Here is a 72,089-nt window from a genome sequence, read left to right as displayed (position 1 = left end):
AAACATCTATCATTAATTACTTAATGTTTGTCTTGAAGTCGACTCCTTTGAAAATTTAAATAATTTATTCCTATCATAGGCAAAAACATCCATGAAAACACTGGTTTAGTTATATTTTCCAGTTGTATTTTCTCTGGTTCACATTAAAATAATATATAACTAAAAATATTCTGGCCAGGCCCTGTGGCTAGTGGTTAAGTTCTGGCGCTCCACTTCAGCGGCCTGGGGTGTGTGGGGTGTGGGTTCAGATCCTGGGTGTGGACCTCTACCACTCATCAAGCCATGCTGTGGCAGTGACCCACATACAGACCAGAGGAAGACTGGCAACATCTGTTAGCTCAAGGCCAATCTTCCTCGCCAAAAATGAAACAAAACAAAAAATTCAATATTCATCTATCTGCCATGTAAAATCCTCTCAAATATCATTTGTGGAATGTCACCACACTTGAGAAATACTGATTTAATGCAACCTTAATGATGTTGAGTTCCTGCAATCAGCAGTGGTGGCATGGGACCCAACAAGAAAACAATGCAGGTCATAGCAGAGATGGGCGTTGAAGACAGTTAGGGGACCAAGAACGTAGAACTCTGCAGCCCTGCAGCCCTGCAGCCCTGACTTCGGTGCCAGCTCCACTACTGAGCACAGAACCTATCTTCTTTAGACCTCAATTTCTTCAATTGGAATAATATCTCCTTATTCGCCATATATCACAGCCAGGTACCTGAGGGTTACTGTAAATTTCCAGTAAGAACCTTGTTCCCAACATAGACACAGATGGAAAGAAGTAAATCTTGTTAATTTGCTATTTTCTGGTTTAACCTGCAGGGTGATTCAAGGGTCACAAGGATTTATGAGCTTTTTTTGCAGAAGAGAATGCCTTTAAGGAAGTTACAATCACCAGATAAACAGTCCTCAGCTGTCATTGACGCCCAGAAGTCTGATTACCTAAGGGCGTATCTGGAATGAAAGAAACACATTTCCCCCTTTGTTTCTTCAAAACTCCTTCTCCCAAGCCCCTTTAGCTCTATAAACCCCCCTGCTTTCTCCTTTTGTTAAGGTGGGTTTGAGAAAACCTATCCTCCTGGCTTCTCCTTTGGGTCAATTCGAATAAACCCTTCTCCATTTCCAAGCACCAGTGTCTTGGTAATTGGCTTACTGTTCTTCAGGCACAGGAACTTGAGACTAAGAGGTTTGGCATCACTATTGTGAGTATTGACATTCATTCATTCACAGACATTTATTAAGCACTCTTATGGGGTACCAAGCACTGTGCTTGGTTCCCAGCTCCAGGCAGGAACCCCATCCATGTAACATGCATGTGTCATCATCATCTCTAAGTTACCCATTCAGTATCTCTATATACACATTCATCCACAGTACAATTTAGTTACTTTCAATTAATGTCCTTATTTCTAATTTTCCAATTAAAGAACTGCAGAATACCTGGGCATGCGTGCACCTTCTTAGGATCAGACGTTAACTTTAATGCAGACTAGTTCCTGCCTGCATGGAGTCCCCTGTCTACTGTTAATGAAGAGACATTAATCAACCAATTTCACAAGTTCATATATAATTACAATCCAGGGAAAGTCCAGGGAACAGAGAGCATATGACAAGAGCATATAACACAAAAGCTTGATCTGAATTAAGAAGTAAATGAGATAATGTATATAAAACCTTTTGAAATAGCCTGTTATCCTTGTTCACCTGGTATTGATGGTGAAATAAAACGAGGAGGAATTCCCAGTCTTTGATCCAGGCTAGGCTAGAGGCATTTCCAGTGTTCCAAGAAAGAACACCACCGGACCACCTATTTAGAAGTTGATTTCTCATTAAATCACTCCATGTTCATGGTCACTTATGGTTCCGTAGAGTTTCTTTTAATTAATTTCTTTCTTTGTACTTTTCCAATTAAAGAGCCACTTTGTGATATTGTCTATAAAAGAACGTCTGGACAGTGTGGACCCTGCAGATGATGAAGTCATCACATTAATGCTCGGTAAAGGCTGACCCAATAGAGTATGTAGGTCATGCATCAACAGATGGCATATTTTCATAAAAATCTAGAGTACATCACCAACCGCCCAATGGAACACCGTGGAAGTAATTGGAGACATTCCAAAAGACTGCACATTACACGCTTCTAACTCCATTTATCTAACTGAGGTTGTAGGGTGATTAATCGGATAACACAATAGTGATTTAAAATATTTATTTTTACCATGACATATCATTTATCCAATTTTACTTCTAAACATCACCTGGGTTTTTTCCACTTTGCTGCTGTAATCATGCAAATGTAAACATGTGGATAATGATTGCATGACCTCATTACTTTGAAGTTTATAATGTTTTTTAAAATATCCCTTTCTTTTATAAAGGTACAGGAAATGTAATACTTGTTAAAAATCACTGCGTATGTCCAAAGGGGAATTTTTAATATTTAATGACTGTAGATCCCACTGCTGCTGAGGCCACATTCTCTACTTGTTAGCAGCAAAGCCAAGAAAGGAAATCACAGAAAAATCTTTGATGTCAAAGGAAAGCAACTTGAATGTCAGGGAAGGAGATAATGGGCATCGCTTCCTCAGAAAAGATAGGAGTGACATAAACCAGGACACAGAGGGTGGCAAGGAGGCCTGGCCTGCCCCAGAGCTGGGTGTTTACTTGATAATAATACCAAAGAGACATCCTTAATATTAGACATCATACAATCGCACAGTATCTTTTCCCCAGGATATGTTTAGCTCCTTTACAAGAAGCTGTAAGCAAACCAACTTTTACAGGAAAAATCTAAAACCTCCACGCTAACAGTTTATTTTTTAAAAGAAATAATCAAAGTTAGAATTTTGGCTCAATACATTTTCCCCAAGAAATTTGACCATATGATACTTGGACTGCTTTCCAACATTTTCTTTTAATGTTCATGATTTAAATGATGTTGTTCAGAAGCCAACTGATGAATCTTGTATAGTTTATATAACTTGTATAAAGGAAATTTGCACGGTCATGTGTCGCTTAATGACAAGGATCAATTCTGAGAAACGTGTCCTTAGGCGATTTCATCGTTGTGTGAACATCATAGCATGTACATACACAAACATACGATGCACCTAGGCTATATGATACTCATCTTAGGGGACCACTGTGGTATATGAGGTCCATCACCATGGAAACACTGTTATGCAGCATGTGACTGTATGATGAAACTTGAGAACGCCAGGAAGATCTGTTCCTTCTTAGTAACCTTTGCCATATTCTCCACTCACTTATTCAATCATCGAGCTAACATTTGCGAAAACTGGTCAGTCTAGCCAGAGTGGTGGTTTTGGTGCTCACTGCGCTCTGCCCACCCCACGCTGCCATCACCACCTCTCTCTCCTGTGGATTCAGACAGACTTGATTACCTGGCAGTGGGCAGAAACCTTTGAGAAGGGACATATTCTCAGTGGCAAGAAAGGTTGATAGCTGCTGAGGGGAGAAAGAAGACTTGGAGTGCAAGGGACAGCGTTCAACCCAATGTCAATCAAAGCTCTCTGGGCCACCACACTTCGACACGCAACATCACAACACTGAGCAGTGGTTGATTTTCAGGACTATTCTGACTCATAAAAACAGGGTTCTATTAATTTTTTCCTCCATGTTCTATTAATCTGTTATATTTCAAAGTCCCTAATTTTGAAGTTTTGTTCATAAAAACTAGGTTCAATTATCTGGTCATTTTTCTTAGGTGCTGTAATGTATTCCCAGGGATGTCAGCTAACTGAGGTGCCGCTGGAGTTTACTTCAAGAAGTTGATGACTGGGACTGCTGCCCGTTCCTGAAACATCTGCACAGACTGATTAAAACCACAAACAATGGCTAAGCACCCACCAGAGGGAGGGTGATGCAACTAGTAGGGTGACCTTTCTAAGTCCCCAAAAGGAACGTCCAAGGGGAGCATTTCACACATGACATGGAAGTTATTTGGGGAGAGGGCTTGCTTAGGAGTCCCACAAAAACATCAGGGAATAGGGAAGGGGTAGTTCCCTAAAGGAAAACAGGGAGACTGTTACCACAAGAAGAGGAGAAGCAAGCAAAGAGCAGCAGTCTGCCACAAAGGATACAGGTGATTTTTCTAGACTATTCAACCCCCTTCTGGAAGAGTCTCCCACGAGTGCCACACTTGAGGCCGACAACCTTCCAAGCAAGGAGAAAGGGGGACATCTGTGTTGTGCAAAGGACACGTCAAAAGGGAGGGTGAATTTGTATCATCCTTTTCTCCAAAATGAGAATGGCAAATCCCTAGGGTCCTACAAGATTGAGTGCAACGGGAGAGCACACGGAGCATGTGGTTTGTAGGAGAATGTCTTGTAGACACGGAAAGTTCAACAGCCCATCGGGATCCATCCACCCGTAGAGAGAAGAAAGGCCCCAGCACGGGCGATGGGAGATAGAAAAGCACTCTGCAAGAAGCCTGTCAGAGTGTCTCCAGCTCACTCACGTCCTCACACTGACTGAATAGTCTTCACAGTTCTGTCTAAAGCTCCGACTTACTTTTGAGAAGATAAAAGCCATCAAAAGCCAGGGACTTAAAACATATTTGAAGAGTCACCTTTACCATGTGGCCTTGCGGGTGTTTTGAAACCCTCAGTCGACTCACTAATTTCAGAGAAAAGGCCCGGGCGCACACTGAGCATTCCTTGTTAAGTGGAGCCAGTGCCTGAAGACGAGAGTTAGGCGCTTCCTTGCCCAAGAATTTGGAAAGAAAGGAAAGACGCTGAGGCTCAGGTAAAGAGATAGTCTATAAGCTAAGACTGGGCGCTCATGGGGACACCCATGGCCTCATCCCACATGGACTGGTCATAATCCCAGTGATGCAGCACCAGAATGCGTCCACAGTTATAAAGGCTGCCATCAAACCGCCAAGAAGCCGAGACAATGGAGATAACAGACAGATCCCAACAAGGTTTATCCCGCACTTTCCAAGATCAAAGGACCTTAAATAAAGTGGACACAAATATTCTGGCTACCGAAAAATGTTCTCTGTCATGAAATGGGGAGGTTGTCAAGCTCATCACATCCATCCAATATTCCCTGAATTGATGTTCACCTCTCACTTTCCTGTCTCCCTTTGACTCCCAAGTCCATTAATCTGGAGAAGGGGAACCTAGCTAGCATTCTCTAAACGGGAAATATCACCTGTGAAAAGTTAATAAATAGCCTTTCTAGTTTATTTCATTTATTCATATCATCAATATTTATTATAACTTCCTATACGCCAAACTCTGTTACAGTTTGATAGTATACAAATTTTATCAGATACTACCCTAGCCCTTGAAAAAGGCTCCATTAGCGTGTCTCTATTCTAGAGATATTTATAATATACCATGGCCCTGCAAATACACAGCTAGAAGGACAAAGAGAAAAGTGACTGTGGGTGGTCAGTGGTCTGAGCCAAGGTTGGATTCTTGTCGGAACCTTTCTCTGGGCTGAATCCTTAACTTGGCCAGTCGGGTAGTAGGTAAAAGAGAAGAGAAGGGCGGGGGAGAGCAGGAGAAGAAGCACGGAGGTGCGTTATAGCCTGGCATGTGCGGGAAACCTCAAGAATTTTGGCCTAGGCTTTGAAGTGGTGAATGATGAGAAATGAGGATAGAAAATTACCCAGGAGCTAGAAGTTTGTATGCAAGAGCATCTCCAAAAAGCCTGCGTGGACCCCATGGTGGGGTGGGGTCTGTGGTAGTCAGACACAAGAAAGAGATTAATGCATGGCCATTCAGCGTAAAATTTAAACTTTATTGGAAGGCATGAATGACTGCCTGAATAAAGGCTAGATGGACATGTTTATGAAAGGGGAAGGCTCAATATCACAAATATGTCATTTCTCCCAAAGTCAATCTAGTGCCCTTCTAATCAAAGTCCCGATGGGCTTTTCTTTGTGGAACTCAAGAAACTGACTCTGGAATTATGTTTTGATGAAGAACTAAGAGAGAAGTCATTGTGGGCCGAATTGTACCCCCTCACAATGTATAAGTTGGAGCCTAACCCCTATTACCTCAGAATGTAACTGAATTTGGAGATAGGGTTTTGCAGAGATAATTAAGTTAAAATGAGATCATTAGGGTGGGCCCGAAATCCAATATGACTGGTGTCCTCATAAGAAGAGAAAATTTGGCACAGACATGTACAGAGGGACGACGATGTGAAGAGACACAGAGAGAAGATGGCCGTCCACAAGCCAAGGAGAGAGGCCTGGAAGAGATCTCCCCTATGACCCTCAGAGGAAACCAACGCTGCCCACGCCTTGACCTTGGACTTCTACCCTCCAGAACTGTGAGAAAATAAATCAGTGTTGCTTAAGCCACTCAGTTTGTGGCACTTTGTTATGGCAGCCCCAAAAACTGATACAGAGGATCTTGTGCAATAGATATTAAAATTTATTGTAAAGCTATGTAATTTAAACAGCATTATATCAGGACCAGGATAGACAAACACACCATTGCAACAGAATACAACATCCAGATTCATGAGGAAAGCAACATTTTAAATCTGACAATACCAGTACTGACAGGTGGCTCTCCAGGGACTTTGACAATACAAGTAAACCTGAAGATGCACTTACCTATGACCCAAAATTCTCCTGCTCGGTGCAAATCCTAGAAAAATTCTCGTGTGGACAGAAGATAACACACATGTGATGCTCACTACATCATTGCACAATGTGCAAAGACAGGAAAACCACCTAAATGTCCATCAACAGAAAAATGGATAAGCAATTTATGATATGTTCACTTGATGGAACCACTTTTGTGGTCTGAAAAAGTCTTTATTTGACCTTTATCTTTGAAACATATTTTCACTGGGCGAAGAATTCAAGGTTGGCAATTTTTTTCTTTCTGAACATTAAAGATATTGCTCCAGTGTTTTCTCACTTGTATTGTTTCTTATGAGAAATGTGCTGTCACCCACATCTTTTCTGTTTATTTTGTCAGGCTGTTCCTCTTGTCATTTTTGTCTGGCTGCTTTTAAAATTTCTCTTTATCATTGTTTTTGAGCAATTTGACTCTTACGTGCCTTGGCGTACTTTTCTTCATTTTCCTGTGCTTGGAGTTCTCTGAGCTTCTTGGATCTGTGAGTTTATCATTTTCGTCAAATTTGGGGAAATTTGAGGCCATTATTCATCCAACTCTTTTTCTGTCTCTGCCGTTTTGGAGATGCCGGTTATATTTGTTTCAGGCTCCTTGTGGTTGTCCCACCCCTCAATGATGTTCTGTTCATTTTTTTCCATATTTTTCTCTCTGTGTATGTTTCATTTTGTATTATTTCTATTGCTATGTCTTCAAATGTATCAGCCTCTTCTCCTGCAATGTCAAATATGTTGTTAATCCTAGCCAATGTATTTTTCATCTCACACGTTGTAGTTTTCATGTGTAGGAGTTTGGCTTGTGTCATTTTTATACATTTCATGCCTCTACTTAACTTTTTGAATTCCATATGGAATACAGTTATTATCATTGTACTTTAATGTTCTGGTCTCCTAATTCTAACGTCTGTATCAGATCCAGGCCAATTTTGATTGATTTAACTCTCCTTTATGGGTCATACTTTTCTGCTTCTCTGTATGACTGCTGTTGAATGTTGGAAGTTCTTGTATTCCTATCAATACTCTTCAGCTTTATTCTGGAATGCAACTACATTACTTGGAAATAGATCCTTTTGGGTCTGGCTTTTAAGATTTTCTAGGTGGGACCCGGGCAATGCTCAATCTAGTGCTAATTATTGCCCACTAATTAAGGCAGAGCTCTTCCGTGCACTCCCACAAAATGTCCCATGAGTCATGAAGTTCTGCAGTCTGGCTGGTGAAAACAGGAACTAATCTCAGACTATGTCAGCAGCAGGCACCATTACCTAATCCTTTTGGGTCATTCTTTCTCCAGACTAGGGAGGAATCCTTAAATTCTTAATGCTAGTCATATGCAAATCATATTCAACTGAATCGTTGAAGGTGACCCTTTGCAAATCTCCAGAGTTTTGTCTCTGTGAAGCCCTCTCCTCTCGGGCGTTCCGTCCTGTGAGCTCCAGGCCCCATGATTTTCTTGTTCTGTGGCTCTGTCTTCTCTACTCAAGGAGTCATCAGGCTCTGCCGGGCTGCCCACTTCCTGTACCACAGCCTGGAAACTCCCTCACAGCTGGAATATTGGGTAGTTGTTGATTGACTCTCTCACAGGATCACTGTCCTTCATTGCCTGATGTCCAGAGTCTTGAAAATCATCATTTCATATATTTTGTCTACTTTTTGTCTATTTTAGGCAGGAGGGTTAATCCAGTCTCTATTATGCTATCTTGACGGTGAGAGTAAGGTCATCTTACTTAAGGTAGAAAGGAATATTGCAGTTTTAAGAAAAGAACTAGGTTAATCACTAGATTTATACACATTAACATCAATTTAAATTGAAACAATATTGAGGGGAAAAAAACAAATTTGAAGAATAGCATATTCTGTCTGAAACCATTGGATTAAAAATATACAAAGTTATCCTGTATACTGATTTTGTATACTGGAAACTCAAAGACATGCATAAGAAAACCTTAAACCACCGTGATGACGGCAATGTCTCAGGGAGGAGTGAGTTGAGAGACAGATCCAAAAGGAATAAACCAGGGGCTTGAACTTTATCTAGAATGTCTTATTTTCTAAAAAAATAAGAAATATGAAACAAATCTGTAAAAGTGTTAGTATATGGCATTACTTAAATCTGATGGTTGGCTAAAAGAATGTTTATCAATTAATTATATTTTTTCTGTATCTTCAGATATTTCATAATGTAAAACACCTATCATTTAGGTTATTAGTAGCTTCTGCTGTCAAGAATGAATATTAGAATTTGCCTTTGAGGCTCACCATCTTTTGCTCACATTTGCGTAATTAAAAAGCTCACAGAGGTGGCTTCCTGGGGGAAAAAGAAGACCCTCTTCTAAGAAGGAAATATTCAAGGTAATATAGCTCTGAAGAGGTAAATTGTTCTGGGCGATTATTAGAGATGTTTTTAAAAGTGTAAGCTGAGTTCTAGAACTGCATCTCTGCAAAATATTTCCTTATGAAAAAATGGGTTTTTGTGAATATTCATTTAGACTAAACCGTGCACACAAATTAGTGTTCATTCTCGTGCCTTTAGAGAGATGACTCTGTGTGTGTGTGCATCCGTGCACAGGCATGTGCATGCACACACTTTTCCTGTTCAAGGATAACAGGAATAGAGAACCTCAAAGACCCAGGAAGATCTCTAGGCTCATCCTCAGGACTGTGCAGAGGAACAGGATTCGCTAGATATCCATTCTGTAACCTGACAATATTGATGAATTGATACCCTGATACATGTATTTATGTCAGGACGATTGCACAATTATCTTGTTGGGGCAAGACAGGGCTAGACCACACCCCTGTGAGTAAGTGTGTGTGGAGTCCCACTGTCAAATGGAACAGGGAGATGCAGATCTGGGGACAGCAAATGAAGAATTGCATCATTTCTTTGTGGGAGCTTCTTCCAATTTGGCTTGGTCTCGGAGGCAAAGAGAGCCCAGCTGGTGGGCTCCGAATGTGGTAACATTGGTAGCAATACTAAGCATTTCTTGTGATCTTTTTCCCTTCCATTATCTCCCGAATTTCTAGAAGTCTCTATTAAAAGTCACTGCCTAGTCTCTGCTCTGCTTTGGAGAATTAAGGACAAGGGCATTGCACAGTTGAAGCAGACCATGGAAGAGGCTGCGCGGGCATCCACAGCAGAGCCCACCCGGGGCCGTGAGGCAGCGGTCTCAGGAGGCACTGGCGCAGAGGCAGCAGGAGTCAGCAGGACAAGGAGACCATAAAGAAGATCGGAGGGCCCACTCCTGAGCACGGGAGGCAGCAACCTTGGACATCTGTCAATGTAACTTAGAAGTAATGTGAGGGGACCACTTTCCAGTAATTAGACATTTAGGGATCTCTCATGACATTAATATCCAGTTATGTGTTGAAATGAGGTTTTATTTTGAAGTCATGGGTTGGTAAGGACCAGATATCTGGGTACCACTATCAAGAAAGAAATATAAGGGACCAGCCCAGTGGTGTAGTGGTTAAATTCACACGCTCAGCTTTGGCAGGCCAGGGTTCTCAAGTTGGGATCCCTGGTGCAGACCTATGCACCATTCATTGAGCCATGCTGTGGCGGCATCCCACATACAAAATAGAGGAAGATGGGCACAGATGTTAGCTCAGGGCTAATCTTCCTCACAAGAAAAAGAAAACAGGAAGGAAGAAATATAAATCCAAGTTGGGAAGTGATGACATTCCCTACTGTGGCCCTGCAGCAGGAAATCACAGTATTCTTTCTCGTTTATGACAAGCTTAGCAGACGCCCACTCCATGGTGTGAACAGGTGAGGAGGGTTAGCTCTCATTCCAGCGTTTTCTCTTCTCAGAAGGAAATAAGCAAAGGCTGAAGGAAGAAGAAGTGCAAGGGGCTCAGAGAAACTGGAAGAATAAACAGTAAACATGCTTCTCAGTTCAAGTCTCGTCGGGAAAACAGAAACCACTCTAGATGTTCCAAACAGGGGACATGTAATACAGGAAATCACTTAAACAGGTACTGGAAAGGCAGAGTCTCCAGACAGGGAGGGCAGACAATGTGGAGATCAGCAACAGAGGGCAGCTGCTGCTGTCCCCAGGGCTGGGACGTCACAGAGGAGATCAATAGCAGTCCAGGATCCGGCCACTTGGTGGAAACTTCAGTTGCGGCTGGCATCTCCGCCTAGAGATGGAGCCATCAGAAAGCATAGCTGCGACTGGAGGCTCCCCCAGAAGGAGAGAGGGGACAAGTAGTCTGGCTCTTCCTGTCCTCCTGCCACCAAACTTAACCAAACTTCTCCGGGATCTGGAGGGCAAGGGAGCTGCGAGATGAAGGCCCTGTGAGGTAGAGCAGAGCAGACGAAGGGCAGGGAGCAGATCTAAGGGTGTGGTTGCCAAATTAAGTACAGATGCCCAGATGAATTAGAATTTCAGAGAAACAGTGAATAATTTCTTTTAGTATAACTATGCCTTGTGCAATATTTGGTACATAGTTATACAAACATTTATTCATTGCTTATCTCAAATTCAAATGTAACTGGGTGTCTTGTGTGTTTATTTGTCAATCTGGGAGTCCCATCGGAGAGCAAACTGAAAATAACTGGCTTGTGTGATAATGATGCTAATATGGTTCCAGTACTTTCCTTGGCTCACAGGGCAACACCCATGAAGGAAAGGGAATTTTGCAAAAGGCTAAAAGTTCATTGCAAGAAAAAGTGAGAATTAGGGAGGGAGGTAGTTAAGGAATTAATACATCAGGATCTTCAAAATAATTTATAGGGAAAATCAAGGCAAAGGGATTCCCACAGATGTTAGAAAAGGGTGCCCAAGACTAGGGGTTGGGACCAATGGGTTTGCACTCAAGAATTCCTGATAATGAGTCATGCCCCTGATGGAAATCTGAAACCAATTAGAGGCAAAAATATGCTCAGCCTCAAAATTTAACCAGAACTAACAGTGTAAGACATCATTCTGAAGGATGAGGAAGAGCTTGCTTTAATTGGGGCCCCTCTCCTCCGGACTGTGGTGGAAATAGGCAAATAAATCAGGGAGCAATTGGAGAAAAACACCATCCCTCTCTGGATCCCAGGAGATGCTTAGGAGTTTGGAGCAGTGCCAAGTGTTATCATCTCCTCCTGGAGAGGAAATTGTGTGGAGATGGTAGCTAACTTCGGAGTACTGGATTACCAACGTGTGTACTGGCAGGCTGGGCTGATCAGACTCTCCCAGGTCCACAGGCCACTCCTTGGCCATCCTTCCTTAAGAGTGTGCATGTGCACACACACACTGGAGGCAGGGAAGGTAACCTGGAAATGAGTCACACTATCTACCCAACCTGAACACATGGTGCACCTCCTTCATTATGGAGCAGTTAAAGCTCCCTAATTCCAAGGCCTTTCTCCACCATCACTGACCAAAGTCTTCAAGTAAAGAGGGCCTCATGCACACTTACAACAATTACTGAGGGTTGATTCTTTGCAGCAACTAGGACTGGACTATGACAAGGAAAGCATAGCATGAGTTTTCAAGAGTGAGCCCCTCCCCATGAAAGTGGTGCTTCTAAACATGTCATCTAAATGGTTTCCAATCACCAACAAGCAAACGGAAAAGATCTTGGTCAAAGGCTTAGCCATCTATTCAAGAGAGTGATTGGGTCTGGCAGAAAGCTTTCTTGCCTACCCCAATTTTTGCATGAACATTAAGATTTTGCAAGAACTTTGATGACCAGGAAGGAATGTCAAGTTTACGCAACTTGCCTGTGGTGGAATCCTGGCCTCAGAATGAAAGCATAAAAACAACGGCTGCCCTCTACGGTCTTGCTCTAACTGAAGGGGGACAGGTCTTCAATAAAGTGGGTTATGGGTTAGAAGGAGCTACATTCAGAAGAGACACACGCTGAGAGTGCAGTAGGGTCTGTGCTGTTTGAGACAGCGATTCTGAGACAAAGAGCTTAAGGAATGGGATGTCCCAGTTTTTGATACTTTTCTCGAACTCTAACCTCTCTTAGCAGAATGAGCCCATGGGTCAACATTTTTACAAAGCTTCCTCCTGAGGCTCCCTATTTGTGGTTATCATATACCAGCACCATTGCTGCTGTTATGCACTCTTTAGAAACAAAATCCTCTAATATCCTTCTATGTTTAGAAACAATATCCTCTAATCTGCATGTCCAATATGGTATCTACAAGCTACATATGACATGACAATTGAGTACTTGAAATGTGGCTAGTGCAACTGAGAAACTAGGTTTTAAAATTTTATTTGACTTTAATTTTAAATTGAAATCGATACTGGATTCACTTACTAGAAAACTCTGATGTATCTTTGGAACCACTTAGGTTTGGGAATCTATCTCTTCAGTTGTCAGTATTATGAAATTTAAGTACAGATCAAGTCTTTCTCATGAAAATTCAGCATCTGCCTTGAGATGTATTGTAAGTGTACAATACATGAGACTTCAAAGATGGTATGAAGATATTAAAGTTCTCATTAATAAGTTTATATTGATTACATAATAAAATGATAATATTTTGCATATATTGGGTTAAATAAGATATAGTATTTAAATAAATTTCACTTGTTTCCTATTTTCTTTTTTTAATACAGCTACTGGAAAATTTAAAACTTAAAATATAAATTTAAAATATATGTGGCTCACGTTATATTTCTATCGGACAGCACTGCTGTAAATTTCTCCATCTCCACATGCTCTATATCTCCGTACACTTAAATGCACAGATACTCCTTGACTTACGATGGGGTTACATCCTGATAAACTCATTGTGAGTTGAAAATATCATATGTTGAAAATGCATGTAATATACCCAACCCACTGAACATCCTAGCTTAGCCTAGCCCACCTTATACGTGCTCAGAACACTTCCATCAGCCTACAGTTGGGGAAAACCATCTAACAAAGAGCCTATTTATAATAAAGTGTTGAATATCTCATGTAATTTATTGAATACTGCACTGAAAGTGACAAACAGTGGTTGTCTGGGTACAGATGGTTGTTAAGTGTATCGGTTATTTATCCCCATGATCACATGGCTAACTGGGAGCTATGCTCGCTGCCGCTGCCCAGCATCATGAGAGAGGATCGTACCGCATATCACTAGCCTGGAAAAAGATCAAAATTCAAAGTACACTTTCCACAGACTGCATATTGCTTTTACACCACCTTAAAGTGGAAAATCATAAGTGGAACCATCGTAAGTCAAGGACCGTCTGTATAGAGGTCTCACGTTCCGCCCAAGCCGTCTCTCCCTGTGGGTCAACCAGAGCTGTCAGGTGCAAGCAGGCTGAGGGACAGAGAGGCTGGAGATGGGGACCTTACAGCCATCTCAGTGAGGATGTTCAGTGTAAGAATTGCATTTTCTTCCCAGCTGCCCTTTGCTTCCTTCAATGTCAAGATCTTCACGAACACAGAGTAAAGAAGTAGAGGCTTTTTGAGCACAATGAAGCACGATAATCATGAAAGATGGCCGTTCTTGGCCTGAGAAACATTGGATTAACCCCTAGAAAGTTCACCTTGAAAATCCTGACTTCTAGATCCTTTACCTTGAAGATTCTCAGGGGCCCGTCACCCCTCCTCCTGCTCTGTAAGGGCCTGTGGCTCCTGGTAGGATGGAGCCCAGGGATGATTGCTGTGTGGGAAACTCTGAAGGAAATGTACGACAAGAGAGTAGCGAGAGGAGAGTGGGACAGAAGGGACACACAGATGATGGTCTGGGCCAGGCCGCACGCGGGCTGGATGGGCAACACATCTCAGCATTGTGGACCATCTTCCAGACCAAGTGGGTTCGTGACTGTACGTGGCTGTGTTACGTCGTTTTCTATCTGGCAATGGACATAGTAAATACAGCCTAGAGATTTCCTTAATAACCTCTAACTCTGGCCTCTGACAGAAGAATTCAATTGAAGTTTCCCTCAGTCTTAGAAGACAGCGCCTGACAATACTAGGTAAAGTTTAAGATAAATTTGGCTAAGTGTCCTGCTTGCTCGATTCTCATGGCTGTTTGGGGAGGTGATCCTATTACCACCAAGGCTGACTTTCACTTCTCCAGAAATAATGATAGGGCTGGAATACGTAAAACTCATGGACTGTGCAGAGTTCAAAAGATTGTCAAAATGAGGCCAGGCCTCTAATTAAGCCAGACTCTGTCCTTCTCATTAAGCAGCAAAATCTTAAGGGGAGAAAGGGATTCTGACCATATGAGCCTGGGCCCGTGACGCTGGCCGGAATGGCCTGGGATGAAATGAACATGCCCAGCCAAGGCTGCTTCTTGCCAAGTTTTCCCGCTATGGTCCGAAAAGAAAAGGGACTAAAACCTTACAGATGAATGAGTTATTTTCTAAAAAATCCAGGTAACTCGCAAGGAGATCGTATTATGACCCAAAAGAGTAGTTAACAGATTAAGGTCTCTGTTTGTAGAACCTCACCGTGTCACGTGATGGGAGAGGAATTCAGTCATTGGAGTTGCGTTCCGCTGGGTCTGCTCGATGCCTAGGTGTTATGGGCCCATGGACGCTGCTTAATTAACACCGCTGGTGGGAAGGCAGATGCATCTGCATGGAGCCACGGAATAGAACCTGGGAGAACTTGCGTGCCCCCTTGGCTGAGCAGTCTGCAGAGGGAGGAGAAGCAGAAGAGGATTACCACAAGCCGTGGCCGGAGGCACATCCCAGCAGACTCTGAGGTCATAGGAAGCCACATCCAGGCCCTGCCAAGACGGGGCTCACAAGGGCTGTCAGCCTAGGTAAGCAGGCATATCTCCGGGTTCACCCTGCTTTTCAATTCCTCCCCTGGGAGACCTCAAATCCACGAGTGTTCACAGCTCTGCCAGAGTCAGTGGACTAGAGGAGGAGCGGACCCCAGTCCCAGGGGGGTGAGGGTGGATGGGGCTCCCTTGTCAACTTGATGGCAGCGGAAGCTGCAGTATGTAAGGAGAGGGCACAGCTCCACTCCACTACCCAGGAGCGCTGACTCTGCAATACCACCGATCAGAAGCAGAGAGTGAATCTCGACAGGGTGCGAGAGCCTTAGCTGGTGCCTTTAAAAATATTTTTAAAGTGCCAAATAAAATATATCTATGAAAACAAAGAACAAAAATGAAAAATCATCCATAATTCCACCATGCACAGATAACCACTGGTAAAATCTTTATAAAACATGTTATTATACTTTGAATTTACTCTTTTGCTTGCTATTTTCATTTCAGAACATTATTCTGTATCATTGGGTATTTTTCAACAGTGTTTATTTCACTCATTATAAAACCCATTTTCTGATACTTACAAATTCATCTCTCCATCGTTTGGGGTTGATGCAGACTTCATATTAAATTACGTACATATTCCCATCAAGATCTGTACATCTTGATTTCAACGGATTTTGCTGCTAAAAGGATTCCTTTTATAAAAGTCCCGTTTCTTCCTCTCACCATCACAGGTGACCTTCAAGAAGGTTGTAGAATCTTTTATTTCTTTAGCTCTGGCTTATTGTCTACTAAGTATTTGCATCGAGGCCACATCTCCCAGGGGTGGCCCCAGCCAATGATGAAGCAATGGTGGGCTTGTCCTGGGGCACGGGGCTGAGTCCTCAACCAACCACACACTCTGACTGTGATGGAGGTGCCCAGATTGGATGGTCCTGGGAATCAAGCTCGCAGAAGGTGACCTCACACTGGCTGGTTGGAACATGCAGGCTGGATCTTACAAACGATGCTACGCACCCCGCAAGGCAGGGGCCCCCCTTGACTGTGAAAGGCAGGCAGAACTCAGTGAGGATATTTCAGACAGCAGTTGAAATTAATATTTTATGTACACATACACACACACACATACAACACACAAAAAGACAATAAGAGGAAAAAATTTTGGGAAATTTGCTGTTCATGTGACTTTCTGCAAGGACACAGAACACACTTGTTTCCAAAGTTCCAAAGGTCTGGGTTCCCTCCCCAGTGCATCTGGTCTCTGAACAGTCCAGTCACCCTCGGCCCCACCCCGTGTCCTAAGGCAGCCAGCCGGCTGGGCCCTGAATAGCACAGAGCTCTGGTGGTGAGGGAGAGTAACTTGTCTTGGCAGGATGGGGAGAGAGAATGACGCACATAACAGCGAGTGGAAATCTGAGAAACGACAGAAGGTAATGTGGTACAAAAAAGGGAAAATGTGGAAGTGTGTAGCAATAGAATAATTTTCGCATAAACTCGAACTCCTCCCTACCCGTGGAATTTTGGGGTCAGGAGAAAATCCTAAGATCACATTCTGAAGGCTGCTCTGCCTGACTCCCAGATTTTGCCCCGCTTTCAGTATTCTGCGGGGGAGAACAGTTTATCCATCTAGGAAACCACGGATGGCAGGGCGTTCTGTGCCTTCGTTACTGTTCTCAGTTCCCTTTGAAATGGAGCTTTCTTTGCTGGGAGTTCAGGAGGCTGCTCCTGCCATTCTGGACTAGACCTTGGGATAACGCAGGATTAGGTTATCCGAATCAAGCTGGAAATATTGGAAAAGGAGAAAAAGGAAAGGATATCCAGGAAAGCCTCGAATTTCTTTTATGTCTATTATTGTTTTCGTAAATCGAGAGTTAATAAAAAGTTTAAGCTCCGGGAAGGAGGGAAGCTTTGAGTGGTCCTAGAATTCTTTTGTGCTGAGCGCCACCTTGCGGTTCATCTTTTGCATTTTCCCAAGAACGCAAAGTATCTGCACCTGGACTTGGGAACAAGCAGCCCAGCTGCCCACACCTGGACAGGTACCCCAAACTTCCCACCTGAGGGCTCAGACCCACCTTGGACTCGCTCCAGTAGGCTCGTCTCACTTCCTGGAATTAAGACTGAATGTCAGTTTGCTGGCCCAGGCCCATGGCCCAGGTGTCCCATCACTCGCTCTTTTCTCAGGTTGCCCCACACCTGAGATCATTGCCCTACACAGTGCCCTCCCACCGTGCCCCACCGCAGGCCCATTTTGACTCAAAACCATCACTCACCAGGAATCTCCCGCATCCTCCGTCCTGGTTAGCAACCGTCCCTCCTCTTTCAGACCCATCCTGCAGGCTGGGGTGGCCAAGGTGAACCAGCAAAGGTGACTTGCCACATGGGTCCAAGAGGCTGGCATGGCTCCGCGTTGGACACCAAGGTAGGCTGTGAAGCTTTGAGATAAGACCTGTAGCAGACAGGCAGAGTGGTGCCACAGCAGAATAAAGCAGAGTCAGAGGACAGGAAGGGAGAAGAGCGGAGGAAGGGAGTAAGCGGCTGCCGTCATCCGGGAACAGAAGGCACTTGCTCACGTGATTTAATTCAGCCCCACAACAACTCTTTGGGGTAGCTATTGTTTCCCTCATTTTACAGATGAAGAAATCGAGGCTCAGGGAGGTTAAAACTTTGCTTAGCTTGAATTTCCCCAGACATTATCAGCCTGCTAAATGAGTTCACTCTGTCACAGATGCTCAAATTCTATGGCTTGTATTTGGGCCCCCGTGGGCATCTCACACGGGCTCTCCTCATTGACACTCTGTTCACAGAGCTGTGGAGGGCAAGCATCCTGTTTCACCATTGTTGCAGGTACACTCTGGGAGAATGTTCCAGACAAACTCCAGAGGGCCCGAGTGTGCGGGATTCCCTCATTTCTCTCTATGCTCCTTCTCGAAATGGGCAAGATGTCTGTCCCCTACGGGTGCCATGCAGGATCTCACTTGATAACTGCTGTGTCACTCTCTGCCCAGAGCCCTCCTGCCACAGGGCTCAGACCAGGAGCCAATCAGGTCACAGACTCTGCTTTCCTCTCTGCCCCTGTATTAGTTTTCTGTTGTCACAAACTTAGTGGTTTCAGAGAACGCAAATGTGCCATTCTATGTCCTGTAGGTCTCAGCAGACTGCAGGCTAACTGTCGGCAGATGCGCTGCCTTCTGGAGGGTCCAGGAGGGAGTTCATTTCCTGCTGGTTCAGGTTGTTGGCAGAATGCATTTCCTTGCGGTTGTAGGACTGACACCCCGTTTTCGTGCTGGCTGTCATCTGTGGGCAGTTCCCAGTTTCTAGAGAACGAGAGGGATAAACAACATGTCCATCACGAGGGCTGTGAACTCTTGAGATTCAGCCCGGGATGCATGTAGGCACCTAGTTTTCCAGGTCTTGGTCCTCAGAATTATCATTCAAATCCAACTCTCTCAAATGCAGAGAGCCGGTCCTCCCAGGTTACTGTTTTACAGAAAGCAGATACTCTTTCCTTCTCAGTTGGTCACTGTGTCTCTCCTGCCTTTGTCCCAAAGCCCTGTCAGGGTCCTGTGCATCTCCAGGCAGTGCCCTCCAGTGTGAACATCAGATTCTGTGGGACAGAGGTTGGTAGAGGGGGTGCCCCTCGCCCGGAGCAGTCAGCTCCGATAGGACCCAGGGAATGTTCAGAGTCGACAGCCGATGGGCAGGAGGGCTGGGACTGATAATAGCAGTCGAGGAGAGGGGCTGGAAGGCTTGCAAAGTGGGAAGGGCAGTGTCTGTCATGCAGAGGTGGAAAGTAAAGCTGACAGGGGATCGTTAGCTGGGGAGATAAAGGTGGGAAAGAAGGCGGGAAAGGGAGAGGGTCGCTCTAGGGGGCTCTCTGGGACAAGAGCTGCTGTGCGCAGCTGTCCTTAATTGTGCAGAGGGAGAGAACGGTCAGGCTTCGTCAAGGAACAGGGCTGGGAAGTGGTGAACCGCCTTTGAGGTCCTGCCACATCTTCCAGGAACTGTGTCTGCCCACCTCTCAGACTCTCAGGTGACCCTGACCTTACACAGGAAGCCCGCATTCCTGGGACGGCATATGTGTTAGCCATCTAGACCTGTGGACAGGCAAAGGCAGACTACCACACTCAGGCAGAAAAGGAGGCACCCAGAAATGGTTGGAGAGAAGACAGTAGAATCAGGGCGATGCTGCCAATCTTTGCAGAAACAGTAATACAACCAAACAGAGGGTATTACTGTTATGGGATTGGTGCTAGGGTGAAGACTGGGGCAAAAGAGGGAGCTTAGCAGTCCTAATTATGACTTCAAAAAGGCTTTGCAAGAAGTAAAAGATATGCCAGAAAAGGAGGTGTGGGTAATGACCACGTAGATGATGAACTCTGAGTGGAGAACCATGTTAGACCACTGAGGGTGTTGGTCAGGGCTGAGCTCCCTTCATGGACACTGCTGGCTCCTGTCAAGATGGCTCACATCAGGGAGGAGGGCTGCTGAGTGTATATAAGGCCTCATTTTGGATCAAGAAGTTTGAATTGCATCCAACAGAAGTTCTTCCATCACTAGAGAGCTAATAACCCCAAATCTGTGGACCCACATTACTTGTCTTCACTGACGTATTGCTTATGGACAGTAGCCAGGTGACCTGCTGGCTGAGCTTTCTTAGTAAGCTAGTTATAAAGGGCTCCCCAGGACTATAGACTTGCTGGGATGAATTATCAAGGTGCCATTTTGGACCCCTCTGAAATGCCATGCACAGGAGGCAGGGCACAGGCTGACCCCAGCTGAGCAGCCCACAGAGATCAGTTGCTTTGGCTTCTGTTTAGTTGGGGAGCAGCTCACCCCTTCCATGGAGACTTCTAGAAGTTGAGCAGGACCACTGGGGTAAGATGGGCAAAGGTGGCATCTCGTCCTCCCCACTCACACCTGGATAAGCCCCATTGGCCCTGGGCTATACGTAGAAAAAAGAGCAGAGATTAATATTTCTTTTCATTACCCAACATCCTCTGAGTTGATTTAATGGAAAAATCCTGATGTTAAGCTTCCAGAAATGGTTTTAGGCACTGAACTTGAGCTGGATATCCTATCTACCTCCTGTGTTCTGTTCACAGACAGGGAGCCATTTGTGTCTCATCCCCACCCCATTTATCTTTCCCTGTCGTCTTACCTCCACGTGGGAGCAGCCACTGGTGATCCTACCCACTTAAAACAATGCGATCACAGGCTTGGGGCTCCAGGCGCTGGACCACAAAAGAGAGACAGATGTGATAAATAACATTTAAAGCACTGCAAAGTTTGATTTTCATGTCTAATAGCTGCCTCTGGAGACTCTGCAAAACGTCTTTTATTCCTCTGTTCATAAATTCTTATGATAACAGCTTTATTTGGGAATAATCCAGATTCCCATTATTCATTGAATCGCACTTTCTCAGTGTGTAAGTTTCTGCCTTGTTGTAAGGTACAAAACTTTGGAAGCTACATTAAGTCTTTCTGGCCGCTGGAATGATGGGGAGGTATTGCTAATTCTTACATGTTTCAGAATTATATCTTAAAAGCATTCACATGGTTTAAAAGAGTTTCCAAATTAAAACCAGGGTGAAAATTGGCTCCTGAGAGAATCAGATGTATACCATTATGGGATACTTAAATACATTACCATCTAGCCTACTGCCATTGCCTCTTGGCTCCTATATATGGAATGGGCATCCTTCTTGAAGCCACATCGTAGTGTGGTTAAGCCCACAAGCTCTGGGGTAGGACTTCCAGGGTTCCAGCCTTCGCTCCATCTCTCATTAGCTGTGTGGCCTCAGTTGAGTTGCATAACCTCTTTGAGCTTTGGTTTCCTTACTTATAAGTTGGAGAAAATAACACCCACTTCATGGGACACATAAGGATTCAATGATATGGTGCCAGCAAGGAACTGAGAATGGTGCTTAGCACACAGTAACAATGAGAGTTAATATTTAGTGAGAACTTGCCTGTGCCAGGCATAGTTCTAAGCACTTTAAATGTATTAACTCAATGAGCCTGCTCAACAGCCCTACGTGGTTGGGCCCAGTAAGTGTTGGTCATTACCTATTGATTTGGAAACCTAGCATCCACTCACCCTACTTCTGGTGACTCCATCTAGACTTCAGTTGAGAAACCATCCCACCTGCCTCTGCACACAAGAGCTCTGGGCGGGGTCGGCCATGTGACCTGGGTCTAAGCCAATCAGAGCATCTCACAGCATCACCACAGTGACTGAGCTCTGGACCCCGTGGGACTCTCTCCTGCTGCTCATGAACCTGAGAGAATATGAGGCTGGAGCTGTTGCAGATCCTGAGGGGAGGGCCTGCCTGCGAGGGTGCCAACTTAGGGGACACTGAGTCAACAACTGGACAAGGAGCAACCAGCTTCTGCTGGCATCACGTGACCCCATGCGGAAAGCCTGCCTGAAACTGGCCCTGTCTCTAGACTTCTCCATGCCTTGTGCCCATCAGATGCTCTTGGGTTGACACAGCATAGTTGAGATTTCTGGCATACGTGACACAGAGTCCCAACTGGTCCAGAAACGTAACAAGTCTGCTTATAAAATATATCTGGGCAACTGAACCCCTTTCCTTGTCTTCCCAAGTCCCTATCTTGGCCCACACCATGGGAACTTCCTGGGAAAGCATGGAGGAGCATGCTTGAGCCCAAACGTCCATCCCTCACTCTCTCCTCTCCACAAGAGGAAAGACCCACACTAGTGGGGCCGGCGGAGTTGATGGTTCAAGGCAGGGCTGATGCCTCCCGGCCAGTCACGGCTCCTTCCAGCTCTACCCACAGAAAGCAGATTAGAGGTTACCAGGGGCTGGGGCAGAGGGAGTGGGGAGTTATTGCTTAATGGATACAGTATCTATTTGCAGTGATGAAAAAGTTGTGAAAATAGATAGTGATGATGGTTATACAACATTGTGAATGTACTCAACGTCACTGAATTGTATGGTTTAAAATGGCAAGTTATATATATGTATACATTTATATATACATACTTATATATATAACATATCCATTAAAAATTTACCATAATAAAAGAAATATTTTAAAATTTAAACCAAAAACCCAGCTCTACTGAGGACAAGCTGTGTGACTCCGGATGAGTCTCATGGCCTGTCTGCACCTCAATTTCCTCATCTTTCAAATGGAGGCGGTAGGACCAGCGCGTCCAGAGTTTTGTGATGAATGACAGGCACAGGGCCCACCGTGTAGGAGCAACTTGACCAGCAGGAACGCCCACAGCAGCCCGGAATCAGGCCACAGTCAAGGCCTCCTGGTCGTAGGGCTCTCCCGCCTGCCCGGTCCTCTCTGTTCCCTGCCACCTGGCTCTCCCAGGCTCTCAGTTGGTGATTTCCCCTGGGATCTGCCTCCCCGTGCCCACTGGCTCAGCTTTCCGACAAGCCAAGCCTATGGGTCCTTTAAGGTCCTACATATTTCCACTTGTTTCATCAGCTCGCCCCATAGACTCTGCTTTTCTAATGTGGGCTAAGCCGTTCCCCTGATGTGGTTCTTTCCCAGCAGCGTCCAGCTCAGGAATCTTGTGTCGTGGGCGTGGTTAAAGCCCACAGAGGAGGAAATGAGTTCTTACCAATTTAGTACTCAGTTAACAACCAGGGAGGCAGTTCATGGATGCTTGTTGATTCAACTTGAAAATAAGGCGACCAGACCTCCCAGCTTGGACAGGACAGCTGCCTGAATGGAAAAGCAGCTGGAAGACACAGCTGGGGGCCTCTCTCTGGTTACATCCAGAGCGCAGTTGTCCACCTTGGTTGGCACTGATGTGTGCCTTGGGTCTGGAAGCTGCGGACCGGGAAAACTCTACCTCCAGCCTGGTGGGTCTGCTGCGCCTGGACTGCCAGCAACCCTTTCTCACCAGCACTGTCTTATGAGGCCACCTGGGGTGACTGCACGGGCAGGGGCCAGGCCCCCCGGGTGGCTGCATAGACCCCTGCCCGCAGCACAGGCCTCTCCCTCCCCACTGCCTCCACTGCCCAGTGTGATGTGAAGGCCTGAGATGGACGTCTGAGCGCGTCCCAGGCCACCCCACCTGTCCACAGGCCTAGCCTCTTCCTTGCCCCCGTGGTCACTCAGACTCCATATCACCCCTCTTTCAAACTCTACTTCTCCCTTCCTCAGGCCACCCAGGCTTTGCCAAACTCAAGGTGAAGGGCTTGATCCTCCAGACCAGCAAGCCAGTCAAGACTCAGACACCAGCTGCAAGTTCAGGAGTCCCCAGGGCCACTCTCACTCAGAGCAGCTGGCTACAAATTTGGGGGAACCCACAATTCAATAATCCGCTAGAATGACTCACAGAACTCAGGAAAGCACTAACTTATGACAGTTTTATTATAGTAGAAGACTATAAATCAGAACCAGCCAAAGGAAGAGACCTTCAGAGCAGATCTGGGATCGGGAGGGGTCCAGACATGCAGCTTCCATGTCCTTGGGGATGCAGGGCCATCCTGTTCTTGATGTGTGGCCATACACGCAGAGTATTGCCAACCCACAAACTCAGTGGAGTTGCAATATCCAGAGTTCATCATTGGGGCTTCATTACAGAGGGATAAGTAACTGAATCACCACCTTCATGGTTGGACTCCATCTCCAGCCCTGGCCTGTCCCCCTAGACGTCAGGCTGATAATATGTGCATCAAAGCCCCAACTCTCTAACCACGTGGTTAGTCTTTCTGGCATGGCCAGCCTGCATCCTGAGTCATCTCATTAGCATAAAATACCTAGGGGTCCCCCCATGAGTCAGCTCTTCGGCACAGACTATCAGACTTGGTCCAAGGGGCCCACCATGAGTAACAAAGACACTCCCATCACTGGGGAAATTCCAAAGGTTTAGAGGCTACCTCCTGCCAGAACCAAACATAAAGGCCAAGCAAACTTATTATACAATCAGCTACTGACATCCCTTTGGGTGAAAAGGACTCTGGGAAAGAAACACATTTAAATTCTGCAACTAGATTCATATTTAACCAAACAGCAAAATCACAAACCTATAACCATATGCATAACACCACTTTGGCCTACCCACTTTCTGTGACTATTTTCTTTCCAATCCCATAATTACTATCCTATTAGTATCCTATTCTATTGAAGACCGTCTGTTTTGCCAGAGCCATGTTATCAATCATCCTGAGATTCAGAAACTGCACCCTGGTTTGTCCCCTCGAATAGGGAGGTAGGAACCAGTACATCCACAGTCTGTGTAAGCTGGTGTGTGCCTGGGCTGGCCAAGGGACTTGCTAATGAATATCAGGAAAGTTATTTACCACAAAGCTCTTCTGGGGATTTCAGCACTCAGCAATTAATGCAGAACAAGGAGCTCTAAAAGGAAGTTATTATGTTTGTAAAAATACAAACACTTCCCTCTTCCTTTGGGCAAATGGGCCAACAGTTCGCTATCTGCCCCAGATGACATCACCAATGATTGAACTCATGAAAGAATTCAAATCATGTGGAAAGTTTCCAGTGCCCCCTGGGCAAAAGAACCAAATGTGGTCATCTGTACTTTACAGGTTGGAGGGCTGGGAGCGGTGGGCCCCACCAGAACCTCCGGGACAGAGCCTCAGCTGATGGTGGCAACGGAAGACCCAGTTTCCTGCTGAGCAGGTCAGAGAAACCATCTACTTAGGACGTGGAAACGACCAGAGGAGAAGAGTAATACATCCTAACCAAACCCATCCAAAGGCTGGAGTGTCCTCTCATCTACTAACTTTAAAACCCCATAATGGAAACATCCGTTCTTAGAGGGACAAGATCCCTCCATCAGTCTCTTCTCTGCCTGTGGATGGCTTTCTGGGAACCAACTTCCAATCAGAAGCTCACTGGGGGTGAGAATGAAGGACTTGGGTGATTTTAAAGGCCCTCACCATATCCCCCACCCCTGGCCAATAGAGTCAGGAGTCTTCTTGCCTTCCCTAGGGGTTAGACTTGCCCAAAAGACCATGATTTCAGTGTCCTTGATCATGATACCTCCCCTAGACCGTGTTGGATGCACCAACCACATTCCATGTCTGGCCCCAATCTTTTGTATAATATCCAAGAGAGAGGAGGTAGGAGTTGCCAGTCCTCTTAAAAACTAGTCTTCTTAAAGAACTGGCACAATTCACTTCTTCTGTGTTCTGTTGGGCAAAGGAAGACACATGGTCAGCCCAGTTTCTTTTTCTTGATGAGGAAGATTCACCCAAGCTAACATCTATTGCCAATCTTTCTCTTTTTTTTGTATGTGAGCCACTGCCACAGCACGGCCACTAACAGATGAGTGGTATAGGTCCACGCCTGGGAACCAAACCCCGGCTGCCAAAGCAGAGTGTACTGAACTTAACCACTACGTCACCGGGGCCGGCCCAAGTCCAGATTCTTGATGGGGTTAGCCACACATGCATAGTGAGAATAATGGAATTGATGGCGCCATCTTTGAAGTCAATTTGCCACAGCTCAACAATATTCTTCATTCCTTTATAGAGCTATACAGCTCTAAAAAGCACTCTACTGAGGGTATGTCCCATGGTTTCTTCAACCAATCTTCTGTGTCTTAGCACTTAGACTGTTTTCAACTACAAACAATGTCCACATGAATAAAATTGTGTGTGTTATTTTTTTGTATCGTTGGAGCTGTGTCTTCCAGATAAATTCCTAGAAAAGGCATTGTTTGGCCAAAGGGTAAATTTATTCATTGTCTAGGGCAGCCGTAACAAAGTACTACAAACTCGGTGGTTTTAAACAACAGAAATGTATTTTCTCACAGTTCTGGAGGCTAGAATTCCAAAATCAAGTGTTGGCAGGACCATGCTGTCCAGGAAGCCCTTAGAGAAAAATCTTTCCTTGCCTCTTCCAGCTTCTAGCGTTGCTGCAACCCTTGGCCTTCCTTGGTTTATAGACGCATCACTCCAATCTCTGCCTCTGTTGTCACATGGCATTCTCCCCACGTCTGTGTGTCTTTTCTGCTTCTTACAAGGACACCTGTCATATTGGATTTAGGGCCCACCATAATCCAGTATGACCTCCTCTTATCTTAATTATATCTGCAAAGACCCTATTTCCAAAAGAGGTCACATTCACAGGTTCCAGATAGACATGAATTTGGGGGGATGCTATTCAGCTCAGTACTGTAAGCGTATATATAGTCTGGTTACATTGTATCGAGTTTCCCTTCATGGAGTTGAACCTTGTTGCACTCCCCCAGCAGCATGTGGGAGCACCTGCTTCTCCACAGTGGGCAACACGGCATGTTGTAAAGCTTTTGAATTTTTGCCAATCTGATATGTGAAAAACAGTATCTCTGTGCTCTATATTTCATTATGGACAAAGTTGAGCCATTTTTCTTATGTGTCCATTTGTACTTTTTTTGGTCTGTTCAATTTTTTTCCCATTTCTCTAAAGGCTTTTGGTTTTTTCCCCTCAATGTTTCATACAGAATTTGTCCAACATTTTTCCTCCATCCTTTACTGTTGTCAATTGTATGTGACTCAATTTTCTTCACCATTTAGAAGGAATCCTGGCTCACACCAGCTTTTCTAATCGACAGAGCTGCCTCTGCTGTTATTTGTGTAAATGGTTTTAAAACCATGGCAGCTTGGCTTCTGAAATTTCGTGGCTCTGTTACCTATCTTCACTCGTCTCTAGACCCTATCTTTCCTGTTTCTTGGTTGTCCCATTTCTGCGAAAATATTTACTCCAAGCAGTTTCTCCTTGGCTCAGGGTCCTGTCCTGGAAGAAAGCCCTGGTAGGTCCATTTTGAGAGTCTTCAGGGTCTAGGCATCTCCAGCCTCTTCCAATTTTACCAGGGACAACCGCAACTATTTGCTGTTGAGGTCGGCAATGCTCCTCCCAGCTTCACCTGCTGTGCTCAAATCATCCTTCTGTGCTTTATGGTGAAACCCTCTTGGCTATTTTGGGGTTTTCCTCTTCTTGGGTCCATCAAATGTCCTGTTACTTCCCTCTTCTTTTTCTTGTGCAGGCACAAAAACACACAAGTCTTTGCATTGTTAATGGTTTGTTCTCATCTGTTTGTATTTTGAAGTTCTCAAGAATACCTTGTGACCCACTTTCACTGTGAATGTTATCTGTGGCTTTCTCTTCCTCGATCTAGTAGTTCTGGCTATCCTTACGGGAGAATTCAGACAGACTGAAAAACTAGACTGCTGTCAGCATTGCCATCCCCACTCTTCTTTCCCCAATCTTTAAGAATTCTTGGTGTGTTTTGTGAAATCAGCCCTGTGTCTCAGGTCTATATTGCAAATATTTCCTACTAGATTGTGTATGTTTCTTTTTAACATGCTTATGGTACTTTTTGGTGTGGGTAGGTTTCTTTTCAACTTTTATGTGTTCAATTTTATTCATCTTTTCTTTCATGACATTTGGATTTTGAGTCATAAAGAAAAAGCTTTTCCCCACAGGGAAAGTCACTGATGTCACCTTCGAGAACTTATATGACTTCATTTTTTACGTTTATATTTCTAATTCATTTGGAGTATATTGTTGCGCACGCGTGAGGTATGGTTATTTAACTGTCTCAGCATCATTAATTAAAAAGTCAATCAGTTTTCCAGCATTTGAAATGTCACCTTTATCATATACCAAATTTCCCTATAGACTTGGGTTGCTTCTGGACTTTTACTCTGCTCCATTGATCTGTCTGTCTATTCATGCACCAATACCATGAATTTTCTTTTAAAAAATACTTTTTTTTACAACATTTATTATGAAATAGTGAAGACACACCAAAATGTTCAAAGAGTGATACGATGACCTATGTACCTATCACCCAGCTTAAGAAAGAATTAATCACCATAAGTGCTGAAACCCCTCTGGTTGGGTGTTCTTCCTCCTCATGCTTGCAGAAATACTGCCAGCTTGGACTGGAAGGGACAGAGACAACACTGCAGGAAAGGAGGAGTTACACCAGCAGGAAATAGACTGAAGAAACTAGTGGCAAACACTTTCTACCTTTCATGAATAAAGGAAGGATGACTCAGTTAGGAACCCAGAGGGCAGAGCCAAGAGGCATGGAAAACTATTCCCAGAACTTGAGACCTAATCCAGGAACTTGTAACATCTCCCTGTCTGAATTTCAGAATTGCTCAGGACCGGTGACTCCTTTATGCCCCCTGTTGCCCACTTTTCGAGCCGGAATATCTACAGTGGTTATCCTATGCCTGTCTCACTCATTAGTGCATAGGGTGCAGGAGACGTGTCTCTTTGGTTTTACCAATCTACAGATTGACAGGAACTGTATTTAAGAACAGGGGAGCCTTGTTCATACCCAAATCTGATTTAGATGCTGAGATTCGGGACTTTGAGCTCTTGCAACAATGGAATGAACTTTGGGAGATCTTGGGAGGGCAGTGAGTATATTTTGCATGGGAGAAGGATGTGAATCTTTGAGGGCCAGAGGGCAGACTGTGATGGGCAGCCTCTAAGGTGACCCCAATGACCCCCGCCTTCTGGTATTCACACCCTTGTCTGGTATTCAGAGCCCTTCCATTAAGTGTGGCTGGACCTAATGACTCATTTCTAAACAATATAAAATAGCAAAAGTAATGGGATTTTATATCCAATATCCTGTTACAAAAAGACCCTGACTGTCATCTTAGGTGCTATCTCTTGTTCTCTCTTGTTCTCTCACTCATTCCCTCTGGAGAAAGGCAGCTGGTATGCTGTGAGCTATCCTAGGGAGAGGCCATACCTGGCAAGGAACTCAGAGAGGCTTCATGAGGAACTGATTCCTGCCAACAACCACATGAGGAAGCTCGAAGGGGATCTGTCCCCAGTCAAGCCTTGAGATGAGCCCACAGCCTCAGTCAACACCTTAATTACAGCCATGTGAGAGACCCTGAGAGAGAAAACCCAACTAAGCTACACCAGGATTCTGGAACCACAAGAAAGGTGAGATAATAAATATCTATTGTACTAAATTGCTAAGTTTGGGGATCATTTGTTATGCAATCATAGATAATTAACACAGAAATGAACTGATAAATTCTAGAAAGCCCAGACACAAGAGAACTAGAGGAATTCCTCAAGGAAGTACGGTTGACTGGAGGACAGAGACTGGATCTGTCTGCCGCTGTGTCCCAGCATCTAGAGCAGTGCCCGGTGCACGGTAGCTCCTTCGTACACGATTGACTCCAGGAAGGATGATAGCTGACGTGGGTGGACGTGAGTGGGGCTTAGAGAGGAGGAGTAGACGGGGTGGATCTAGTTGTGGAGGCTTTTTGGAGTTGAAAGAGGTACCAGGAAGGACATGGATTCACAACGTGGCCTCAGAAATTCAGCCGTGACCTGGGTGCAAAGTTGGTTCCAGGCTGCCTCTGGCACTGATCCCCAAGAGTCACACAGGACCTTGAACATGGCTGGAGTGAGTGCTCACTGGTACATGGGGGCCCCTCGATCTGCGCAATGCTGTTGAGAACATCCGCCTTGGAGTGAGACAGCCCTGAGTTCAAATCTCTGATACTCACTAGCTGGGTGATCTTGGGACTGTTACCTAACCTCTCTGAGCCTTGGTTCTTCATTTGGTGGTTGTGAAGGTTGCAGGAGATGATGCAGAGAAGGTAGCTTAATACATGGTCATTCCAATCCAGTAAAATCCGGTTTAAAAATCATCCTCAACTCTAACAAACTCAGGCCCAGACCTCCCAAGGTACGAAACACTATATTTTCACAGCTTCTGGCTCGTTCATGCTGGCCACCCCACCACCGTCCCCGTCTTCTCTCCCAGACACTTTATCCGGTTTGCCCCTGGATGTCACAGGCTGAGTGTGACCTTTACCCTGAGCCTCAGACATGCGTCCGCTCCGCCTGGACCGTCTATGTTAGGATGAACCACCAAGAGGACTGCAGACCCAGGAAGCCAGGAAAATTTAGAGACAAATATAAGACACATGGAAAGAGACTCCTCCAGAGCACAGTGCCCCAGGTTTCCACTTGAAAAAGTCATTTTGAGGAGGAGGAAATAACTGCCCTGAGCTGAAAAATAAAGTATGAAATAAAGCCTATGTCTTACTGCTCTACCCAAGGCCTGTCGGTGTTCCCCTAGTCAGGGAGGCAAGCGTAAGATGCTATGCGGTGTGGCAGCTCCCCCTGGTGGGGAATCCTGGGATTGCACCCTGGTATCCACACTCCTCCGGCCTCACCTGCCTTCTCTCCCCGACTCTGCAGAAGGAGAAAACTGGAAATTATTCCCCCAGGACCGCATCACCTCCAGAAAACTTAAGCATAATGCTTGCTTCCCACTATCACAGGTTAAAAAAGCTATGTCTTAAAACTCCGTGTAAATAAGGTGATGGGACATCCCAACCCAGCGTTCATCCGGCTGCTTTCACATAATTAACAATAACCACCCAGGCACTGAACTAAGACCAGTCTAATTCAATCCTCACAACAGCCTAGCGGGGCAGCCTGGTTGTTACTTCGGTGTTACAGGCGCAGAAGTAGACTCAGAGAGGGGCCCAGGGTCACCCAAGGTGGCGAGGTCAATGCTAGGATTCTAAGGCTGGACTATCACACACTCTGCTATAAGTGGCGTGGGAAACACATGATGGTTTTGGCTTTGGTTCCCTAAAAATACATGATGAGTACTGTCTGGTTTCGAAAATTCCTCCATTTCTTTCCCCACTGAAGACTGAGTTTCTATTAAGCAACTCCAGACTCCAGTCTATTTCTAGGAAAGTATAAATCATCCCTTTTAGAGAGTTTGTTGATCACACACTATTTGCAAGGTACGTGGGGTAGGCACTGTGGGAAGTCAGCCAGCAGGAGGCTCACATTCTGGGCTTGTGGTGTCTCCAGTCCACCGGGCACAGGATAACCCAAGGCGACTCTGATGACTCCAATGCAAGGCTACAGAGAGACACCCTGGGCTAGGAAAGCAAATGAAACCCACGGTTCACTGCCAAGTGCACGCTACTGCTGTGAGGCCTGGCTTAGGCCCGGGGGTGGCTGTGATTAGATGGGCTCTGGCACAAGGTCTGCTTGCACTTGGGGAGCCCTGAGCAAGCAGAAGGCAGGAGAGAAGGAGAAATGGGGAGAGAACTGTCCATGGAGAAACAACAATCAATTCTGCCTCTGGAAATGCTCACAAGTAGGACCCCTGATCAAGCACATGGGAAACAGCAACTGGGAGAAAACCAGGGCTAATAGGTTGGCAGCAGGCTTCACTCCAGCACAGAGATGCCAACAAGGCTTTCCCCTTGCACGCCACCTTTGATTCCTTGGTAGAGACTGGCTCAAGTTCTTTGTTGAGGAGGATTCTGAGACCATGATCAGGCTCCATGGGAAAAAAGGCTGCAATTGATTAGTAATGTCTGCCATGGTCGGTGGCTGAGGCAACAGCAGGATCCATGCCATGAATTTGCCTTTTCTGGTTCCAAGAGAGCTGTCTGTACACAAAGCTGACTATAGAGAGATGACCTAATGCAAAGGGAGAAAATTCAAGAGAATCGGATAGAGTATTAGAGCCCCAGATCAGTAGGAATGGATTGGGGTTCTAAGTGGTCCTACAGGCCTAGAAGGGTGAAGAGGACAGAAGGAGTCAGCATAATTGCAGGACAGAAGTCAGGTGTCGCAGGCAGAGGTACCAGGTACCACTGGGGAAGGCACGTATGAGGAGGAGAGGGGGATTCTGGGAGGTGACCACCATGGCCGTCCTGTCTAGGCTCTCTGAAGACAAGAGCAGTTCTGGCTACACCAGTACTGAGGTCTGGGAGCACACAGTCTGCCAAATCCTTCTCCCTGGGGAGAGGAGAGCGGCATCCAGTTACCCTTTTGTCTTGAGAAGGGTCCTCATTGTCAGAATTGCCACTGGGGCTGCAAACACCAGAACACCCTGCAGAAGACAACAGGAAACGAAGCAAGGATTGATGGACAAAGAGGAAGAGAATGCAAGGCGAAGTCCTGTTCTCAGGGAATGAACAAAAGAAAAGTGAGCATTCACTCAACCTACTATGTTGTGTGTTCACAATTCAAGAGTGTGAGACACTGTCCTTGGAGCTCACAGAATTAAAATAAAACTAGAAATGGAAAGCTTAATGAACTGTTCTATATGCCCTTCATATTGTCAGCCAAGAGACACGTCTCTACTGAGGAAATAAATAAGGAGTGTGAGAAGCAGCTTTAAATGATGTCACTCCCCTATAAGACTGCCCTGTCACCCGCCATTACCCTGCTCTCAGGGTCTCTCGCACATTCGCTCTCCTTCCTGCTTTATTAGAATCCCTTTGCTTCTAACCCTGCCATCATTTTTTACCGCTTTCTTTATTCCTCCAAACTTTCCCTAACATTTTCCTGCCCTTAGCTCCAGGGCCTTTCTGAAGTTTTGCAAAAATGTTCTTTTTTATTATTCACCTGTGAACACAAGCGTTAGTCAAAAGGGGGAAAAAAGAAAGAGATGTGTCCTATTTTTTAAGTTTGGATTGTTAAAGTCATTTAAGATTCGGGGCAAAAAAAACTTTGTCGTTAAAATCATTTGACAATATTAAAAGAAATCTTAAAATATTTTTTCATCCATAATCTAGCCCCCTTAACCTTATGATAGTTTTCAGTTCTATGTTCCCTTCCGACATTTATCTATACATCTCGCCTGGAACATAGTAATAACCAAGTGGTATATATAACACTATTTTCTATGTTTTTTTCTTAACATTATTTCAGAAACGCTACTTTACATAGACTTTATGTTTATAAACTTAGTAGCTTCAAAACATCCCCTTGACTGGCCGTGACATTTTTCAACATTCACCTATTAGACATTTAGGTCATTTTAAGGGCTTCAGCTATTGTATTTTTTGTTGCTGTGCCATTTTTAGCTATCATTTATTTCCTCTTTTGCAAGGACTTCCTCTGGATGACTTCCCAGGGCCAGAACTCTACCTTGAAGGCTCAGATTGTGTTCTGGCTCTCATTGTGTATTGTTACCTTGGTTTCCAAAACGGCGGCATCCATTGTCAATGCCACCCACAGCAGATGACTTTGCCAAGAGCTCCGTTTGAGATTTTACCAGTCAGAGACACAAATGTCCCTCTAACTCAATGGTCCAATGGCAGTACATGAGAACCACACTGGCACCCCCCAAAGCCCAGTTCCTCCAGGGGAAGACTCATCAGAATTGACGTGCTCCTCTACTCTATTGAGAGTTTAATGCCTCTGGAATTAAAAATGCATCCATTTCCCTCCCTACCCATGGACAGAGACAGCTTCCCATGCTCTGAGGTTAGTTTCCACCGTCAGCATGACGCCCAGGTCCTTGACACAGACGAGGGCTGGCTCAGAGCTGGCTCATTCTTGCAGCTGCTTCCCTGCAACTCTGATGCAGACTCATATTGTGAATAGACTCCACCCACAGCCCTGGTCCTTTGTGGCCCATCCTCTTGCTGCAGGTCCTGCTGCCTCCTGCCAATCCCTTTCTGTCTCTATGGATTTGCTGGAATCCACATTTCATATAATATTTCTTATAAATGGAATCGTGCAATAGTTGGTCATTTTCAACTGGCTTATTTCATTTAACACAAGGTTTTCAAGATTTATCCATGCCTTAGCATGTGTCAGGATTTCATTTGTTTTTATTGCCAAATAATATTCCACTGCATAGATATACTACATTTGATTATCTATTCATCAATTGATAGACATTCAGATTATTTCTACTTTTTGGCTATTATGAATAATTGCTATGAACATCCATGCACAAGTTTTCGTGTGGACATATTTTCACCTCTCCTGGATATATACCTAGGAGCAGAATCACGGGGTCATGTGCTATCTCTATGTTCAAACTTTTGAAGAAGTGCCAGACTGCTTTCCAAAGCAGCCGCACCACATTACATTCCCACCAGCAGTGTATAAGCATTCTAACTTCTCCATATCTTCCCCAACACCTATAATCTGTCTTTTTTTACTATAACCACCCTACTGGGTGGGAAATAGCATCTCATTTTGGGTTTGATTTGCATTTTCCTAATGAGGAATGCTGTTGAACATCTTCTCGTGTACTCATTGGCCATTTGTATATCTTCTTTGGAGAAATGACTAACTAAATCCTTTGCTCATTTAAATTGGGTTATTTGCCTTTCTATTCTTGAGTCATGAGAGTTATATATTTAGTCTAAATCCAGATCTCTTATCCAGTATATGATTTGCAAAATTTTCTCCCATTCTGTGATCGTCTTTTCACTTTCTTGATGATGTCCTTTGAAGCACAAAACTTTTTAATTTTGATAACATCCAATTTACTGATTTTTTTTTCTTTTGTTACTTGGACTTTTGGTGTCATATCTAAGAAACAAGTGCATGATCCCAAGTCAGGAAGACTTACCCTATGTTTTTTTCTAACAGTTTTTTAGTTTTAGCTCTTACATTGAGGTCTTTGATCCAGTTTGAGTTAATTATTGCATATGGTGTGAGACAGGGGTCCAACTTCCTTCCTCTGCATGTGGATATCTAGTTGTCCCCACACCATTTGTTCAGAAGACTATTCTTTCCCCCAGGAAGGTCTTGACAGACTGCTGACCTATCTGTCTATTATCCACTGACCTACATATCTACCCTGTCTTGATTACTGTAGCTTTGTAGTTAAGTTTTGATATTGGAAAGTGTTCTTAATTTTCAACATTGTTTTGGCTCTTCTGTGGTCCTTGAATTTTTATAGGAATTTTATGATCATCTTGTCAATATCTACAAACAGAATAGCTGTGATTTTGATAGGGATTGCATTGAATGTGAGTGTGCGTAATATTGCCATAATAATATAAAGTCTTCCAATCCGTGAACAAGGGATGCATTACCATTTATTTAGGTTTTCTTCAATTTGTTTGAACAACGTTTTGTAGTTTTCAGAGTATACATTTTGCACTTCTTTTGTTAAATTTATTCCTAAGTATTTTATTCATTTGATCCTATTGTAAATGAAGTTGTTTTCTTAATTTCAGTTTGTTCATGGTTACTGGATAAAAATACAATTGATTTTGTATATTTATCTTCTATCCTGCAATCTTGCTGAATCCATTGATTAGCTTTAATGGTTTTTAGGGGATTCTCTAGGAACCAGGTGAAATTTCAGAGTTCTGAATTAGCTATTCTCCAATTTCTAACCTCCTCAATGACTGTGCTTCCCCTGTGACAAGAGTTGAGAAAGGCATGGCAGTTTGCACAGGGGGCTGAGCCGGGGGAATGGGTATGAGACCTCCAGCCTCCAGCCTCAGGAGCCCACGCTTCCCTTCAGCATGCTGACCCATCCCTCATCCCAAGTGGAGTGGGAAACACAGCCCCTCACTGCCCCAGAGTCAGCATCTCTAGGAAGCAGAGCTTCCTTCTGGTGGCCTCGTCTCTACTGTCTTGCTTCTGTGAAATCCTGATCTCTCTTCTGAATCTCACCTCCTGAAATTATTGGCTTTATACCACACTGCCCTTTATCATACCCTTTCACTTCTCCTGTCTATTATTGAAAGTTTGGGGGTAAAATTAGATGCAGCACAGTAAGTATTGAAAAAATGACTATCAGCCATCGCAGCCCTGGAAATCCTTTGGCCCCACACTGCCACTTGGAGTTCTCTAAATCCAGGCCAGGATCTCACCTTAGGCCCCAATTGCTCCACTTTCCCCACCCCCACAGCCCTCTTTCCCTCTCTCAAAGACCCTCTTCCTCCCCTCTCTAGCTCCCAGCCTCCAATTCCCAAATGCCTGTGCCTGTCTGTTAAAGAATAGCTTGGTCCTCTAAATGACACCCAGACTCTACCTCTGAGCTGTGATTGTATGTCCAAAGCCTCACTGGGACTTTTCTGTTCAGCAAAGAACCATCTATAAAGTTTTCACCTTTTAGCAGCCCAAAGTACCTGTCAAGCATTTAAAATCATAATTTCCCTTTAAATGATCAAATTGCCAGGCAATTTATCCCACTGAGTTTTCCTCTGTCCAAAATAGGTTGGGAGCTATTATTACAGGTTGAAAATTCAAAATCCTGCTCCTCAAATTTACGTCAAATGATCTTAGAATCATTTTGTCCTCAGTCCTTCTGTCTTTGTATGATTAATGAAACTTTGATACTTTATTGCTCCAAAATGTCTCTAGTTATACTAGCTATTTGTGTAACTTCGTATTTAAAGTTGGCAATTCTTGGAGGAACTTTCGTAGTGATTTTTCATCTTCATATTCCACCCAAAGCATTACTAAACACAATCATTTCCACACGGAAACAGTGTTGAATCTGCAAAAATAGTGAGGCTGCTCCTGTCTTGAAATTCTTATCATTTTATCTTTGAGCTTGTGTTTGGTAAGTGAAGTCCATCGGGATCATGGAGCATTTGCACACCAGCAAAGAAATATGTGAAATATGGTGTTTGCCGCCGTTCCATATAGAGTTTAGAGTACCCCATGAACATAGAATTCCCACTGGACCCCCAATGATGGGAGTTCAGCAAGATTCAAAGTGAGTACAAGGGAAGCATGTTACGTCTACAACTGAGTATGCTGGGTGCTCACAGCCCTGAGAGGCCACATTTCCCGTTGGAACCTGAACTTGCCTCAATCACATAATGAGGGCAATGGTGTCCTGAGAAACACAGGTAACCAAGGAACCCGATCATATTCTTTCTTACTTGTGTTACTTCCTTGTATTATGCTGAAATATTCCTTGGTTGTGATAAAAATAATTACATAGCAGGAAAAGGAAGGTTCTTTTTCCTTTCAGCTCTTCCTCACTAACCAGAAAGTCTAAGGTAGGAAGTGCTAGTAGGGCATGTGCCTAAATGAAGTGTCTGAAAAACAGCTGACTTAATTTTCCGCACTATTTACAAGGTTCTAAGAACAAAATACACATACATGTATGAGCTATGAAATACAGATTGTCTAATTCCTGTGATTCCACATATGAGTTAAATGCACTTATATTTGTATTTAACACTGTCATTGCACAATATGAAGATGGATGGTAAAATTTAAGAAAAAAATTTAAAATTTCTATTTTTCTTAGAATGACATTAAACCGCAAATTAAAAACTGGTTAGAAAAGTTGAGGGAGACACTGGGAATAAAGAGAAAAACTTTATATTATCATTCATGGCAGTCCCCAGTTGTTTGAACTAGGGGTCCTGCATTTTCAATTTTCTCCGCGCTCACAAATTATGTAGCCCATTCCGCAGCAGGGAACAAATGGAAGCGTCTTCCCCAGTGGTCTAGCGAGGGCGGCAAACCAAAGACGCAAATCAACAATATGCAACGCAGCGTTCGCTAGCAATAAGTACCGTGCGGAAAACTAAGGAGGCCAGGATGGCAGGAGCAAGTCAGCGAAGATCTAGGAACCAGACCTTGCAGCCTAAGCGATAGCAAGGAATCCAGATTTTAGGGGTTTGAGCAGCAGAGTAACAACATCTGGTTTATGTTTCAGAAAAAAAAAAATTGGCCATTGTGGATGTGTAGGGAGTAGCCTGGAGGGAGGCGGGCGGGGAAGTCAGCAGAGCGCCGAGGTTCGGCAGCGTGAGTGGTCCAGCGAGCGAGGGGAGCCCCGCGTGCAAAGACGGCGTGCCCTTCACTGAGATGGGAAGGGCTGCTGAAGGGGCAGGTTTGGGGGAGAACCAAAAGCTAGGTTATGAGCCTTTAAGCGTGCATGCATGTGTATCAGGCCTCAAAGTGTAGACATCTACCTGTCCGCAAATATGCACAAAACCCCTCCCTACGCCGGTTCGGCCGCCAACTTAAAGACAGCTTGCCGCGGGGATCGGCCAGTCCTCCAGAGCACCGAGAGGGCCGGACAGAGCATCGGCATCCTCGCCCGGCCGCAGCGACGCCCATCGACGCGCCGGAACCGACGGCGCGCCTGCGCATGGGCCGTCAGTGGCGACGGCGGCTTCTACGTCATCGCGGGCGCGACGCCCGGAGGGATAGTGTGTGGTCTGGGTGTTGGGACCGTGTGGCGGCGGCACCAGCCGGGAAGATGCCAGTGGCAGTGATGGCGGAAGGTGCTTTTAGTTTCAAAAAGTTGCTGGATCAGTGTGAGAACCAGGAGCTCGAGGTAGCCATTCGCGTCGCGTTGGGAGAAACCGCGGGGTCGCTGGCGGCCCCGGGAGGCGCCAGTCTCCAGGGTAACAGGGCCTGGGGCCCGCGGGGCTGGGGACGGGAGCCCCGAGTGTGGAGCCCGGGACGCTGCGGCCTGCTCTGAAGGCTAGAGATCCAGGCGTGGCCTCCCCGAACTCGCTGGGAGCTTGTTGTTGTTTGTCTTCAGCTACCGAGCCCGAAAACCTTGTGCGTCTTTGCTCCTAACATCCTCCAATATCTTCTCGTGTTAGTTGGACTAGATCTCTTGCCTCTCGTTCTGGGGGATCGTGAGGGAATTTGGATGTTATTAAAGACGTTTGTGCAGGCGCACAAGCAGACCAAAGAAGATGTGACCATTGTAACCTTTTATTAACTCAGAAAGCCTTTCCCACTTTCATAATGTTATCATGTAAGCTTGTGTTTCGTCTTCAGTAAGACGGGTGAAAGTTATATCATGCACCTGTTAAAGTTAAGGTTTTTTTTTAGGCACTTAGAAAGGATTTATAACGTTAGTATAAAAAGTTAATTAACTAAAGGGGACAGCAGCCACAGGCAGCAACTCACTGATGGACACTTAATAGATGTTTTTTGATTGAATTAAAGTTGAATGAGGAGAGAAAAGGCCTTGTATCTCAGCTGTGCTGTTTTTCCGTTGATCTCTCATTTACGTAGGCATTCAACGTATTGATAGACTGGGCAGAGTCATGATGCTTTACGAATCTGTTGGAAATACTTGTTTCTTACACATCATAGTGAGACTGTTTGAAAGAATTTGAGAACTAGGTAAGGGAAGTCATTTAAATATTCTTGTGCTTATAAAGACATAGAGGCTCAGAGGGAGATAAATCACAGCTGAGGACAGATCTAAACGTAAAACTCTGGTTTTTAGTGTTTGATGCTTCTACAACTGTAATAGTAAGTAGTATAAAATATGCTTACTTTTTAGATTAGTGTTAATAAAATACTTTTTAAAAGAATAAAAGTATGGGAATAAATGAGGTTTTTTCTTTAATTTTTGGCCTTTTAGGCTCCTGGAGGAATTGCTACACCCCCAGTGTATGGTCAGCTTCTAGCTTTATATCTGCTCCATAATGACATGTAAGTACGTTCTACCTGAAGCTAAGAGCAGCAGCTTCCTCAAGGTTATACGGAAATTATGCTCGCGTTGAAGTAGCCTCACTAAAACATAGGCACAAGGAGCTGTATCTTTTATTATAATACTTAGTACACCTGTTTTCGTATATTGAATTATGACTTAAATTCTGACAAGGCTGAGTTATTTTACAATACACTTGTTTTACGTATACCTTCTAAAAAACGTTCTAATTCGTTGTGAGAAACGACACTGTCAGTAGATTTAATTCTCTTGACCTTTTCTGTCTTTTTATAAAACTTTCTTATGACCTCTTTACTTACTTCACATGTAATGAATAGACCAAGAGAAACAGAAGAGAAGATTGAGAAAGTTAAGAGGAACTTGTTACCCACATGTGTGAGATTTCTTGAAAGCCTTTAGTTTTTTAATTATCCCTAACTAACGTCCATTGAAGAAAAGTCAGAAAGCGGAACTGTGCAAGCGGAGTCCCTTATAGTTGTTTCGACGCATTGATGATTGCTGTTAAATTTTGTTTTAAATTCTAAACCTTTTCATTTCATATCTTTTTAAAAAACTAAACTGAGATTTTTATTACACATATATCGTTTAAATTATGTTACATTTTTTTGTAATCCCATTGTCATATGTTTGTTGTAATTCAAGCTTCCAAAGTCTTGAAAACTGCCTTGAAGGTTTTGGTGGCTCTCTACACACTTGGGAGGAGGGCTCATGATAAGGATAAAAGTATTGTGTGTCCTTCATATTGTCAGGAATGCCAGAGCCTTGCAAGCATATGCATTTGCTTGTTACATATATGAATAAATTATTTAGGCAGGCAGTTCTCTTTCAGTCTTTGTGTTTTTAGTGTATATTGCCTTAATTTAAAATCGGGATCAATAATAAAAATTCTCTACAAATGGCAAAACGTTACTTTGGTAAAAATATTTCATGTCTTTTTGTCTGGAAAACTACTCTTACTTCCCTTGGACAAATTCATATAGAACTAAATTTCATTCTGTATTATAAAGAGTGTTTTAAAGTATACTTCTGTGTGTTTGCATTGGGATTTGGAATTTTAAACATTTACCCTGGTGGTTTTTTTTTAATTGCTTATTCTTTCTTGGGGGGCTGTAAATTAGGAATAATGCAAGATATCTTTGGAAAAGAATACCACCTGCTATAAAATCTGTAAGTATTCTTTCGATATATTTTACTGCTTAATATAGTCATAGCATTCCTTTAAATGGCAGCCTCTTAAAAGTTTCTGTTTTTTGACTCATGCGGTTCACAGAAATAGTTGTTAAAGTGGTATTAAAGTTTACGACTAGATCTACAAATTCCGTTAATCGATTAATTTCCCTTGGATGGTGTAGAACTCTGTGCTCAGCTCCTGTGGGTCAGCTTTCTTAAGATGCTTCTTAAGTGTCACTTTACCCAGTAAACAACTGAGCCAGTTTAGTTGAATGTTTGGTTTTTATGTTGTATTGTTTTTTCAACTGATTTTTGCAGTTTCCTAAAATGGTATTTATTTCAGAACTGATATTGTTTACAAGAATATTCTAAAAATGATCATTCTTCACAGTATTATTTCTGCTCATTAGGATTTTAGATTTCTTGTTTTGGCTGGGAGAGTAGATGAAATAACCTTTTTTAAAAGTTTCTTTCAAAGTGAATTGAAGTAAATTTGTAATTTCAAGTGATTCACTGTGTCTAGCATAAATGTGAAGCGAACGTTTTGAAACATTCACAGAGTATTACCAAGAATTCACCCAAATTCTTTTTTTCAGTATTGATTTTCAGCAGCAGATCAGATTGGTATTTTTATTCTCTTTTCTTTTCCCAGACATTCTGTTAAGTAAGATTAGAATGTTCCTCCAGCTTCATTGGCTTAAAATAAAGAACTACAAGTTATACGGCTAGTTTCAGTGATGTTAGTGCGAACTCTATCCTTAGGCGGCAGTGTATGACATCTTAGATTGGCCATCTATATCATTAGCCATTTTGCTATTACTTTTGTCCTAAAAATACATATATATATATATATTTATCTACATGTATATATGACTGTTATATATTTTGTGTTGCATATATGTGTATATGAAATATAAATACAACATTTTTAAAAAACGTATAAGATAATTAATTCCCAGACTTAATTCTGAAATATTTTTGGACTACTTTCTCATGACTTAATTTTCTATTGTAATAAAAATTTATATAAAACATACAAATAAATTTTACATTACCATTTACAGCATTTAAAAACCTTTTTGATAGTGATTGGGCTGAAAAGTAATTACATCTCTTAAAAGAAATGTTGAATTATGTTTAAGATGCAGTTGTTGGTAAATCTGCAGAGCGAATATCCTCAAAGGCAACAATATTTATTGCAGGCAAATTCTGAACTTGGAGGAATTTGGTCAGTGGGACAAAGAATCTGGCAGAGAGATTTCCCTGGGATCTATACAACCATCAACGCACACCAGTGGTCTGAGACGGTCCAGCCAATCATGGAAGCCCTTAGAGGTAGTGTTTCTTTGTGGCTGAGAATTAAATTAGGCTAGACCTTTTCTGTAAGTGCGCACTGTTAGAGTCAGTCAGTGATGTATCCAAAATAACAGATATTTTCTGCTCAGTGAAGGGGGCAGGTTTCTCAATTCTTTTTTAGATTTGCTATAATCATACTTCTTCATTTCATGTTGCTTGAGATTATATTGGCAGCTAGGGACCTCACTGTGTCTTAATTCTAGATTGAAATTGCTCTTGTCAGTAAAAGGGTATTGTTGCTACTAAAATGAAATCTTGTAATTCTCCAGGAAGGCCAAGGAATGGGTTGGTTAAGACTTTAGAAAGTTGAGACTGTACTTTAGTCTCTGTCAGCCTCAGCCTTTGATAGGGGTTGTCTTCAGCTTCTTGATTTATAACTAATCCATTCTAATATGTAGATTCTTATATGTTTTTTAATTGCTTTGGAAGATTACAAGCCTGGTGCAGCATAGCGCGGACCCCCATAAAGCTTGACCCTGCCTGCCTCTTTCTGTCCTCCCACCCCAACACTTGCTTCCAGGCCTCAAGCTTCACTCTTGTCAGTTCATCCAGGGATCCCTTTTTACGTTGTTGTACCCCTATTTCGTATTGCCACCTTCTTCTGTAGTTAATACCTGCCCTCACTGCCCGCCTTCCTGCTCTGGAGGAGCCAGTGAGCAGGAACTTTGGAATAACTGGTCATCGCTCTGCCAAGGGATGTCAACTTTTCAGGGGAGCAGAAGGTAAAGCTTGCTTCCGAGGTGTACCTCATTCTCGTGGAATGGTAAAACCCTATCAGCATAAAACAGAACAATGTAAGCGACCAGACAGGAGGCACTTACTTACAACGTGAAGGAAATGATCAGGAGTACAGGACCAGCAGGAGGGTGTGAAGGGGGGAGTGTGGAGGAAGCTTGCACAGGCGCACTAGGGGTGTAGGGACCAGCCGTGAGCTCTTCAAGTGCGCCTTGAGGAATTTGTGGAGTAGTGGACTCTGACAGTTTCTAGTTCAGTCTTACGAGCGTGACGTGAGGACACAGGCCAGGTGCCTTTTCCCAGCGTTAGACAGCAGGCTCATTGGCAGGACTAGGCTCGGGTCTCCTGACTCAGTCAGCAACTGTCCTTTGTGTCCCTCCAGTGGGTGTAGCTGTAGTCCTTCCCAGGGGATTCTCTGTCAGATTAAGAGCTCCTTTGACAGCAGGCCGGTAGGCCCTGAACAGCTGTGCTCCATGACCTGCGGGAGTTTGGATTCTGGGGCCAGACTTCTGGAGTTCAGAGCTTGGTCCTGTCACTAGGAGTGAGCCCTCTGTGCCTCCTTTTCCTCATTTGTAAAATGGGATTATAAACGGTGCTCTCCTCGGGTTGTTGGAAATGAATCGACGTGTGTAAGCACTTACCGTGTTCTAAAGCACTCTTCTTTTCACCTATGATATTTGTGACTGTGTCCCGAGAGTTTTACAGATCTCCTGATTCGTGAATGGTGCTATGTTTTCCTCCATAGGTTGCAGCCTCATGAGGGTCGTCTCATAACAGATTTGAATTACTGCTAAGTTTAATGGTTTGTTTTTTTAGTGTGTTACAAAGTGCTGTTTTCTAGTTAAGAAGAATCGCTTTCTTACATCTCTTCCCATTCTGTTGTGAATCAGTCACAGTCCTGTTAGACGACTGAACGTGGCCTAACTGAGGAGAGGCCAGTGAAAGAACTGTTCTCAGAGGAGACTCACAGGGGCTGCAGAAGCCCCCAGGGACTAGCTGTACACAGTAGCCACTCTCACCCCAGACCCAAAGGGACAAGGCGAGGGACCAGCGTTACTGGAGCCGCAGGGAAGAGGCTGCCCCTCAGAAGCTGTGGATGCAGAGGGTCAGCCAGAGCAGCGCAGGGACAGGACAGGAAATACCTTCCCTGACCTGCGGAACCCCACTGCCCATAGGGAGCCCAGGGGCTGCAGACGTGGTGCCAGCCTCCCCGGAACGGAGGGGCAGAGTGGGTTGGAAAGGGCAGGACGGCCAGCTCATCTTCCCATCTGTGCCCAGCGCCGAGTGGGCAGTTCCTGGTAGATAATCGGCACTTTTAGGTAGTTTTTGAACCACAGAGTGAGCATTGTGTTAGGGTCTCCCCAAGACTGTGTCCCATGGTGAATTGCCACAGATGTTAGCTGCCGGCTCCATTTATTCCACCTTCCAGCATGTCATGCTAATGCGTGTCCTCGTGAGGTTACACATTCCACCGACCTCGAGGCTGCAGAGTGACTGCTCAGACTGGACGTTAGATTCGTTCGTGCCGCGTGGCCAGCAGCAGCCCGGGTGTGCGGCCTCTCACTGCCTCTGTGGAGTGCTGGCCTGCACTTCTGCGTCCTCCGCCAGTTGCTTCTGCCTCCCCTTGTGTGTCTCTTTGTTTTCCAGTTATGCCCCTTTCTGTTTCTCCTCTCTCCCTTCTGTTTTTCTCTTCCATTCACATTCTTTTCTTGTTCTGTTCCCCTGTCTTTTTCCTCACAACTCTGAAAATCTGACCAGAGTACTTGAACTAAAGTAGATGTTTTTAAAACATGGTAGGCTTATCAAGTGAATATCGTTTTTGGTGTACACTTGTGTTTTCCTTTTCTCTTGTTACTCTCAGTTCTTTTCCATTGACTGTCTGTAGCCTTCAATAGAAGAAGTTCCTTGGTCTCTAAGATGTTTTAAAAGCCTGATTTAAGGTCATTTGCTGGGAGGTTGGTAGTTAGAAGGAAGGAATTGACTGTAAAGATTTGGGAGGAGGAGCAAGGAGTGGCTCAGTGAGAAATGAGGAAACATGATTGAATGTCAGCGATTTGTAAGGAATGTGCGAGAACAGAGCCCAAGACATTTGGGTTCTGGTGGTGCCATCAGTGAGCATGTATTCAGCACATCCTTCGTCAGAGATGCTAGGCACTTGGGGACATACAAAGATATAAAAGACAGCCCTCCTGTAGAGAAGTTTGGGGTGTAAATGAGATGAGGGGAGCAGAGAGCGTATGGCATGGGTGGTGGAGGATGGCTGGGTAAGTGAGCAGTGTAAGCAGTCCTGTGACTTCAGAGAAGGGCAGAGATGCAGTGCATTTCAGTGCCGCGGGAGGAGTTTGTAAAGTCCTAGGAATAGTAGAGAGCAGGGAGGAGGGCATGTCCGACCACACGACAGGATGACCCCAAGGCTGGGAGATGAGAGGGTGGAAGGCTCGTCTGAGACCCTGGGCGCTAGTTTGGAGCAAAGGATGTCTGAGGAGATTGGCGTAGTTGTTAGGCAGCGTCTCAGGAATGGAGAGTGGATTTTCAGTGTGTTGCAGGGCTTTCTTCTGCCTGCAGTCTTGCCTGTTAAATGTGGCGGGTACAATCCAGAATCTTCCGTGTGCATGTTGACCGCCAGGTGAAGGAGCCCTTGTGCTACTGAAAGAGCAGCAGACAGGAGGACAAGCTAGCCGGGCTCCGCTTCCGCCCTCCTGCCTCGGAATCATTGACGCTGGAGACTGAAGCCTGGGGACATCCCGTGTGCCAGCTCTAGGCAGGGCTCCTTGCTGGGGTTGTTTGCAGCCGCTTGTCTTAGGTCACTCGTTGAAGCTTGACCTTAGGACTTGAACCCGAACGAGGTCAGGAGATTAGAGCCGACTTGAAAGTTAGGAAGAGTGCTCTAGTTACAAGGTTTGTTCTGCAGCTCCCAGGTGTGATCCCGTATCAGAGACCCTCCTGAGAAAGGACAGCTAAGGGCAGAAGTAGGGCATTTCTGTGCCACGGATTCCAGTGTTTGTAGATAGAATAAAAGAGAAATTTAAAAATCTACATCCTAAATACACAAATATATTTAAATGAAATTTTTTTAGGGTTTGAGTCTTGTGTATATTAACTTTTTTCTCTCTGTATTTTTTATTGTCATTTGAGAGAGACTTTTCGTCTAAGAGGAAGTATAAGAAATGCATTTATGGGGCCGGCCCAGTGGTGGAGTGATTAGTGTGCGTGCTCTGCTTCAGCGGGGTTCAAAGGTTTGGATCCCAGGTGCAGACCTACACACCACTCATCAAGCTATGCTGTGGTGGCATTCCACATAGAAAGTAGAGGAAGATTGGCACCAGTGTTAGGTCAGGGCCAATCTTCCTCACCAAAAAAAAAAGGCATTTGTTTATTCAGCAATATTTGAGCACCTCTTACATGCTAGGCACATATATTTATAAGCATAGAAACCTGTGAGTTGATCTAGTCTTCCTTGTAAAATTTGGACAAGGACAATAATGTAATTTAATTGTGTGTTGTAAAAATGCCAGCTCTTTTGGTTCACTGTCTGCCAACCCTCCACTCCCCAATAGATGCGACACGGAGGCGAGCCTTCACCCTGGTCTCTCAAGCCTATACCTCGATCATTGCCGATGATTTTGCAGCCTTTGTCGGACTTCCTGTGGAGGAGGCTGTGAAAGGTATATTTGGCTTACTAATTACTTTCCAGGAAAGTGGAAAATGGAGGTGTAAATTTTAGGTCCACGGTCTCTTATGTGAACACTGGAACAGGGTATGTTTTTGAAACTTAGGTTGTGTTTCTTCTTTAGAGAGGTGATAGGAAACGTATTGCACAGCACCCCCAGCAGGGTCTTGGGCAGCAGGCCCCTGTGACCAGGCACGGTGACAGTCCTGCAGCAGGCCCAGTGTGTGAATGCCCACCCCGTTGGTGTGAGGAGAGAACAGAAATAGACTCACAATGGGGTACTTCAGGTTTTGCCACCAAATGAGTTAAGAAAAAATTTTTTGGTTTGTAGAGCTTTCTGGACTTCTGAGTGTGAATGAGATTTTTGATTTGTATTTACTTTTAAAGCACTTTTTTCCAAAGATAGGCACCAGTTGATGTTCCTGTAGTCATTTCTTGTCGTGATTCCCATGGCAGGACCCCTCAATATTTTCTACTTTTATTGCTAAGACCTTTGATCAAGACTTAAACCCTATGAAATCATGGTCAGCCCTCCAAGTTGATGCCCAGGAAGGAAGATGGAGCTGCTGTTGACTGATAGTGGGAGGGAAAAGGAAGATGGCGAGAGCAGAGAGTTCCTGGAAGAAAAGGGTACAGAATGAAGCATTTGATAGCAGCCAACACTGGGGCCCCAGGTTGCATCCTGCTTCTTACGAGTGGTACAAAGTGACGTGCAAGAAAATAAAGGATGTGCAAATTATTTGCTTTTAAGTATACCAAGTGGCTGACATTATATTTGTAATTCTGAGCTTAAACTTGTATAACTTCTTTAAATTATTTCTATCCCTCTGAAAATCAACATATTGATAATTTCGTTTTTAAGAAAATAAGTCTTAACTGATCTCATTGCTTGCATTCAGAAATCCTCATTTCACCCATTCTTCGTAAAGACAGTCTCATCCCAGTATCCCTTTGCAGCCCATTTTTTCCTCCTCCATTTCTTAACCAGTGACCCAGGTTCTTGCGCCCCACTCTTACCCACAGGTCTCCAGATGTGCTCCTGCACTTTATTTCTCAGGTGGTGCCCAGACTAACCCCTCCCCTTGCTGGACGGCTGTGGAATATTGCATGAACCTTGTGGCATTGTTTTACCATGAGTAACATTTTGGATTCTCTAACCGAAATATGAGCCCCATTAAGCACCATATCTTATTAAATTTCCAAGGCCTATCACAATTCTAGACACATACAGGGCAGGTCAATGAAAAGTCTTATAGTAAATCATCCTGTTACTTACTCATATGAACATTTGTTTGTTTGGACTCTTCTGTTGAAATTGATCCATAATTTATTATCTAATAAGTAAGATGCCCCAGAGCCCGTACTCCTAACTGACTGCCTGGGTGTGAATCCTGGCACCCTTACCCACCACTGCCAGCTCTGTGATCTAGGACAAGTCACTGGAATTCTCTAAACTTCATTTTCAGCATCCGTTAGATTGTGGTCTCATGTCCCACTTCACAGAGTTGTGGTGACAGTTGCATAAAATGATCCCTCTAAAAGCAGCTAGCATGGTACCCACTGATCATGCTTCTGTGTATGTGAGCTGTTGATTTTATCATTGCCTTCGTCTTTGTTATTACTGATAGAATGATTACAGAAGATACTGTGTAAGGTTTCCTTACTTCTGTTTTTAATAATGTTGATCAGGTTAATACCGTGAGATATGCAAATTCACATGAAAATGCGACCTGTAATATACCTTTCTAGTAAAAATACACATTACAGGTTAAACTACACGTTATGTCTCCCATACAAGTAATGTCACTGACAGATTGTGGATCTTGTAAATGAAAATTGTGGAGGTTTTTTGGTTATTTCTTCATTTGTGTCAAATATACATTTTTAGGTATATTAGAGCAAGGATGGCAAGCGGACTCCACCACAAGAATGGTTATGCCCAAAAAGCCAGGTAGGTGGAGCTGTTCATCCATTTGTGCAGCGTTGAACTCTTGTAAACCTTGCAGTTTTTCAGACATTGAATTTGGATAATTTGATAGGAAAATCTATACCAACAAAATGAAAGTAACTCGTATGTTAAATATAGATATAGAATGATAGACATTTAGGGTAGAAAAGATCTTAAAGGTCACCTAGTTTTACGTTAATTTTTAAAAATGTATTTCTTGTATAAAAAACTATTCTGTATGGTGTTTCATAATCCTTATTACAACTTAAATTTTACTAAGTGTTAATCTTCCATCCTTTTATTTATGGGGCCATTTCTAACTGGTTATCCTTGTATCTAAACTAGTGCCTTTTTAAAAAATATTTTGAATACTCAGATACTCAGCGTCTTCTCCTTGTACTGTTGACATGCAGACTCTTCTAAACAAGACTTTCAGTGGCTTTAGCTTTCTCAAAATTAAGTTCTCTGGTCTTTTGAGGCCTTAAATTATCTGACCTGTCCTCATTATCTCAGTCTGAATTCCCGGCCCCTCAGTCTTCCTCCCTCAAATGAGCCACACTTACTCCTGCTTGGCGGTTTCTCTCCCTCCTGCTTACCAGGAGCAACTTTTCTGCCAGGCCTTTCGAGCTGGGCGCAATCTAACTTCCCTAAACCCTTCTGATCTGCTTCACCCCAGAGTTCCTTTCACCTGCTCTGCATTCCTGGTGTTTAGACATGGTTGACCCCACAGTAAGTGGGACACAAATCTCAGCGTGCACAGCCCTGAGAGGGCGCAGGAATGGACAGACAGGAATGGTCGCCGCCCATCTGGATGGTGAGACAGGACTATTGTAATAAAAAGACTAATGCAGAAAGATAGCATAATTGTTGGCCCTGTTTGAGAAGTAAATGACCACAATGCCAGTGCATTAAAAATGACATGTTCCACGTGAAAGTTCTTTACCATGACTGCTCTAAATCGGGCTGTGAATTTTGTTTAGTTGCAGGGGCCCTGGATGTTTCCTTTAACAGGTTTATTCCCTTGTCAGGTATGTAGTGTCGCATGCTCGTTGAGAAGATGTTCGGTTGTGATTCTTCTTCGTTTCTTTTTGTAGTGTGTCTCTATCTTTCTGAGCTCTAACCTTGTAAACAAAGACTGAATTCTCCGCTTGGTATTTATGATACTACATCTGGGTACAAGAGGGTGTGTGGGTTCCCCTCTGTAGCTCCCCTTAAGGCAGTGCCCTCTGGCCAGCCCGCAGAGCCTCCTGTGGGAGCCTCTCACAGCATTTAGAAGGCATCCATGCCCTGGCTGGCATGTGGTCGCTTCTAGATGCTAGAACTAACTCTGACAGCGGGGTTCTCTGTGTTTTTGTGTTCTCTGACAACTTAATATTCTCCTTGAGCGGCGCCCAGCACGTTGTAATTATTCACTGAATTGAGTATCACATGGGTAGGCGTCTTTCCAAGAAGAGCTATGTTCTCTTCAAAGAGCTGTCCCATGTTAATTGTTTTTAACCATCACATGGAAAACTAGTAACAAAGCCAGATGTCTTTACTCCCACTTTGGGAAAATTACTCATAAAAGTTGAGACTTCTTGGCTTGTTTTTCCAAAAAGTCCAAAATCACTGTAAATCTAAGAAAGTTCCCTTATTGTTAAAATTAAAAACATTGGGGGGTGTGGGTGGCAGGACCAGAGCTTTGTTACGCTGGTGTCTAACTTTAAGTATTTTTCTCTCTCTAACATACAGAGCCTGCCCCAGTTCCACCAATCCCCAATGAACAGCAGTTAGCCAGACTGACCGATTACGTGGCTTTCCTTGAAAACTGATTTGTTATTCTGAGTTCAAGATCCACCTTCAGAATCCTCTATACTGACGAATACAGAAATGTAAAATTCTTATTTTCAATTTATTGGATGAAGTACCTCAGCATTCCTTAGTATGTGATAAAATACTTATATAATATAAAGTATATTATATATATTTTGTCCTTAAACATGATGCTGAAGAGTTGTTGAAACAGTTCTCATTTTGTAACATTTGACAATTTGGAGCCCGTCAGTATTACGCAGTTTATGTTTCCCAGTGATTCCTAAATTAGAGCTCTCCTGCTTCATGTGGAGCGGTGGCCGTCAGCTGGCTCTCCTGCCCCGAGACCCGGCGCGCTCCCGTCTGTACCCCTGAGCGGTAGTTGTAGTGATGCATCTGGGGTTTGAGGATGTCCCCAAGGGCGGCATCTGAGTTGCTGGGGATTCTGCTGCTTCCTCTTTGGAGAATATGCTCTCTTTTCTCCTCAGCTCCTAGGAATCACTAATACAGAATGCTGAAATACAGCTGAGGAACAAAAGACAATTTCCTAGTAAACCAGTGTGTTAACCGTAGATTTTTTTCCGATAGTGTGAGTACATCCATTGCTGGCAGTGGAGGGCTTGCCATGAAAATGCGATTTATTTAAGACATTCATGAGGAGTATTAAGTTGTAATAGTTCCTTTCAGAAGAAGGGAAACGTAAGTGTGGAATGCATTATATTGGGAAGGAAGCGATTAAGATAAGAGATACACTTCTTCGTACAGCTGTCCTGCAGCCCATTGGTTGCCTATATTTATCCCTTGGTTCAAGTTCTGCCTTTTGGAGAAATACTGAATAAGTCTCTCATTTTTTGTGTGACAGCCCTCTGAGTATTTGAAGTTGTTTATTGTATCTTCAGGTTAAAACACCCTCTAGTTCATTTATTCTGCATTTGTTCAATAAATATTTAATTGACTTCTTCAACTGTTTGATCTAAGGTAGTTTCTAGAAATGTCACTATCCTGGTCTTTCTGTGGATACATACTAGTTTGTCTCTCTCAAAATACGAATTTCTTAATTTAAATAGAAATGACCTATGTGGTGGTAATTACATGATTCATATTTTCACTCATTTTAAATACATTTTACTGACTAGATCAGTTACTGTTAAGATTGATGGAAATACCTTTTAAATTAACATATTATTTAACCCTGATAGGTAAATCATGTTGTTAAAACTCTTTGTTTTACAGTTGAGGAAGTGGAAATTCAAGAAGTCAGAGGATCAATAGCTACAAAATGATAATGCCAATTTTTGGACTTCTAGGTATGAAGTACAAATTGTATCCATGGGCCTTATTTTTAATAGATTGGAATCAGCCCAAATGTTCATTAGTAGGGGTCAGTTGAGTAAACAGTAGTATACGCTGTAGTGCCATGTGGCTGTAGAATGCGTGAATGAATCAAGATCTCCATATACTAAAACCACTTGGTCTCCCGGGTGAAAACGTAGGCAGTGTAAGGGTTTGTACTGTGACTCTGTGGGTAAGAAAGGGTGATGGATGCACACCTGTTTGCTTCCGTTTCCAAAAGAAATAATTGAAGGATAAACCAAAAAGTAATAAAAATGGTTCTCCAAAGGGGAAGGGGAAGACAGTGAACTACATCGAGAAGAAATAATTATTTCAGGGGACTCAGACACAGCGTTTTGATTCTGCGTTGTCAATGGGATGTACACTAAGGACAAAAAACTCAGACTCTGAATGCGGTTTCATGGTTAATTTCAAAAACTAGCTTGATATCATCACTGTTATTAAAAGTATATTATAGGATAAAACAAATTAGAAATTATGTGATCTTGTTAGAAGCTAGTAATCTTAAATTTGGCTTAGAAACCTCATATGATTGATTTCTCTTTCTGAACAGTAAGTTGTTCCTCTCTCTGTCCAGCTGAAAAGACCTAGAATAACTCCACTAAGGCCCAGATTGTGGTCTTTAAATGCCATCGTCAGTTAAACAGAATAAGAATTTATTTGCAAAATAGTTAATACATCTCTAAGGTCTCGGGCAATAATTGTACAGGTTGCTGTCTGGTACAAGATGTCCCAGGTTCAAGAATGTTTCAGAGACTAATAGGTTCTTTGAAAAGGTTATAGAAGCCAACTTGAAGGCGTTCCCACTAGCCAAACATGAGACAGATTAGGCGTGGAAAATATGTGTATGTGTTTATATTTTTAAATTCCTAATAACACTAAAATAAACTCATCATTGTAAAGAAAGGTGGGATAAGTGTTTGATGCCACCTCTCCCTTATTTATCCATTTTCAGAGTAATGATGCCCAACAATCTCCAAAGTCACAAAACTGAACCTGCAAAGTAGTCAAACAAGCAATGATGGAAAATTCTTTATGGAAGAATTCCACCTGATAAATGTAGAGAAAATTAGAGAATCAGTTCTTTGCAGCCCCTAATGAAATAAGGGATCTGGGGAATTAGTATCAGTGGCTGCTGAGACCACCGGGTGAGGAAATGAGACTGAGTATAAAACACGTCCCACACCCACACACCAGCCTGTCTTTGTGCTCTGGCTCTGCCGAGACTACGGGCTGCAGGCAGGTGTAGCCTGACAGCATCCTGCTTTAGATCCACTGAGGGTCTCTACCTTTTGCCCTGGGGCTCACCCTGACACTGACAAGGGATGCCCACGCAAACCTAGGTAAGAGGGAGTTAGCGCCAGAACACCCTTCAGCAGCTGGGGATGTGACGCAGTGAGTAAACACTCCCTCGTCTTGGGAAGCCAGTCCCAGGGTGCATTCTGTACCCAGTTCCTGAAAAACGACCCCCACAGGGCTGAGCTGTGGTTGCTGATTGTAACCCGCTCTGTATGTAGTGTGGCCTGGGATTGTGTCTTCCTCCTTCCTGTTCCACTCTTCCCAGTTCCCTGTCTCTGTTTCCTGGGATCAAGAGAAGTGATCTATCTCCATGCAACCTGAAGGCACCTGAATCCATCCATTCTTAACATTGCCAGTGGGACCCAGGAGCCTGGTGTGATGGCAGAGTAACCTGCCATTGCATCACCTGTGAGGTTTTCTTCTCAGGACAAACCCCTTCCCCAGAGGTGAATGTGAATCTAATTGAGGTTTTAGATCTAACTGCCTATTTACATGAATGTGGGAAATAGATGAACAAATTAAACAACCCACTAAGAAGCAATCAGCCAAATCTAGAATGTGAGGAATTTAACAGGACAAATAAGTGAGTTTCCTTAAAAAATAAATGACGTAAGTGTCAGAGTGTGGTGGAAATGGCAGTAAGTACATGAAGATTGCTGCTGCTGGGTTGAAGTACTCTTGAGACAGACTCACAGTGGTGCCAAGAACTACGAAAAGATGAATACATAGAAAAATAATCTGTTGGAAAGACGTCAGCGAGCTCCTGAAGGAATGAGGAATAGAGGAGCTAAGATTTGAGAGGGGAGAACCATGAAGAGGTGTTGTGCAGCAACCTTTTCTGACCTGATTCTGGCAGGGTTCCTCTGCTAGGGGACCTCACAAGCTGTGGGCCTGGGCACTTCCACAGGGCTGGAGTGATACAAACGGGGACTTGAGATAGCTACACCACACAGCTGTTGGTCCTTGAAGACATTTGGTGAACTTTTAGGTTGCTTGGGGTAGGAATTCAAAAGGCCAAGTCAAAAACCTCTTTGAGAAACAGCTTAATTTTTGAGAAACAGCACAGTTGCTCTGCTGGGCTCCAGTAAACACACAAGGCTGGGGGAGGCGGGGGCACCTGTAAGCATGAACCAGAGTAGAACATGAGTGAAACTACGTGGAGACAGGTCACTAGAAAATACTCAAACTGAGGCCCAGAAAGAAGACAGTGGACCATACTGCAAAGAGTGTTAGAGACATTTAGTGCCCAGCAAAGAGATCTACTATGTATGTAGCTGGAATCCAAGCAGGAGAGAGAAAATGGAGCAGAAAAATAGTACTTGAGGAAGTCCTGGCCAAGACTTTCCCAAAGCTGATGAAAGGAATCAAGCCACAGATTCAAGAAGCTCAGAAAACCCTACACGGGATGAATACAAAGAAAACCACACCCCGACACACGTCATAGGACAACTGCTGGAAACCAAAGACAGAGAGAGAAGATTGAAGCGTGGGGGATGGCTGGGGGAGGGGAGGGACATCATCTCCAAACAAGCAAGGGTGAAGCCAGGAGACAACGAAATGGCGTTTTTGAAGTGTTGAAAGAAAAAGTGCCCTTTAACAAGAGACAGCGCCTTCACTTTTGATCATCCTATGTTGTTAAATTTAAAAGTTGGAAAGAAATACAGCTTGGACGTATGTCTTTTTTGGACATATAATCGTCTTGTCATTTTCCAAGTTTTGGATAAATAATCTTTAACACATGTCATAGAGGCAGTGTTTTCAAGGAGGGGCTGCCCAGCAGGAGAAGAAACGATGGGGTGGGATGGTGATTGTCTCCAAATGTTGGACTGTCATGTGGAGACACTTCGCTTATTGCTTCCAAAGGCAAAATTGAGTGATGGTTAGAAAAGGCCAGTTCTGACTCAACACAAAGAGCTTTTAAACTGTCTAGACCAGCACCGTCCAATAGAAAGAGAAGGTGAGTCCCATATGTAATTTTAAATTTTCTAGTAGCCACAATAAAAAAGTGATCACAACATATTTTATTCAGCCCAATCCAAAATATTATCAGTTTAACATGTCATCAAGATCAGAAATAGTCATGAGATGTTCTACATTCTCTTCATGCTGAGTCTTTGGAAGGCCGTGTGGAGTTTACCCTCACAGCACAGCTCAGTTTGGACTAGACGCAGTCCGAGTGGTCGCTAGCACGTGTGACTAGTGCCTATTAGACAGCAGTGGTCTGGGTCATCTCAGAGACGGTGAGGGTCCCATCGATCAGGTGTCACTGAAACCAGGTTAAATAACCACCATCGAGGACGTCTGGAGGAATGTTCATGCACTGATTATGTGAGGGGCAGTTTCCTGCCTCCCCTCCCCCTTACCCCATCTCCAGGTTTTGTAGCAAATGCAGGAAGGCCAAAACTCCACCTAACAGCGTCCATCCCCTCGGCCCCCAACCACACAAATTACGGCAGTAAGAGTTGATAGGGCTTCTGGGAGAGATTAGCAGTTTTCCAGGAGTCTCCTAGCTTTCAGTGTTTGGCAGGTTTTTGTAACAACCTGCAACTAAACCCTGCTTTGAAGAGCAGGGAATCAGAGGCATCTACTGGCTCTTGGCTAGAGCAGCCATGAGTTGGAGCCGGTACCTCCTTGTTAGCAAATGCTATACCAGTTTCCTCTCATTTGAGAACCACTGATAGCACTACGAGTGGAGGAAGATGGAGCTTTGCCTTTTTGATGGGGTTCATAACCATGAGTCATCTGACCGTTCTTTTTACAATTAAGCAAAGCAATAACTTTCCTCTGATCTTGTTGCTTCTCTGAGTAAAGGAAGTTTTCAGAATGTAGTGGAAAAGACGGTGTTAATTTTTTCTAAATATCAAAACACAAGTTAAAACCAGGGTGAAGAATTTTCATGATTTAAATGATTAACAATGTTCTCCTGGGTCAGTTGAGACAGTGAGAAACCAGGAGCTCTTCAGACATCTTTTTAAGAAACAAGTGAACGTTAATGATCACATCACGTGCACCCACCTGACCGGAGTATGTGCGTCCTGAATATGAATCATTTTTTCTCTCCTGGGTGGAGCTGTAGGAAAAGGTTTCATTCTGAATAAAAGAGGAACCAGGCCATTTTCCACTTGTGAGTCACATGATGGGGGAATCGCCAAAAACCAGTTTTGATTTAATAATGTTCCCTGAGCTGCATGCCTGTGCGTAGTCTCTAAGAAGAGCAACTCAGGACAGCCAGCGAAATGCCGCATGCATTATAATCCATGCAGTGCTAAAGGGCTATGTGCAGGTATCCATGTCAGTTAAATAACACGATTTAAAACCTGGACTAGGTTGTTTGTGAGATTGGGCGGTGAATGATGTCAAAGGAGAATGGTCCAAGAAATTCCAAATCCATCTGGCAGCCCGAAGCCTGCTGGATGCCTGCCCTGAAAATCTAGATTTCCAGCAGATGCTGCACAGGGTTTTGAGCCCATTTCCCTGTAAAACACAAAGAATGTGGATGAAAATACGGAAATGTGTCCTCACTGCTTTAGTTTTGCCCGAACACTTTAATGTGGACCAATTTCAAAAGATCAGGAGGTTTTAGTTTTCATCCTCGTCCTACATTATCAACCTTCTCTTGGCTAAACACTTGTTTTGATGGTCTGCCTCATGCCCTTCATGTGAGCAGAGCTGCTGCTCTAGATGTGGGCATCTGTGCAGGGTAGCTTTCCTTCATGCCCACCCATCCCTTCCTCAAGGGAGCCGAGGGCTCTGATGAGGAAAACCAAAGACGCGGGCAGAACGCTGGGTTTTGAGACCCTCTTGCGATGTCTGAAGTAAACGGTGTAGCCAGGCCAGGCGTCTGAGTCTTACCCTCACTGCTTTTCTTATTGTCTGAAATATGCCGCTGTGGCTCACTGGGTGGTTAGGCTCTTTGCTGTCATCCATCTTTGAATATCGGGGCACTGTCACTCCTGGCTGAAAAAACAATCTCTGCAGACAAAGAAGTCTTTTCCAAAGGCCAGAGAAAGTGCGATTAGATATTTTTAAAGAGAAGTTTTGTTTTCTTGGTTTCTAATTTTTTTTGATTGAGGCTTGAGATGTCAGTCCTTTTGTCACAAGAGTGGAATGGAGGAGTTTACTAAGTCTTGTCAGGACAGAAAATTTGTAGCAAATTTGGAGCTGAAAAAAAGACCCAGCCGAGGTGTAACCTTGGGGGTGTTGTCACACACTTGCAGTTCATCAGTTAAGAGGACCAAATCCTAAATTAAAAAATTTAAATAGTTAAAAATTAAGATTTTAAATTAAATTTAAAAAATAAAATAGACAAAACCTAGCCAAACTATCCTGGATGGTTGCTAAGAGGGATAACGGGCAGAGTCATCAGCATAGGGGGCTACAGCCCGAGGCTGATTGAGGACGCGGCCCTCCCTGGAGAAGGGCAGTGCCCTTAGCTGCAGGCACCAGTCCTGGTGGGCCCCTCAGCACCATGAGGGACTGCAGAGTGTGTGGCCCAGCTTTGACGGCAACACGGGATATAAAAGCCCCCTGCTGTCATCCGAAATGAACTCCTAGTGCTGTGCTATCCGGGTTTTATCAAAGGCTCAGTTGTGAAAAATGATATTCACGGAGCGATCCCTGAAGCCCTGATTCTCAGAGTGTGTTCCCTGGGCCAGAAGGTGGGCCTCAGCCGGCAGCCCTGTCCAGGCCCGCTGAGTCAGGGTCCGAGTTTAACAAGCCCCCTGGGGGATCCGTGCGCGTGGGCGCTCAGGGGGGCCGCTCCAAGGACTGCAGCCTCTCCCTTCTAGACCCTGCTGGGGGCTTGGTCTGCATCCTGCCCCTGAGAAGACGCTCTGAGAAGGAGCCTCAGGCCACTAATGTGTTTACTGTGGATACGGAGAAGGTCAAATGACTTTGCTAGACGTTTCTACAGGAGGCCCCCACAAGTGAGAAATTCCTCTCGGGTCTCCATGTCAGGAGAGCGCCTTGTGGATCCTGGGCGTCGTATAACCCTTCTCTCTGCCATTTTGCTTTGGCCCATAGGGAGCTCAGAGCCGAACACTGAACCCAGCCACTGTCCACACGCATGTGACATTTTTTTTTCTCCTTAAACTCGTGAGCTCTCTCTTTGCCTCTGCTGCCCACGCCACCTGCTTTTGTACCTAATTCTCCTCATCCTGAGTGACTTCCTGTAAATACCCTCCATATTTTTTCCAGAACAAGTGAGGAAATACGTTAATAAATTAATGTCATTAGCGTAAACTAATAGTCTTCTCTCATGGTGAAGTTTCCTCTGTTGATAAAGGAAGTTTTTGTGATGTTTTTCAAAGAACGGTTTGCCAAATTTCTTGCCCCGGGCGTTCGGCCTTCGCGTCCGCCGTGGCAGCTGCTCCTGGGCACCGGGTGTGAATGCGCCATACCACCCCTCGATTTGTGATCGTTTCTCCTTTGTCATCAGACGGGGAAGAGAGACCAACTGTCAGAACTGACGTTGATTTTTGCCTGTGTGTTTAGTGCAAATAAAGTTTGTTATTTTAGCTGAGCGCACTGCTGTGTTGTCAGTATACATTATTTCGTCCCCACAGTACCGTGGGGCTGACCTCTGAGGCTCCGTTTGGTAAACAGAAGTGTGGCCTCAGCTTGCCCAAGTTCACACAGCTGTGACGGGGCCAGGACACCAACGCCAGTTATGTGAGTTACCACGCTGGCCTGACACAGAGGAGAGAGATTAAAGAGCTTACCAGGGTCCTTCTGAGGCCGTAGATACTAATGATCAACTAGACAGGAAGTTCCAGAGAGAAAACGGAGGCATCTTGAAACCCTTAGCATCCCAGGTTCAGACAAAAGCAGCCTGTGTAAATACCTTAAGAATCTCTATCCGTTTGGCCCAATAATTTTTCTCCTTATGATTTTTTCTAAAGAAGTCGTCTGAGGTGTGGCTGAAGATTTTGGGAACAAGAATAGTCATCACCACATTACTTAGAAAATTAAAAGGCGCTCACAAAGGAAGCAGATATATTGGTAAGCAGTGGCTTAAACGGAAAGCCCTGTTCTCACAGTCATGCTATGGTTTGGCTGGTAGGGGCTGAACGTGGCAGACTTCCTCCCCGGGAGGGTCTGGGGTCTTGGGGTGAGGAGGATGAGCAAGGACTGAACTAAGCAGTGGTCCCAAAGGACACTCCTGTGCTAAGCGGTGGGGAGTCATCGCTGCAGGGCTGCTCTAGGGGCCGGGGGGAGGCTCCCGGTCATTCAGGTGGGGGCTGCACCTGTGAAGAGCTGGCTTTCACATGTGGGGACGTTGGGTCTCCCAGCTCTCGAGCATGACCGTGTCAGATCTGAAAATCAGTGTTCTGCTTCCCTGTTTATAAAATGATGCAGAAAAATTACAGTGTCTTCTGGTCCCTGAAACATGGCTCTAACGGCCATGGTTGGTCTTTACTCCAACTGCCAAAACCAGCTTCGGGAAGACGAGTCTTCGTGGTTTTAGAAAAATACCCTCAGACCCCTGCTACCGCCTCAGCATGCTTTTCCATTCCTACTCCCCCAGAATCCCGATCCCCCAGCAAGTTCCAGACATCTGAAAAGAGATGCGCGATTTGACTGCACTGCACGCTTCTCTAATCGAATTCGTTCTTTAGTGTTTAAAATTCAGCTTAGAGTGGTAAGAAAGATGTTTAGAAAAGAAACTCATTGCTTTAAATATTTTTAAAAGAAGAACCACTTTTGCTTAAGGTGCTGCCCTTAATTGCTCTAAGTTAAAGCAGACCCACCACGACTGAGAAATTTCAGTGGTGCCCACAACCGTTCCTGCCACGGGCCTTCCCGGCCATGAAATCATGCTCCACTGGGAAACCACCTCCCTCAATGACGTCATTGCTGCCCTCACCCCAGCCCTGCAGGGGACACTGGTCCACCCTGTCTCCCCTTTCCCCTAGGCCCCCATGGCACAGCAGAGACCAGTTTCCACATCTGAATACAATTTGCTGAGAGTTCAAGGATAAGGGCAGACAGATGCAGCCCGAGCTTATCTTACATTGGAGGAAGTACCCTTTCCTTGAAATCGTGGAGCGGCCTCCTGGCCACCTACATCCATTTCACAAAGTCTCGGCAGCTCAACTTTAAACAACGGCCCATCTAGGGTTGCTCTGCCAAGCTCCACGCTGTTTTGTTCACGCTCTCCTCACCAAAGGTCCACAGGCCTGGGATCCAGCCCCGCTCAGAGCCACTCTGCACCTTCAGAGGCCAGCTCCTAACAGAAAGCCAGGGGGCCTTCCCTCCACCCACCCGCCACACCCCCAGACGTGCTTCCCGGAACCCGGGGCTGCGAGAGCACGTGGGACGGCTACTGGCTCCTTCACACGGCCGAAATGTCCCTTGCTCAAAGGGTACATTTGTTTGGCATTCATACTTTCAGCTAAAAGGTGGCATTTGGGGAGAATCTTCTCATCTGAAAGAGGCCCACGAGCAGTGGTTCTGACTGATGAAGGTCCTCGAGGGGCCCTTCTGTCATCTCTCCCGTCTGGGTGATGGAAGGCAGCTGGAGGCCCCACTGGTTGCTTTGGAGAGAGACCAGCCGTGAGTTCCTGGTATTTGCTCCCACCGAGGACTCGCTGGCCGGCGCCTGGGCAGCTAGTCCAGCTCCTCCCTCCGGAAGCTCCCAGGCCTGGGTTCTGAGGCTTCTCAGTGGTTTATGTACAGACCTCCGCCTTGTAACAGTGGCACAGCCCTTTCCCGGGCATCCCCTGCTCAGATCTTCATACAGGCAGGAGGCCCACCAGCTCCTCGGGCTCGCCAGTGTTTACACTGATGAAAACAGAGGCTGAGACAGGACACGTGGTTTCGGAGAACCACCAAGTGGGCAAGGGACAGCGACACACTCCCTACTCTTCCTGGCCTGTCTGCCCCTCACACCGGGGTCCTCACACACAGTGTGCACCCTTGCCTGAGCCCCACACAACTGCCCTCTCTCTCTCAGCACAGGAGAGAAAGGGGGCCTGATGGGAGTGAGAATGGAAGTCAGCGTGCTGTGGTGCTGGATGTGCCTGTGTGTGGATACAGAGCTGCAAAAGAGAGCCGGTGTGCTGAGGGGCTTTGGGGGGGCACGCACCCCTTTCCCTGTCTGCAGGCTCCACATTTTATGGAGCTTGGCTAAAACCAGCCTTAATATTACCCACTCAAGTCACGGTCCCCCAGCCCCTGCCAAGCACCCATCTTCTCTTTCCCTCTGTGACCCACTGATCCTTCATTTCTAAAAGAAACCAGAGCCCCGTGACAGAACAATGATCCTGGACACCCACATTTGTCACAACCAAGGTCCTCACCCTCCCTGAGCCTCATTTTTGCCAGATGAGCAAAAGCTTTCTTGAAGAAATTAATCATTCAATTAACTTCAAAATATATTTAGAACCTTTGGGATTTACAAACCCATTCTGTAATTGGAAACACAAATAACTGAAGGGTTTTCCATTGTTCTAAAGCATCGGTTTCAACTAATCGAATTATTTTGTGTCGTTTTGCTTGTCTAGTTTGGTCTAGACAAAAATCAGGAGGGGCACTAAATGCTTAATCTGTTTTCTAACAACATAACTATGATTGTGAATTTTAACACGCTCGATGTCCCTAATGTCAGTCCCTGAAAAGGAATTTGCAATGCTTCAAAAACTGGGCATTAAAAATGCCCAAGTCTAGAAATGCATTTCCTCAGCATTTGCAGAAAAAGATTGAATTGGCATTTGTATCTAATTGACTAAATTTTTCTACCATGAAGAAGATTGCATTTCTTTCAAGTTTGAAATGTAAACCTAGAGCTATCATCCAAATTTAAGATGCCCTCCTACTCCAAACAAATACATTAATATTTACATACGCACGTATGTGAGCATGCCCGTATGTAAAGCACAAGATCACCGACTCAAAGCACGGCAGAAATAACTAACCAGAACTCATCTCTCTCCCTCATCTTCCTCTCCCCGCAGAATCCCTTCCTTCCTCACGTCCTCTGGCTGTGTGTCCCCACCCCAGCGCAGCCCACCGTGGGCACCCTCTCTGGATGGAGGCCCTCTCTCATGGCGGGTGCAGGTGCGGAGCAGCACTGGGGCCGTTGGAACCCAGCCTCAACGTCCCAGTCCAGCCCCTCTGGCTTCCCTCCTAGGCCCACCCAAGAGCCCCAGTCTCAGCCTCACTTTTAGGGCTGATAGAGGGGGTCTGTGTGGATCTGAGCTTTGAACCAAGGTCCGTGCATGGGCTGCAGGGTGGGTCTGTGGAGGCCACGAAGTCAAGGGCAATGACGGAAGCAGGGCACGTGACTTCCTTCTGGGTCTTCAGGGGACACAGGTATGAAGCACCTGGCCCGAGGCCAGCCCCTGGGTAGGGGCATCAGCGCTCAGCCTGGAGCCCCACCCAATCCTCTCCACTGGGGGACACTCAAGGCTGGTCCGGGATCTGCTAGGTTCCCCGCATCCCACCTACTCCAGATCAGGCCTGGATCTGGTGTTCAGGCCCAGCCTGGTATGAAATCTGAGCCCAGCATCCCACGAGGGCCCCGCCTCAGGGCCACCCCGTGGATCGCCATTTCTTTTCTTTGCCCACTCCTCCTCCCACCCCACACCCCTGTTTTATATCCCTTTCCCTCTGTGAACCGCCGTTTCTGTTGGCAGGCTCATCAGCCCTCTCCACCTCCTCTTCTTTTTCTTCCTCCATTTCCTTTTGAACCGAAACCAAATATTGTAAAATTCAGTCTAAAAGACACTTTTCTCGACACCATTGTCTCCACCCACCGATGAAAGGGAAGCAGAGGCTTCGACACGAGGATTTTCTCCAGCCTCACCAAGCGTCCCTTGCTTCCTTGGGCAGTGTTGTCCCAGGTCAGCGACTGGAGCTCTGCCTCGTCTGCAGGGTCCCTGATGACGAGCTGGTGACATGTCCCAGTGAGCAGGGCAGCAGGCCGACCCCATCAGCCTTGACTCCCTCTGTGAGCCCAGGCGTGTTCTGAATAACTCTGGGTTTTGTTTTCCGTAGTTTCTGGAGGAAAAATGAGGATGTGGAGTGTGATACCACACTTCTTTGAGGCAGCCACTCCCCTGGGGCTGCCTCCCCTTGAACCTGTATTTCTGCGAGGTGGAAGGTGGGAAGCTTTCCTGCCCTGATGCTGACGCTAATTAGCGTTAAAGAGGGAAACTGCCAGATTCATTCCGAATGCCTCAAAATCTAGGACAGCTGGTTTGGTTAGAAGGAAATTTTAGCTGTAGTTGCATCTGGGCCTCTGTAAGTCACTGGATCTCAGCTCCTTGGAGAAGCAGTTTAAAAAGTCTGCTAATTTTGGACATTTCTAGCAGCTAAAACAGTCTACTTTCCCCTTTGCCTTAAATACTAAGAAATCCCCCGAGAAACAAACATGAGAAGCATTCGGGCTATTTAGCTCTTCCTCGTGACCCTTATCAACAGCTCTCAGATGAAAACACCCCACAAGTCTGTGTATATTTCCTAAAATCTCCTGTTTGCGGGGACTTTTGTGAGGGCCGCATCAGCTAAAATCAGAGTTTCTAACAGCTGCTTTGTTCTGGGCTCCTTCCGTGAGATCGGCGAGGAGCCTGGCGGTGGGCTCCACTTTGCTTCTGGGCGGACACCCTTCTTGGTCCCATTCGTCCGCAGCATCGCGCTCCAGCTCCAGCCCAGGGCAGCCCGCTTCCTCCTCAGTGGTGGGGCACAGGAAAGTCCTCACTGTGGGCCCTGGGGGTCTGCGGGGCACCCGGAGGCCCAGCACCAAACGGGGAGAGCAGGCTGGTGTCCGGCAGGCACGTCCTCCTCGTCCCGCCTCCTTTCTGAACTTCTGGTCGAGAGTGACACAGCTTTTCCTCCCCATTTCACGCCCCCGCCGCCCAAGAAAGCACCTGGGGGAAGTCCAGCTTCTTGAAGTGGCTCAATAAACAAGGGCTTATGATTCATCACGGGATGAGGCGCCTGGAAGATGCAGAGGACCAAGTGCCAAACCCATGATGTGCTGCTTCCTCCTGGGAACCCTGAGTCAGAGAGGGAAGCGGGATCTGCAACGTTTCTGAGGGGTGAAGACTGAGTGGGAGTGTGTAAGTGTGTGAGGGAGAGAGCATGTGAGAGGCTGCGTGTGTGAGAGGCTGCATGTGTGAGAGGCTGTGGGTGTGAGAGTGAGTTTGTGTGTGAGGCTGAGTCTATGAGTGAGTGTGTGAGAACCTGAATGTGTGAGAGTCTGTGCATGAGTGTTGGAGAGTGTATGTGTGTGTGTGTGAACTTTGTACATATGTGTGTGAGCAAATGTGTAAGTGTACATGTGAGAAACTGTGAGATTGAGTGTGTGTTCATGTTTGTGTGTGTGTGTGTGTGTGTTCCCAAAAACTGCTTCTCAAGGATAGGCCTTGAAACGAGGCTCTCTCAGTTGACCCCTGACTTACATCAGTTCTAAAAAATTGGTTGTCGTCTTGGCCCCACTCAACCCCCTCCCCTCCCCCACCCTCCTTGCACCCTCGCCCCCGCCTCCTCTGCCAACCTGGGCTGAGTGGATAGTGAGGCTGCACAAGGCCTTGTTTTTCAGCATACCGCACCTCTTTGTTTATTGGGGGTCATCCTGTGCTCATTCGGGAGATGTTTATGAAAGTCTCAAGTTCTGCTTTCAGTCTCGTAAAGCTGTCCGTTCTGCCCGGTTCCTGAGGAGGACCAAGACTGCAGGCAGCAACATGGAGAGCCGTCCCTTGCTCGTGCTTCTCCTCCACTGCGATAAGGTGGAGAAATAGGCACGTACAAAGGAGGAGAGAGGGTAACTAGAAACCCAACCGGCCTAAAACAGGAAGGAAGAATTTAGGGGAAGGCGTTACTGAATGCTTTGCAAGTGGGATGCCATTTACTCCTCGAAAGAAGCTTGTGGGTTGGGTATTATTTTACAGTGTGAGAAAATTCTCCCCTGCCCCCCGTCCCACAGAGAAACTTGAGCCTACCCGATGGGGAAACAGGGGCAGAAAGCCAGGATTCTAAACCCTCTCTCTCACTCTAGCTCGTTCTCTTTCCTCAATACCAAATGGTCTCAAATATTTTGAAAGGTATTAGAAAACACAAGCGTTATTTTTTTCATATATTTTATAGGAAAACCGTCTTTGGAGCTGGTGAAGGGCCTGAGGCTGTCTGAGAAAGTGGCCTTTCACAGTGGAAGCAGTTATGTGAAGATGGACCTGGAGTCCTGACCTCACCTAACTCGATGCAGGAAAGCAACCCCTTATTACAAAGCAAATCCAGGGAATTTTTGTGACCATCTACTGAAATTTATTTATCCAAAACCTTAGGATCTTTCCTTTGCTGAGAATGAAACCCTAAATCAGTGATTCTCAACCAGGGGCAATTTTGGCCCCCAAGGTTCCTTTGACAACGTCTGGAGATATTTTTGGTTGTCACAATTGGTGGCGGAGGGCACAGAGGCCGGGGATGCTGCGAACCTCCCTAGAGTGCACAGGAGAGCCCCCGTCACAAAGGATGATCAGGCTCAACATGTCAGTAGAGGAATTCCTTCCTTTGCCTGCTGGTCCACGGGCACAAGGAGCCCACCGTGATGGTAGCCTCAACTTCAGTGGAACTCTTAACAGTGCCCCCTAGTGGAAACAGACTTGTAATCCAGTGGAGCCCTAACTTTGTGACTGTAGGTCTACGGGCAGTGCAAATTCCCTGTGAGTGACGATGACAAGTACCACTGAGGACACAGCATGGATTTTAGCTTAGGCTTAGCCCATATGTGGCAGCCTGAGTGACAGGGCTCTGCTTTGTTCGTTGTCCCCTTATTAAACTCTCTTATGCTCCCCAGCTTGAGTGTGCCATCTGTTTCCTGCTGAGACCTTGACTGACATGATGCCAATCTTCTTGCAGAGTGGCTCCCAGCACACAGAGCCCCAACATATTTCTGGCAAACAACAGGAAGAACCCATTTCTGGGATTCCAAACCCTTGATCCAAGGGTTATGGTTCCACTTAGGGAGTGTTGCAAAGTGATTGTACCAATTTACACTCCCATGAGCAGCATGGGAAAGTTACAGTTGCTGTACATTCTTGTCAACATTTAGTATTGTCTGTTTTTTAAAATTTATTTTAGCCATTCTGATGGGTGTGTAGCGTAACCTCACAGTGGTTTTAATTTGCACTACTCTAATGACCAATGATGTAGAGCATCTTTTCATATGTTTATGGCCCATTGGATATCATTTTTTTCAAAATCTTTTGCCCATTTTATGGTTGGGTTGGCTTTACTGTTTTACTGTTATTGATCTTCAGGAGCTCTACATGCATTCTAGAGATGAGTCTTTGTCAGGCATATGGAATGCAAATCCCATCCCTCACTCCACGGGTCGCCTTTTCATTCTCCATGTGTCATTTGTCTTAATGTTAGTATCCTGGAGTTTCTTTTCATTGCCCTTCTGGTTTATTCCCGTTGTTTCTTGAATTTCGTGTCTTCTTTTCCTTTATCCCTCTTTTATTTTGCTGAATTTTATTCCTCAGCACATTTTTCTGGTCCAAGAAAGGACATGTAGAAGATAATATTCTGATTTCTTGAATGTTAGTAGGTCTTTATTTTGCCTTCATCCTTTATTGGCAGTTTAGCTGGGTATATAATACTTTGAGAATACTCTTTTTCTCAAATTGCATCAGTGAAACAGTCATGAAAAAAACATGTCTCCTCAAATCTCATTTACAATATGTATTTCAACTTTCTTAACCTTGGTTCCTTTTTTTTTTTTTTAATTTTCTTCTGTTCCTTGAAATACCTCTGTTTCTTGAAGATTCAATTTCCTTGAATGGGCCAACTGACCTCCATCTTTCCATCTGCAGAAACTGGCCAGTTTTCAGTGCTTTTCTAGCCTTTACCGAGGGAAATCTATCCCAGATAAAAGAATGGAAAATTTTAGAATTCTTGACCTTTCCTTTTGGTAGATTTAATGTAATTTGATGTGTAAGATAGGAACTGTAATTAGTGGAAGGTGGTGCAAACCTGGGAATCTTGTGCCAGAACGTCTTCTCTCCCAGTCGGCCATCTGCTGTGGCAGTCCACACCAGCTGGGCGCACTGGACCTTTATCTGCCAGTGCCAGCTGACAAACTTCAGCAGGAGCTGACACAACAGAATTTCCTGCTCCACTTGGGAAGCCGCCATCCCACCTCTCTTGGCAATTATCACAGGCTGAGATTGCCTCAGCCGTGGGCTGCAGCAAGACTGAAATTCATTCCCTGTTAACTGAACCACCATAATGTGCAGCTCCCTCTGGAAGATGTAAATTGCGGGGTGGGCCACCTTTCGCTTATCCCACCCCCCTTTTTTTGGTACCATTTCTTATTACAAATCATCAAGAATTTAGGAATTTGAATGGTGCCTTTTCCTGGTTTCCAGTGATCATAGAGAATTTTCCCTAGTATTGTTAGGTCATTTTAGTGGGGATTTGGTGGAGTGATGGAGACAAAAACTACGAAAGATTAGCGTGTCATCTTGTATGGGGAGACTTGATGGAAGTCCTGTGATGGAAACTGTGTGTGGTTTTAAATGTACGCCAAACAGTAAATTCAGAGATTGCAGACTAAATGTGATTACAATTCAAGTTGATATCCAGGCTTGTGACTATTGCTTCACTTTCTGGTAAAGCCCATAGTCAGTTGGAGGGTCTCCCTTATTAGCTCATTCTGAAATCGTCAGTAGTTTCCATCTTACTCAAGCAATCCAAGAGCCCTGGATTTCCATGAAACTGAAGCTGGCCTTCAACAAGAAGAGCTAATTGACGTGCTTAATTCAGCTGCAGGAAATCCAAGGTGTGTCTCTGAAAATGCCTTGATTAAATGCATACTTTTGTGAGATTCTCAAGTAATCTTTGCTGAGTGTTCCTATAAATGATCGTTTGAGATCTTTTTTAATCAGGACAGCACGTCAAGCATTTGTATAATTATTTCAACTTGACCTCTTAATAGTCAACATTGTTGATTTTGGATGACTATTAACTCCACTGCTCACCACCAAAATACAGTCCCTTTCCCAGCTAATTTTACTTCCAAGATTTCTAAATAAGCTCTATGTTGTTAGTTTGTTAGTTTTTAAAGAAGAGGCCAAGCCATGTGACCTAATGAAAGGTTCAGTATTGCTAAAATATCAATTTTCCTCAAAATTATTAGTAAATGAAATTTCCAATAAAAAATTTTGAAACCCTACAAAATCATGCATCATTTTTTCTGGTTTTTTGGTTTTTGATTTTTATTTTGAAATAATTTCAGACTTATAATACAATTGCAAAAATGGTACAGGAATTCTACTGTGCTCTTCTTCCAGCTTCTCCAAAGGTTAACATCTAACTTAACCAATAGCACAATTATCAACACCAGGAGATTAACGTTGATTAACACTATTAACTAATCTTCAGACCGCATTCACATTTCACGAGTCATCCCACACGTGGCCTTTTTCTGGTCAAGGATGCAATTTGGAATCCCACATTGCATTTGGTTATCCTTTCTCCTTGGTCTCCTTCAATCTGGGGCAGTTCCCTCAGTCTCTGTCTTTCATGACCTTGATGTGATGAAGAATACGGGTCATTGTTTTGCAGACACTCTCTCAATTTGAATTTGCCTGATATTTTCTCATGATGAGACTGAGGTTATACATTTTTGTCAAGGATGATCCAGAGGCAATGCTGTGTCCCTCTCAGTGCCCTGTAGCACCGGGTACATGAGGTCCATATGTCGTATTACTAGTAATGGTCACTGTGATGATTTGGTTAGAGTGGTGTCTGCCAGGTTTCCCCACTATCAAGTTAGTATATTTCCCTTTGTATTTAATGAGTATCTAGTGGGGAGATACTTTGAAACTGTATAAATACTCCATTTCTCATCATACTCTCACTTGCTAGTTTTCTTTTCTTTTCCAGTAATTTTATTGAGATCATAATGGTTTATATTGTGTAATTTCAGGTGTACATTATTATTTATCAATTTCTGAATAGCCTTCATCCTGCTCACCACCAGTAGTCTAATTTTTATCCATCACCATACATATGTGCCCTTTTACCCCTTTCGCCCACCCCCACAATCCCCTTCCAGTCTGGTAGCCACTAATCTGTTCTCTTTATCCATGTGTTTGTTATGTTCCACATATGAGAGAAATCATGCAGTGTTTGTCTGTCTCTCTCTGGCTTATTTTGCTTAACGTCATACCCTCAGGGTCCATCCCTGTTGGACGATGTTGCAAATGGGATGATTTTGTCTTTTTTATAGCCAAATAGTATTCCACTGTATATATGCACCATATCTTCTTTATGATTTCATCCAGAGAAGGGCGCTTGAGTTGCTTCCACGTCCTGGCTATTGTGAATAATGTTGTAATGAACATAGGGGCCATAAACCTTTTTGGATCATTGATTTCAAGCTCTCTGGATAAATAACCAATAGTGGGATAGCTGGATCCTATGGTATTTCTATTTTTAGTTTTTGTCTCACTCACTAATTTTACCATCCATTGAATGGTTTTTGCCTACAATATTTATTTATATGTGTTAGCTGAATAACGACTATTTCCATCATTCTTTCTACATATATTGGTGGGAATTTTACTGTAAGAGCCGTCTTTCTCTCCTATTTATTTATTCAATTATTTATTTGTATTAGTATGGACTTGTGGGTATTTAGTTTATTCTAAGAGTTATAATCCATCACTGTCATTATATATTTTGTTGCCCAACTTTTTCCAGATTCACTCATTGGGAGCTCCTTCAAGTTGGCTCCTGTTTTGGCATGACCCCATCAGTTTTTAATCACTGTCTTACTTTCTGGCACCATAAAATTTTCCTGGCTAATCTTCTACATTCCCTGGGCCAGCCCTGGTGTCAGCTGTCTCTCCAAGGAGCCCTTTTCCTTTAATTGGAGAATGTTATTTAGAAACCAAGATCTGGGCACCAGGTGTGTTCACTGCTAGTGAGGTGTCATTGCCTCTCAGGCCTGTCATTTGTCATTTAGGTTTATTTGTTACTGATTCTCTTTTGGATTCCTTCCGCACTCTGTATGTGGAACAAAGTGAGATGGTCTCCGTTTCCTTTACTGTAGCTTTGTTTTACCTCCACCTAATGGAAGCCAGAGGCAAATACTTCTAACTACCTCTCTACCCCTCTTTTCTCCCTTTCTTGCCTTACATGTCAAGCGTACAGAATATGTTTGACAAATTTGATAGAGTTCCTAAGGGAGCAGGTGGGAGCTTCAGTCCCAGAGGCTGGCTGGCAGGCAGGCTGGGGCATCCCCAGTTGACCTCAGGTTCAGGGTCTGAGAGCCCAGCAAACGGCCCATTTGACCTTGTGCTTGATTGAGTTCAGCTCCAAATCTCAGGCACACTCTTAGGAGGGGAAAAGATTTGTCATGCAGAGGGAAAACTCTTTTCCTCAATAGGGTTTAGGAGAACTCAAATACCAGTTCGACCTTAGTGTTTCTGGTTTTTTGTCTTTCTTAGATTTGCTTCAGTTAACCTGGTTGAAATACTGTAAACCTCTAGCTTGGGAAGATTTCCTATTGAAATATGTGGATGAATATTCCTGTCCACAGTGTGCATCTGAGTGTGGGGGGGAGTTGTTTTTAAAATAACAAGTTGTTGTTTTCCCCTGTGCTCGAGCTTGCCCAAAGCCAGAGAGGGTATGAAAACAGGCACTTTTAATACACTGTTGGAGGGGAAATAAGTCATTTCAAAATTTTTTGAAACAATTTTGCAACACATTTTATGAGATTGAAAAATGTTCACATTTTTTTACTCATGAATTTCTTCTTTGGGAATCTATTCTGGGGACTAAACCAAAATATATTAAAAAATAAACAGAGAATCATTTCAGCATTTTTACAATAATAAACTTGAGGAAAAAAACTCTTGAAATATTGATAATCATAGAAAAGGTGAAAAATTATTACAAATGCACTTGATTTAATATTATAGAGTGATTAAGCAGCTTTCTCAATAAATTGTATTAGTAACATGGAAAAGTCTTATCATATAATAATTAAGTTTAAAAAGGAAGATGCTAGGTTATTTGTGCAGTTGGACAACACACAGACACACACACACACACATTATTATTTGCTCATATTTAAAAGACCAAGAGGAAATGCACCAAAGTATAAATAGTGATTATGTTACAGTAATTCATGTATTTTTCCTTCTTTCTACTTTTTTGTATCTTGTAATTATTCCTAAATGAGCACAAATTACTTTGATAACAGAGTGGAGAAAATAAGGTTTTCCATTACTAGTGAGAATAAGTGAATGGGCTCAGTCAGTAGATTTATTTATAGTGGTATTGAAGACTAGTTATAGTAGTGTTGAAGATTAGTTCTAATATTAAAAATAATTTTAAACTAATCATTCTCAACCAGAATGAGTGTAGCTAGCAGAATCATCTGGAATATCTTTCCAGAATACATGTCCACGTATCCAGCTCCCATGACCATCTGATACACTTGCACACACACCCATGTGCCCGCACACATGCACCCAGTCTCTGGGACTAAAATCCATGGTTCTCATTCTCCGCCACAAGGGTGACTCACCAAGGGGTTGAAAAATCTGTGCTGAGAAGGAGGTGGCCCTTTCTCCAGAGGGACACAGAGATGAACAAGGGCTCACACAAGCCTTTACTAATGACTGTACTAAATTTGTTAAAACATATAAAAAAGAATGTTTGGAAACCAAAGAAAAGAAGGAAGTTACCTATAGTCCTACTAGAAGGGCCAGTTTGCATTTTTGTGTACTTTATGCCAGTGTTTATAAAAAACATGTCACAGCCCCTGGAAAGAAATGCCTCCCCAGCCCTTCCTTGCTTGTGAAGGCAGTGTGGCACGGTGGTTTGGACATGGGCTCCAGGGGCTGATAATCTCTAGGTGTGTGACCTTGGGCACGCTCCTTGACATTTTTGAGGTAATTTGTCTCTGTTTATCTGAATAAAACCAGAGGATGATAATAGTTCCTGCCTCATGGTATTGTAGTGAGGATTCAAAGAGATATCCATGTAAGACACTTAGAATGATGCCTAGCACGTGGTGAGCACTCACTGCCTTTGATTATCATTATTCTCACTATTAAAGAAATGGCTTTATTCAAAGCAGAGGACACAAATGGTGGTCCATGGGCCAAGTCTGCTCAGCAGACATGTTTTGGTTGGATCTCACAGTGTTTTAAACACTAATAAATTAACATCTGAAAAGTGGGAGATTTGTCTTCTCTTGAGAAACTCTGAGCATCTGGTAATCGTGGGCCAGCATTCCTGTGGGATGAGAATTGGCAGGACCTACGTTGCTGCTGCCCCCTTCAGAG

The 72,089-nt window shown here is 44.4% G+C and overlaps 1 protein-coding gene across 1 annotated transcript; it reads left to right on the top strand.

Moving 5' to 3' along the window:
• Window positions 1-38,182: 38,182 nt before the first annotated feature.
• Window positions 38,183-51,097, top strand: COPS8 (COP9 signalosome subunit 8). The gene is made up of 8 exons (XM_046643818.1): window positions 38,183-38,323; window positions 39,374-39,444; window positions 40,582-40,630; window positions 41,836-41,968; window positions 46,282-46,389; window positions 48,283-48,345; window positions 49,323-49,370; window positions 50,074-51,097. Exons 1-8 carry the CDS (start codon window positions 38,246-38,248, stop codon window positions 50,151-50,153), a joined length of 630 nt encoding a protein of 209 aa, XP_046499774.1. The 5' UTR covers window positions 38,183-38,245; the 3' UTR covers window positions 50,154-51,097.
• Window positions 51,098-72,089: the final 20,992 nt, after the last annotated feature.

Source organism: Equus quagga, chromosome 17, assembly GCF_021613505.1.
Source record: "Equus quagga isolate Etosha38 chromosome 17, UCLA_HA_Equagga_1.0, whole genome shotgun sequence".
In the NCBI taxonomy this organism is placed as follows: domain Eukaryota; kingdom Metazoa; phylum Chordata; class Mammalia; order Perissodactyla; family Equidae; genus Equus; species Equus quagga.
The sequence above is the reverse complement of the archived record's forward strand: the minus strand, read 5'-3'. Positions and strand labels throughout refer to the sequence as shown.

Excerpts from the sequence above, each read along its gene's own strand:
- COPS8 (XM_046643818.1), top strand. The coding sequence starts at position 38,246 with ATGCCAGTGGCAGTGATGGCGGAAGGTGCTTTTAGTTTCAAAAAGTTG. Across the intron at positions 38,324-39,373 it reads GTGAGAACCAGGAGCTCGAG|GCTCCTGGAGGAATTGCTAC; the intron begins GTAGCCATTCGC and ends TTGGCCTTTTAG. Across the intron at positions 40,631-41,835 it reads TACCACCTGCTATAAAATCT|GCAAATTCTGAACTTGGAGG; the intron begins GTAAGTATTCTT and ends TATTTATTGCAG.